Source organism: Syzygium oleosum, unplaced genomic scaffold (genome assembly GCF_021117445.2).
Source record: "Syzygium oleosum isolate NSW1041296 unplaced genomic scaffold, Sole_v2.1 Sole_v2.02, whole genome shotgun sequence".
Lineage (NCBI taxonomy): Eukaryota > Viridiplantae > Streptophyta > Magnoliopsida > Myrtales > Myrtaceae > Syzygium > Syzygium oleosum.
This window is the reverse complement of record NW_026607486.1, coordinates 5,270,922-5,331,522: the sequence shown is the minus strand read 5'-3', so window position 1 is coordinate 5,331,522 and position 60,601 is coordinate 5,270,922. Positions and strand designations below refer to the sequence as shown.

General features: G+C 41.6%; 7 protein-coding genes across 11 annotated transcripts; 3 read left to right on the top strand and 4 right to left on the bottom strand.

Annotated features, from left to right (window-relative positions):
* The first annotated feature begins 14,608 nt into the window (after positions 1-14,608).
* On the top strand, positions 14,609-20,495 carry LOC115665643 (probable cellulose synthase A catalytic subunit 5 [UDP-forming]). The gene is made up of 14 exons (XM_030587500.2): positions 14,609-15,223; positions 15,331-15,526; positions 15,630-15,847; positions 15,969-16,083; positions 16,223-16,397; positions 16,596-16,862; positions 16,948-17,293; positions 17,379-17,516; positions 17,601-17,726; positions 17,816-18,028; positions 18,133-18,418; positions 18,673-18,863; positions 18,952-19,302; positions 19,412-20,495. The coding sequence occupies exons 1-14, from the start codon at positions 15,143-15,145 to the stop codon at positions 19,994-19,996; spliced, it is 3,288 nt and encodes a 1,095-aa protein (XP_030443360.2). The 5' UTR covers positions 14,609-15,142; the 3' UTR covers positions 19,997-20,495.
* A 289-nt stretch (positions 20,496-20,784) lies between these two features.
* Positions 20,785-25,684, bottom strand: LOC115665661 (uncharacterized). Its single transcript, XM_030587515.2, has 3 exons — positions 24,312-25,684; positions 22,502-23,188; positions 20,785-21,769 (listed from the first exon to the last, which is right to left on the bottom strand). The coding sequence occupies exons 1-3, from the start codon at positions 25,512-25,514 to the stop codon at positions 21,203-21,205; spliced, it is 2,457 nt and encodes an 818-aa protein (XP_030443375.2). The 5' UTR covers positions 25,515-25,684; the 3' UTR covers positions 20,785-21,202.
* A 1,654-nt stretch (positions 25,685-27,338) lies between these two features.
* On the top strand, positions 27,339-28,291 carry LOC115665752 (indole-3-acetic acid-induced protein ARG7). Its single transcript, XM_030587593.2, has one exon. It carries the CDS (start codon positions 27,618-27,620, stop codon positions 27,987-27,989), a length of 372 nt encoding a protein of 123 aa, XP_030443453.2. The 5' UTR covers positions 27,339-27,617; the 3' UTR covers positions 27,990-28,291.
* A 1,292-nt stretch (positions 28,292-29,583) lies between these two features.
* On the bottom strand, positions 29,584-32,706 carry LOC115665688 (UDP-rhamnose/UDP-galactose transporter 2-like). The gene is made up of 5 exons (XM_030587539.2): positions 32,294-32,706; positions 31,608-31,792; positions 31,318-31,518; positions 30,289-30,450; positions 29,584-30,194 (listed from the first exon to the last, which is right to left on the bottom strand). Exons 1-5 carry the CDS (start codon positions 32,421-32,423, stop codon positions 29,835-29,837), a joined length of 1,038 nt encoding a protein of 345 aa, XP_030443399.1. The 5' UTR covers positions 32,424-32,706; the 3' UTR covers positions 29,584-29,834.
* A 4,707-nt stretch (positions 32,707-37,413) lies between these two features.
* LOC115665770 (protein ACTIVITY OF BC1 COMPLEX KINASE 3, chloroplastic-like) lies at positions 37,414-41,964 on the bottom strand. Its single transcript, XM_030587608.2, has 7 exons — positions 41,515-41,964; positions 41,118-41,345; positions 40,414-40,749; positions 39,654-40,209; positions 39,013-39,199; positions 38,561-38,927; positions 37,414-37,760 (listed from the first exon to the last, which is right to left on the bottom strand). The coding sequence occupies exons 1-7, from the start codon at positions 41,842-41,844 to the stop codon at positions 37,632-37,634; spliced, it is 2,133 nt and encodes a 710-aa protein (XP_030443468.2). The 5' UTR covers positions 41,845-41,964; the 3' UTR covers positions 37,414-37,631.
* Positions 41,965-44,246: 2,282 nt separating this feature from the next.
* LOC115665696 (COP9 signalosome complex subunit 6a-like) lies at positions 44,247-48,445 on the top strand. Of its 2 annotated transcripts, none has more exons than XM_056308402.1 (9): positions 44,247-44,663; positions 44,853-44,941; positions 45,444-45,537; positions 45,964-46,064; positions 46,152-46,230; positions 46,480-46,572; positions 46,932-47,032; positions 47,176-47,231; positions 47,919-48,445. In XM_056308402.1, exons 1-9 carry the CDS (start codon positions 44,363-44,365, stop codon positions 47,998-48,000), a joined length of 996 nt encoding a protein of 331 aa, XP_056164377.1. In that variant the 5' UTR covers positions 44,247-44,362; the 3' UTR covers positions 48,001-48,445. The 2 variants fall into 2 exon arrangements, with proteins under 2 accessions (XP_056164377.1, XP_030443408.2); XM_030587548.2 differs by having other exon boundaries at positions 44,248-44,663; positions 46,003-46,064.
* A 193-nt stretch (positions 48,446-48,638) lies between these two features.
* LOC115665712 (putative 4-hydroxy-4-methyl-2-oxoglutarate aldolase 3) lies at positions 48,639-51,371 on the bottom strand. Of its 4 annotated transcripts, none has more exons than XM_056308404.1 (3): positions 51,063-51,371; positions 49,536-49,702; positions 48,639-49,343 (listed from the first exon to the last, which is right to left on the bottom strand). In XM_056308404.1, the coding sequence occupies exon 3, from the start codon at positions 49,332-49,334 to the stop codon at positions 48,834-48,836; it is 501 nt and encodes a 166-aa protein (XP_056164379.1). In that variant the 5' UTR covers positions 49,335-49,343; positions 49,536-49,702; positions 51,063-51,371; the 3' UTR covers positions 48,639-48,833. The 4 variants fall into 4 exon arrangements, with proteins under 4 accessions (XP_056164379.1, XP_056164378.1, XP_056164380.1 ...); XM_056308403.1 differs by having other exon boundaries at positions 49,536-49,673; XM_056308405.1 differs by having other exon boundaries at positions 49,578-49,673.
* Between the last annotated feature and the right edge of the window lie 9,230 nt (positions 51,372-60,601).

Below are 60,601 nucleotides of genomic sequence, written 5' to 3'. Positions count from 1 at the left end.
TGGTCAACGTTAATGCCGGATAAAAAGATCCCTATCTTTTATCTTTCTTGTCAGCACAAGTTAGGGGTACCAGTGGCTTGATCTCGAATTAGATAACACAATTATTCATGCGCGAATTGGATTTAGAGGACTTGAACGCTTCGCTTAATATCAAATATAAGATGGTGGAGGTTTTGATGACCCGAACATCTAGTAAGGTCCGACACGGTGTCTTGTTATTGAAGTTCTTTAATTTTCAAGAACTTCTTCAAGCAACTTCACATATTTTAAATGCCTGCATTTCTGGAGAGGCCTCTTATTCATAGAGATGATGAGAGGAGTTTTTGATCCTCGTGATTGCTCTTGATTGGTCAAATTATGATTGTCTATTGACAATTGGAATTTTGATCCATATACTTTGATTTAATCAAATAACAACTCCATTTTATATTTGATATGAATAAATGCTAATTTGATTTTGTTCCTGCAATCGAACGATATCTTCGTTCAAATTTTATGCTTCTGCTGTGAGTTCATGTCCTAATTTGATCAGACAATTATGCTTGCCAATAAAAATTGTCAGGCGCTGAAATATTTAAGCCGAATTATCTATTTGGCTCAAAATTTTTGCTGTTTACAAATACATTTAAGTAACTACATGGAAAATAAGCAGTGAAGACTATAATGTAAAATTAGGGGTGTCAACAAAACCCACGCTAGCTCGGCCCGGACCGCGCTGGCCCGACTCGGTCCTAAAATTTGGGGTATTTTGGGGTCGGGCCTTAATCTTCTTCGAATATGGCCCTAAAATTTGGGGTATCATTAGGGTTGCGGTAAGGTCGGACCGACCCATTGACATTCTGGGCCAACCCATCTCCCTCTCTCAGTCTCTCTCCCATTCTCTCTCCCCTCTGCATGCAGAGCGTGATGAAAAAACCCTAGATCTAAGCCTGCCGATCGGCGACGAAATTGATCGCCTCCATCGCCGTTCGCTTCCCTTTGTTGTTTCGCGACAGCTTCAAGTTTCTTCTACAAGCCTCAGCAACCGAACAAGCAGGGGAGCGATCTCTCTCTCCGCTGTGAAGCCGCCACATCTGTGCTTCTTGCTCCATGAAAAATTTCTCGAAATTTGCTAATTTCGCCGTTCGTTTCTTGGAACTGTGAAAATTGGCTTCGTCTTGAATGAGGTTTTTCACGGTATTGTGGGAATCCGAGGAAACCAAGACCTCCTCGTGCCCCCTCCGACATGCTCGTTAGGGGTGGTGAGTTCTGATTTTTCCCGGGTCATAAATTGTGACGCCCCAGAACGTCACGCGCGACACGTACCAATTAGTATTATTAATAAATTAGCTAGCGGAAAACAAAGACTAAACATGAATATCACACAAATTTAGTCAAAATACCATTTAAGTTCTTTTCATTAATAAACCCTTGTCATATTTACAACCCAGATAAAGCATCATACAAGTACAAAAAAACAAAAACTGGGTAGGTCAGGGTTGCCTATCTCCAACTAGATCCTTCATCCAAAAGTCTGCCTAAAGTCCGAAGCTGTCACGGGTCGATCACTTCACCCTCCGCTGCGAAACCACTATCGTCTAGGTCAAAGCCCCTCAACGGGCCAATCAACTCGCCCTCCAAGTTGAAATACCAAGTAACAAAAAGATAAGGAACCCATTCCGGAAGCCCCACATCAACCCATATCGTAGAACTACACTTAGTATATACGGCGTCAAGCTCCGGCGCAAACACATCCTCATAAACAGCATCAAAATGAACAGGAACTCCAAAACGTAGGGCTGTGGAACATCCATCCTACATATCTGAAAAAATGATGGAATGAGCCGAAGCCCAGCAAATGAAATCTCTAGTTTTAAGTTAGGAAAATCAGCTTACCACTACCCCTGGCCTGAACACATACGCATGCATAGCAAACGATATGCATAGAACTTGAATGCAAGTTATACCTTTTCCGTCTGGATATGCCGCAAAATCTGAATAATGCAACATACCATGATATTTTCACTTACCGCAAGCATGATGTAAAACATTTATGCTCATTCGATTAGATTCATTACTTCATCCTCCCGAACACTCCCGGGGCATCCCGACCAACGGGGCATCCCAACTCCGAGGCATCCCGGCACACACCCGAGGCATCCCGACCAACGAGGCATCCCGAAACACTCCCCGGGGCATCCCAACCAACGGGGCATCCCGACACACGGGGCATCATCACACACCACTAAATGGGCGACGGAATTAATATTATTCCCATGCAAGTCATGACAACCAAGTATTTGTATGCAAAAGTCCGCTTTGGCCCGTCCCATACCGAGCCATCACGGTTTTTGTACTTTAAAGCCATGAAATGCATCATCCGAGCAATTTAAACATGAAACAATACATTTCAAACTCAGTAGCAACTCAGCTCATAAGCAATTTGGGTTCAGAAGCAAATTCGAGTCATCAGAAGCAAGTTCAGACTCAGAAACAGATTCAGACTCAGAAGCGGATTCAGACTCAGAGGCGGGTTCAAACTCAGAAGTAAATTAAGACTCAGAACCTAATTCAGACTCAAAAGTAAATTCAGACTCAGAACCGAATTCAGACTCAAAAGTAGGTTCTGAACAATAAAGTCTGAATCAGTTTTATAAGTAAGTCCGAAGTAAACCCAACAAAAATATGAACAAGTAAAATCGAATAGTAAATCGAACAGTAAAATCTGAATAGTAAGTATGAACGGTAAAATCGAGCAGCAAAGTCTAAGCAATTTTAAAAGTAGAGTCTGAACTGCAAAGTCTGGATGTTAAATCTGAAGGTAAAGTCTGAAAGTAAAGTCTGAAGGTAAAGTATGAAGTTAAAGTCTGAAAGTAAAATCTGAATATTTTTCAAAAGTGGATGTAACTGATTTTGATATCAAAGTCCGAGCGGGTTCAAAAGTACAGCGTAACAGCATTTTGATAACAAAGTCTTAGCAGTTTCAAGGTACACAAAACCAAATTTTGAGGATTAAAAATCTGCCCAGTTTCAAAAATAAACAAAAACATCCCTTGGAGAATCAAATAAACATTATCAGCACTTTGAGTATCACAATAAACATAATCATCACTTTGAGTAAAACGATTTTCTACCCTTTTTAAACATACATAAACCAATAGTAAGAATCCAACAATCACCTCAAAATTTACACTTACTCATTCCGATTTAATCGTTCCGCTTGCCGATATTATCGCCATACTTTAAGGAAACAAATCACATCCATTTGAACTTGCACAGAACCAGCAAAACATATTCAACCATCATCACAACCTCACTATTGCACCTCAAAATAACCTTTCTCAAGCAACCAAGTTGCAAGTGCCAAGTAGATTTACTTAGCTTAAACCTAGAATTTTCACTTACCTTGAACAGAATCTGAACACCCCAAAGGTTAAAACTCTTCCGGAAATTTTGGATCGGTGATGGCGAGAGTAGAAAGTGAAGGAGAGAGTATGGGTTTGGGTGAAAATGATCTTCGGTAATTACCCAGGCGAAAGTGAAAACAGAGAGGTATACGAAGGGGTGGGTAAATTCATTGTATTCACAGGTGGCATCTTATCTCTTCATCAAGGCCAGGTGGAAGAAATCAGCGGCTTAATCGTAGGAGTATTGGCCAAGGGAAATGATTACCCAAGGCTTAGGTGTCTAGCCCAAGGGGACAGATGGCATTCGGTCAACTCTTCTTCAACAGCCACGTGAGGGAAATAAGAGTCCAGAGGATATTTTTGAGCAGATTTCTTCCCTCTTTTTCTTACGGCAATAACCTTACTTAACTAAGATAAAACAATAATAATAATAATAATGCTCACTAATTACCAAGACGACGGTAATCTAATTAATACCGCACTACGATTAACGCACACGACAACGTCTAAATATGAAACACGTCGGACTCGGTACGATTACGTTTCCGAATTCGCGCTTCGCGAAATACGATCCAACGAAAATTCCTACGCGTCCACACGAATACTAACTCGAAAATAATACTTAGCTTTAAATCTAAGTATCATTTTCAAACATAGAAATTTCTAACGTCACAAACATATAATTACGAAATTTCCGGATGTCACATAAATTCTTCCATCCCTTTCCTTATTCGTTGATTTCTACTCGCTCTCCAGCACAAAGTTGATTCACCGATGCTGCTCGTGTATATGGAACCGTCTGCGCGCTAAGGACCGAATCCGGGGGCGGCAGAGTCCGAAGCCGAGAGGCGCTGGGCTCGGACATCGTACGGAGGCCGATTATGTGGCCGACGAAGGATTTGGCCAGGGATTCGGCGAAGTAGACATGGCCACGGTTCGGAACCGGCCGGTTCCGGTTCATGGCCATGTATGAACCGGAACCGGAACCGGCGGTTCTGGGCCAGTTCTGGTTCCGGCCTAGTTCGAAACCGGCCGGTAAAAATTAAAAAAATAAATTATGAAATAAAAAAATAATGAATTATTCAATATAAAATGTATTCAAAATGTACATTGTAATCAAATTTTGGGAAAAAAACAGAGAAAGAGATGGGGCTTGAACTTAATGAATTATCATTAAGCGCCTTACATATCTTCTTGGGGATAGAAGAATCAAAATCCATGTAGCTCTTTTACCCTCGATCACTCGCTACCCGTTCCGTGCATTAGATGCGGTAGTGGTGGTATCTCCGTCGTCAAAGAATTCGGATTCATTATTCCGATCTATCTCTTGTTGTCGATATTGAGCCTTTGTCCAATCATCGACGCAAGCTTGAGCCTCCACTGATTCCGGAACTAATCTTGAACGTTGAGAGAATTGAAAGTATTGAGAGAATTTGAGAGTATTGAGAAAATTTGAGAGAATTTATAAGAAAAAAATGAAAAGGAAATTTAGGGAAAAATAATAATAAATGGCTAAATTGGCAACGGCTACTTATATATATATATATTAGCCGTTGCCAAGGTCAAGTGGCCAACGACCACCTGCCCTGGCCTGCAGGCTACAGTAGGGCCTGCAGACGTGCAGGCCCTACTGCAGTTTTTTTTTTTGGAATCGGGCTCGGAACCGGCGGTTCCGGTTCCGAACCGCAGGCCCGGAAAACGGGCCGGTCCCAGGTTTGACCCAGGCCGGTTCCGGGCCGAAACCGGCCCGTGGCCATGTCTACGGCGGAGGATGAGGCGTCCGGAGGAGTGGAGAAGGCTGATTTGAGCGGCGGAGGAAGCGAAGACAGTGAAGAGGAAGTGGAGGAGGAGGAGGAGGAGGAGGAGGAGGAGGAGGAGGAGTGGGTTGATTGGGAGGATAAGATATTGGAGGACACGATGCCTCTGGTTGGCTTTGTGAGGATGATTCTGCACTCTGGAAGGTGAGGCCTCACATCTTTTGATGAATCTGTAAGGTAAATCTGTAACTTGAAGAGGTTAGGAATTGCATCCTGCCTATTTCGTTGGCATAAGTCGAAAGAGATGATGTCTGCTCGCGCTATAATTTATTGTTAAGTGGGTCTTTTGCTTGCTTAAGTTAGTCTTGCGAAACCTTTTTACTGGAAAGGGTTAAGAAAGAGTTCAAAGATGCTTAATATATCATTAGGATTCCATGTTTAGTGCCCATACAGGTCTCCGTTTTCGTTCTGGTGGGAAAGGGGCACGAATTTAGGACTGTTATTGATCTGGACCCATAGGTTTGCAGGTCTGAGATTTATTGAGTGTCAATTCTCTATTACAAATTACAGTAACACTCTGGTATTATATGCAATCAAGCCTTCCTCCTTGAGATTGTTTCAATCTAAAGTTAGGTGAGAGACGAGTGTCGTATTTATTTATCCTTCATCCTCATTACATAGTGTTGAATGCTTGTGCAACCTTTTTTTCAGTCCACCAACTAATCTTTTGATTTTCAAATCTCAACTTGCGGCAGTCTAGGTTCTCTCTGTCCTTCTAGTTCCTTCTCTACCCTAACATAATTGCTCATTTCTGGCACATGAGCACCACAAGTGCCCTGGAAAGCAGAATAACAACGTTAATTCTTAAGTTTATACGGTTCATAATGCATATTTAATGTTCTGTGATAATTGTAGGTATGTCAAAACCTTGTAATATGAAGGTTCCCTTGATCCTGTCTTTAGAGATCTGTTTACATTTTGCATTATCAACTTCATGGACAAGATAGAATGTAATAGGTTGCTTGCTTCTATCTGTATGTCAATTTGTAAAAGCATGATTGTACCTTGGGTGCTCATTCCTGAGTTATTTCATGTGATGATGCTTGTCTAAGCAATTATATTTCTTTGTGGGAACTCCTTTCATTTTGCTTCATATTTTGTCTTGGTCTCGTTGAAACTCATTTGTTGCATATGCTGGAATCGCATTTTTGCTTAACTGTCAGTGACTTATGATCGTTTTGAAATTCCTACCTCTGTGCTTTTTATACTCAGATACAATTCATGAGATTAAGAGGAAACGTGACAGGAGAAAGCGTGACACTTTGATAGTTCATGATTCCATTCACCAAATGATAATGTGGCATCATTATGATTTGGTTGTGTAATTCCTCTTCCTGAGAAGTAATTTTTTAACTGATAGATCTTTGGAATGAAAAGAATGCAACTGTCCTTTTTTTAGTACTCAAATCAATTAGTTGCCACATCCTCAACTTCCACCCTTCTCTCCACCCTGATAGAGTAAATAAATTGTTTTATAGTTAAAAGGCAGCATGAACTTCATACAGGTTGACCACTTTACCAAAAAAAAAACTTCATACAGGTTGATCTTGTCGGTCGTGCGGGAGTTCCCTGGGTCACCAAAAAAAAAAAAAAACTTCATACAGGTTGATTATGATTGTAATTTTGGCCTATTATTCGGGTTGTGTGCACTCCTTGACTGAACTTCTGTTTCTATTTTTATCCTTTGATACAGGTATGTAAAACTCCTTTACTTAGGCTCCGTTCGTTTGGCGGAAAATATTCTCCTTTTGGAAAATATTTTCCGGAAGTCATTTTCCGGAAAATATTTTCTCGAACATAATTTTCCGGTGTTCGGCGACCAATATGAAAAAGTTTCGGAAAATATTTTTCACCGGCGGTGGCCGCGGCGGCGTCCGGGCGCGGCGACCGCGGCCAACGTTGCGTCGGCGTCGGGTAGCGCGGCGGCGCCGGCGCGAATGCGACGGCTGCGGCGGCCGGCGACCTTAGTGAAGAAAAGAAGAAGAAGAAGCTCCGGAAAATGATTTCCGCTTTTGAAGAAGCGGAGTCATTTTCCGTAGACTTAAGGCTTATTTTGTGTGGGGAAAGGAAAATATTTTCCACGAAAAACGTTTTCCGCCCACGAATACGGAGAAAACCCGAAAAATATTTTCCGGAGAATATTTTCCGCCAAACGAACGGAGTCTTAGATTTTGTTTCTTCACCCAAGGTAAGAATGAAACTGGGATACAGGAAAGCATGGAAATTAGTGGTTCCTCGTTGTTTAAGTCTTTAAGAGGCAAATCAGCAATCCGATTTTGCTTCCTTCCCAAGGCAAAGTCAAACTATGGTCCAAGCTGTGCACCAGTTTATTTCAATATGTATGATCTGACCCCAATGAGTGGATATGTTTACTGGGCTGCATGTTTCAATCTGGTGTGGAGGATAAGCCAACCTTGTTCAATTCATATTTTATTAGAATTATTACATCTGATTATCCTCTTGGACTCAAAAGGGGAGCTTACAGATTAAACAGTAGAAATGGGAAGTTACATATATGGGGATATATTATTTTCACAGGTGGAACGGTGCAATTCCAATGGAACATGGAACTGAGCTTTTTTTAAGCAACCCGTACCAAAAAAAATAAAAAAAAAATCCCGAAACCCAACCCAACCCGGCCCGACCCGACCGGTCCTTGGGGTGTATGCTGAACAGGGTCTTGGGGTGGGTCTAGGCGGGTCAAACATGACCCTATAGGTTTCGGATCGGGTCGGGTATCATGAAAGCCCAATTTGACCCGACCCAATTGACATCCCTATGTAAAATACTCTCTCTAATTTATTTATTTTTAAGTTTAAACTTAACAAGAGATAAAATCTTTTATATACTATCTCTTTGTACATTACTACGTTTATTCACAATATAAATGCAATATAGAAATCTAGAGATGATACAGCATAATTGAAAATGTTTTCTCTGATTTATCTCCCCCCCTCTCTTTAAGCTTATATTCAATAAGAGATAAATCTTCATATAAATTATCTTTACTTATTTTCTGAAACTTAAAATCCAAAAACTTAGAAATCGACACATAACGAATCGTTAAACTCAAAATATATGGTTGAATGTGCGCCACGTGACATAACAGTGCCACTTGGCAAATACAAAGGCAAAGCGAAGTGTTGCATGGCAAGCACTAAATTATCTAATAGATTCACTAGATTCTAGTAATTCACTACAAAGTCGATTATCTAATTTTCAATAAGTCAGACCGTGACGTTTTTATAAGCTATAACGGTATAAGCATTTCGGGAAGCTAAATTGCCACGTCAAACGTGCTTTATACACTTTGTATCGCTTTCCCTTTGATACTAGAGTTTGCAACACGGTATAAGAGTCTCGATCCAATATCTTCGCACCCTTTTAATCACTTGTCATTCATTTGAAAAATGCGAATTTGTCATCGAGCTTTGGATCCTGCATCCTTCCTGTTGAAGATCTGTGCATCTTCTCTTGTCGGTAGTATGTACCACCCACCATCATGATTCAGCCATCAGCAAGAAGGGTCCATCGCCTCATCTTTCTTTCGTCTCAATCATGCCATTCATGCGTCCATCGCTGGGTCACCAAAGTGTGTACTTCGATACAAACCCAACAAAAAACGAAAGAAATCAAAGGAAATCCTCCCCTTTTATCCCCTCCCTTTGTGCCCTTTCCGCATTAAGTTATCAAGGAAAAAGCGTCGCTAATGTCCATGTAATGCGGGCCACTTAGCTACACATGGCAACAAATTGGTGGGCTCCCCTCGGTCTTGTTCAGTAGTCCTTCTCTTTCTTCCGATTAATTTGGTTACGCTATAATTGTGAATACATTATCGACCCATTTCTCGAAAATTTAAATTAAAGACAAGAACGAATTGTATTCCACGAGATCCGATTCCGCTTGTATAAGCCCGGACTTATATCTTTCCAACGAGATCAAAGGCAAAAAACGGACCGGTTCGCATAGAAGATTAGTGATTCAGTAAGAGCGACTCTCCCTATACTCTGAAATCACGTGGAGATCGAATCGAGCTCGAGATCTCTAATCCAATTCGAATCCTAGAACCAATCGATCGACTTTCTAGGCTCGTGCCGGGGACGAATCGGGGCCGATGGTCATGGTGTGGGGGAGAGCCCAGCTATCGAGAGGAGGAGGAGGAGGAGGAGGACAGGAACATAGGGTGGGGCTCATGCGCACGCAACCAAGACCCCCCGCGGTACAAACACGAGGCCGAAGCGAAAGTGTCGGCAGGGGGAGAGAGCATCTTGTTCTTCGAGGTGGGTTGCCCAGTCTCTTTTCTTGGTCAGTCCACGTTGCTCTTTTGGCGTATCAACACTTACAGCCCAAAAAAATAAATAAATAAAAGAAGGCCCCGCCCTTTAATTTTATTCATTTGTAATTTCTGAGAAAAACTGCAAAAAAAAAAGGCTCGGAAAAATAAGATAATCCAAAATATATTTCAAAAGTAGATATCTTGGGGCCGGCAGGGCTAGGCCTCGGCTGTCGGTGCCACAGGACTTCTCTCGAAAGCGATATCTCCACTGTTCCTCTTGGGGTTCCCCGAAGTTGTTTAATTGGGCACACGATGATTGCAAATTATCGCATAAACAAAGCATCCTCTTTCCTCTCAATTTTAATTTAGGTCGAAGGAGATGGAAAACGTAGATGTATGCACTTGGTGATGGCGCAATGATGGTTCTTTCGAAAAGTAATTATCGAAAGAATAATCCGTCGTTATTTTCTATTGGAAAGATTTCGAGCACTTAATACATACGTGATAAATTTACCCCAAACTGATATACCTATGATAAATTTACCCTATGTCAGTTTCCATTAAATATTACCGTCAAATTGTTGAGTTGGATGACAAGTAACAGTTAGTTTGGTGTTTTACCTTCCGTTTGTCACATAGTATATTTTTTCGAGGTATTAATCAAACGGAGGATATATTTGTGATAAATATACCAATTTGGGGTAGTTTTGGGTAAATTTGTCACAAGCGTACCGATTTGAGGTTTTTTTGTGGTATTAACCCTTTTTAACGAGGAAATTGACCTTAGATAGTACAAATTCGGGCTCCCGTTTTCTCGAATCCGGCAATTTTTGTGCACACTTATCCGAAAAAAAAAAAGATAGAGAGAGGAAGAAACTAATCAAAGCGCATTTTCTATAAAAAAAAATAACAGTTAGGTATACACCAGCAGTTAGCTGACAAAAAATACAAACTACCTCATGAAGATTTCGATCGACTCCTCGGAATGTCGTCGCTGATGATGCTTCAATGGACTGTCCGGAAGCAGCAGTTCAGCTTCGCTTCGCACATCTAGAAGAGAAGATGGTTTTTTGTTTTTGTTTGGCTGGTATGCATGTCGTCTCAGGATGGAAAAAGCAGCAGGGGCCATGGACCCAACCTCGATGAAAGTTAAATTTAAAATCTTAGTTTAATCTCCTGTGTTTTTGTCGGCAATGGAGGGCATAATCGGGGAGGAAGTTTTTGACTCCTTCAACCATTATGTTGACTACAGCTATTGATTTTAAGGTGAACTGGTTCGGGGTCGACATCGTCCTCCAATTATAGGCTATGGATTTACTTAGGACTCGCTTATGCAAAATTAGGTAATATACGAGGAAATTAAAAAGGGCTCGAACTCATAAGAATCATTTAAGAATCATTCGAGCTTTGCTGGCTAGCTTTTGGATCGGACGGTATCAAAGCCAGGTGCTATCTCTTTCTCATATGTGCATGCCCCGTTAATCGAATTTTACGTGCTACTCCTGATCCGTGGGATAATTGTCCAAAAAGCCATAAACCTATTGTACGTGGCTAATTCAGTCCTAAATTTTTCTATTGTGCCACTTTAATCATAACCATTTTGACCAATTGACAATTTAGTTCTAAACTTTTGAAATGTGCCAATTTAGTCCTAAACTTTTTGAAGATTTGCCATTTTAGTCCAAAAATATTATTTAGATAATTGGGTTGACAAATCGTCAAAAGGTTTAGGACTAAATTGACACAATTGAAATGTTTATGACTAAATTGGCAAATCGTCAAAATGTTTAGGACATGTTTAAGATCGAATTGGCCGTTGTGATATAGGTTAAGACTTTTTTGAACAATTTTCCACCTAATCCAGCTTGCAAGTGAGATGGGGTGTCGGAGTATTCCGGCATCGATTGGATAGCGAGTCTTATATGCTCTTCATATATGCACACAAGTTCTCCCTCCGTCTCGTGGTTTAATGTTTCGGGTTGGACTTTTTAACCGTGAGGATAATAAAAAAGGAGAAACAAAAAAACAAAGGAAAGGATTGTCATTGATTGAAGGTGGATCGTCTTCTAGTTTCACCAGACCGGAACATATCAGACAAGCGGACAGAAAAGGCAGTATCAACTGTTGCTTTCTATGTTGGCATGCTACCGTTCCAATAATAAGACACATAAATTAATAAATAAAAAAAGCCCACATTAAACAAAAAATAGAGGGGGAGCTCTAATTATTATGTCGAAATTTTTTTATTTTATGTCGAATTAGAGAGAAAATAAAATGGTCAGATTCCAGCTGCAGTGACATGCCAACAACCCGATCTCTTGTCCTTTCTTGACCGACTCTTTCGACCTTAGCTGGACTCCTCCTAATCATTTCCTCCTGTCCCCTTCACTACCATAGTACCATGCATTCAAAATTTTTTTTTGCCTATTTATATATATATATACACCACATTTTTAATTTTATTTCATTTTTATATTTTTGTTTCTTGCAATTACGAGGGTCCTGCTCTTGGCTCCTACATGTTAAAATGTCAGGAGGCAAATGATCTTTTGAGTTTCTTCTTCGGGTAAAACGTGGATATGTCCAAATGGGCATGTGCCGAAACATCTTTAGTTTGGGTTCCGGACGATACGTTGCATGCGATTCACGGATCTGTCCTTCCGTGTTTCTAGTAATAACAAGGGCGAGTTGATAAAAGCAAAGTCGTTACATTCGAAAAATGAATGCACCCAAGATTGAAGGATATGCAATTTCTTTTCTTGATTCCTTAGGAGAATCCGGGCAAACAGGCAGAGAAAATGCTGAAATGAATACGAACGCATCACGTGGTGCGAATTCGTTAATAAAGAAAAGGACACGCATTATTACACGATGCGAGGTGGTCAATCACATCTCGGGGTTGCTCGTTTCGAAACAAAAACTTCCACCATCTTTCCCCGTCGAGGAACAGAGAGTTACACGCACCTAAGTCAATCTCGAAAACAGACGTTGCTGTCGTCCTAATGCGTGCGTGTTTCGGTTAGGACTTTGGTGGTTTATGTTTTATTGTAGTAGTAATCTGATGGGCGATCACTGACCTAACGCCTCTCACCCACTCCATCTTTGACATGCACAGCACAGGTTCCATCTAAGGTTGTAAAATCTGTCAAAAGCATTACATCTCCACCAATTAACCCATCTTGAGTTATGACTTTTTGGTAAGTTTTGTATTTGTTGCTTCGTTTAATCTATTCACATCGGATGGTGCCATTGAAGGAGACCTCTCAGTGCGACTATCTCGATCTGTTGACCTTTTTCTTTAATATTTTCTCAGTTCATGAGACCCACAGCAGCACATTCTGTACAGGAGAGCAAAGAGCACCAAAAGCAACTCAGTTAATACTTAATACCATTTTGAATGCGAAAAGAAAAAAATAGTTTCACCGACTGTGGTTGGATCTGGCCATATATCCATATCTATGCAATTGGAACGAAAGTATTAATTGTGGAAATATCTTTCGCATCGGAGAATATAACAAGAGGAAAAAAAAAATGGAATAGTCATCGAAGAAGTCCATCATGTTACGCAACGATCGAAGCAAAACTATGAATTCAGTGGAACAGTGTCGGGAAAAATCAGTTAAATTACAGGGGTTTCGGTAATCTAAACGTGTTACAATTATATCAAACGAGGTTAAAAATACGGAACATATACGGGGTTGTTGATATTCTCATTAAGAAATAAAATGATTTCTCTCATTTTATAAACAAAGTGCCATTTTGCCAATTTCTTTTTTTTTTTCCTTGTTTTGCCGACCGACGGTATCCCAAAATAGACATTGATATGAACTGCATCGAGTCTCTCTGCTGTTTCTAAGTTTCACCGCCGACAGAGTTCGAGGAGCACCGTGAAAAATTTGGACGTGGGTAAGTTCCAGAGGAAGTCAAACGGCATCGGACATGAAAGAAACCGAGAACAATTCCCCTAGAATGATAAAATAATGGAAATATATAAAAAAAATGTATGTATTGTTTACCCTGCTAATCATGCCGTAGCTCGTGGGTAGAATTTGCAGGACCCTGAATCCAAGGAATTCACAAGAATAAAATAAAACGAAGTACATCTCTCTCTCTCTCTCTCTCTCTATGCTTTTCACTGGAAATGCTGAAGCAACCCTTTTCTTGGTTGGCTTCGTAGAAATCTACATCTGCTTAGTTACAGAGGCCAATCATTGGGTCGAGCTCGAATCTGCTTATAATAAGCGCGTCACTAAAGCACCCATCTTCTTGATAGAGACGAAGCAGAGATAAAAAAAACACGAAAGAAAGTAGAAGTCAAAAAAAGAAAAGCCGAAGAAAGAGGAAAGAAAGTCAATGAAATGGAGCGAGAGAGAGAGAGAGAGGCCAAGTATAGAAAACAACGTACAGCAACATGTGGGTGGTGGGGACGAAGTGGGAGGGAGACATTGAAGAAAAGAAATCAGAAGCAAAAGATACAGCTAGCAGTTCAGCGACGTGACCGCCTAAAATCCACATGCGCTCTCTCTCTCTCTATCTCTCTCTTTTCCTTTTGATTATTTTGATTAATTCCATTAATCTTGATTAGCATTAGCTTGTGTATCGGATCTTTTGCTATCTGAATTGATAAAGACTGTGCAATCGCCGCGCTGTGTTCCTTGATTCTTCCATTCCTTTTCCTCTTCCTTTTTCCCTCAAATTTTCTATCTTTCACCAGCCGGACAGAGTGAAATGCCGTCCGGGGAGATACCTCTCTGTACGTAGTTTTAACAGTTGAGATCATTAACTCCTAAAGCGGTCGCAACGTTAACGTCTCACTGTTGACGTGTAAACATGGGAGAGAGAGAGGGGTTCTTGCTTTTTAGATGATTGCTTGTTGTTAGTGTCAAGGTTAATGTCTTGTGCCGCATTAGCAGTGTCGGTGGAGAAGTCGATGAGCAGAGCGCGCAAAGAAAAAAAAGCCAACAAAAAAAAGGAAAAACAAATGAATAAAATAAAGCCAAATGCGTGGTGCGGAGCTGGAAGAAGCTCTTGAAGAGTCTTTTCTTCTCCGCGCACTGTGAAATTTTTCATTTTTTTCACTTTCTACTGTAGCTGGTCATGCTCACAAAAAGGCATAAAAAATAGCTGTCTTTTTTGGGAACAGTCTTCATGACGCAGGAGCAATTGAACTGGCCTGTGGGTTTGTTTTCTTGTAGCAAACAAGATAAGGAAAGGGTGTTGGAGAGGAAGTACTCTGGGATTTTTCATTTTTAGTAATGTAGCATAGAAAATGTTTTCTTTTCTTCTTTTTTATATTTCAACTGGTAGGTGTAGACGAAGGGGAGAGAGATTGTGATTATTATTATTAATAGTTCCCCCTTTGATTTGTTTGCTGTGGTTGAGGGAGGAAGAAGCAAGGAATGATAAGTGAGAGAAAAGGAAGCTGCTTTCATTTCTCACAGGCGGAGAGGGAGAGAGAGAGCACTCAAGCTTCGTTTCTACTCTCTCCTGCAGCACATTGCTTTCTTTCGAGTTCACAGTTAACATGAGATCTCTCTGTGTGACTATCCTCAGTCTCTTTGCCACTTAGATCTGAACCCCAATTCAGTTGCTTTCTTTTGTGGTTCTCTGTTCTTTCGCTAAGAGGGGCTGAAAATCAAGAACGGTAATAAGAGCAAAGAGATATGGAGGTGAGCGCCGGTTTAGTAGCAGGCTCTCACAACAGGAACGAGCTGGTTGTCATCCGCCGCGAGAATGAACTCGGAGTAAGACTCACTCTGCTCAGACGGCAATTACCATGTTGTTCTTTTTTGAGACAATTGAGGTTCTTGGCCTTGTTAATTGCTCAATTCTTCTTGTTTTCGGATTGCAGCCAAGGCCATTACAGCAGTTGAGCGGGCAAATTTGCCAGATTTGCGGCGACGACGTTGGTTTGACTGCGGATGGCGAGCTATTCGTCGCCTGCAATGAGTGTGCATTCCCCATTTGCAGGACTTGCTATGAGTATGAGCGGCGCGAGGGAAGCCAAGTTTGTCCTCAGTGCAAAACCAGATTCAAGCGCTTAAAGGGTATGTGAATTTGGCGTTTTCTTGGAAATTCGCGAGAGAATTGTAGTGTGGAATCAAAGAGTCAGTGAGTGAGGGACTCTGTACTTGTTGTGTGATGATGCAGGGTGTGCAAGAGTGGATGGAGATGAGGAAGAGGATGATGTGGATGACGTGGAGAATGAGTTCAACTTTGATGGGAGGCATAGGCAAGAGATGGATCGCCAGGGATATGGTGCAGAGGCAATGCTTCATGGCCATATGAGCTACGGCCGTGCCTCGGATTCGGATCTGTCTCAAGTTCATCCTCTGCCCCAAGTCCCACTCCTCACCAATGGTCAAATGGTACTTACTACTTTGTCCATTCTTTGTTTACTTGCTTCACAGCTTCCCTCTTTTCTTTAGCACCTTGATAATTGACATTTCTCTAAGAAATCAGTGAGTGAAAATGGAATTATGGGTATAGGTTGATGATATTCCTCCGGAGCACCATGCTTTGGTGCCGGCCTACATGGGAGCTGGAGGCGGCGGCGGCAGCAAAAGGATCCACCCACTTCCTTTCACTGATTCTGGTCTTCCGGGTACTTTGATTTTCCTTTTCGTTGTTCCTTTACTTTTGCTTTTTAGATTTGAGTGATTTATTTCCTGAGAATCTGAGTCTGCTGAACTTAGAATTGCGAGTACATAACTGATGGTTGTTTTGTGAACTCTTTTCTGTAGTGCAACCTCGATCCATGGATCCTTCAAAGGACTTGGCTGCTTATGGATACGGAAGCGTTGCTTGGAAGGAGAGGATGGAGAGTTGGAAACAAAGACAAGAGAAACTACAGATGATGAAGAACGAGAAAGGTGGCAAGGATTGGGACGATGATGGGGACAACCCGGATCTACCACTGTAAGTTCTGTTCTCTTGTCAAATTTGATGAGTTGCATTGCTAAATCAGTCTTCGCTATTCTCAAGAAGATTATATGCCAAATCCTATTGGAGAAGTCAATTATGCATGGTTTAGTTCTTGCATAGTTTCCGTGTATGTTGAGATTAGGAATCAGGGGTTTCTAATGCTATGGGTTTTTCATCTGCAACGTGAATCAGAATGGATGAGGCGAGACAGCCACTGTCAAGAAAGTTGCCCATACCCTCCAGCCGAATCAATCCCTACAGAATGATCATCGTCATCCGGCTTGTAGTGCTTGGATTCTTTTTCCATTACAGAGTTACGCATCCTGTATATGATGCATTCGCATTGTGGCTCATATCTGTTATCTGTGAGATCTGGTTTGCCCTCTCATGGATTCTGGATCAATTCCCCAAATGGCTCCCTATTGACCGGGAGACATACCTCGACAGACTGTCCCTGAGGTAATAGATTCTGCCTGCCGTTTCATGCTATTTGCCTGATCTTAATGTGGATTCGTAAAATTATCATTCTGGCATTGTTCTTTAGGTATGAGAAGGAAGGCCAACCTTCTCAACTTGCTCCAATAGATATATTTGTGAGTACTGTCGACCCGCTGAAGGAACCCCCCCTGGTGACGGCAAATACTGTCTTATCAATTCTCGCTGTGGATTACCCTGTTGATAAGGTGTCCTGTTATGTTTCTGATGATGGTGCTGCGATGCTGACATTCGAAGCACTCTCAGAAACATCAGAATTTGCAAGGAAATGGGTCCCTTTCTGTAAGAAATTCAACATTGAGCCACGGGCACCTGAGTTTTATTTTGCTCAGAAGATAGATTATCTCAAAGATAAGGTTCTGGCATCTTTTGTGAAGGAGCGAAGAGCAATGAAGGTAATAGAAGTGCCAAATTTAATTTATCAATTGCTCTTTGGAGATAATAGCCAAATTCTTAGTTGCGTTCTTGCTGACTTTGCAGAGAGAGTATGAGGAGTTTAAGGTTCGTATAAATGCTTTGGTGGCCAAAGCCCAAAAGGTTCCTGAAGAAGGGTGGACAATGCAGGATGGAACACCATGGCCTGGAAATAATGTCCGTGATCATCCTGGCATGATTCAGGTATGCAAAGATGCCATTGTCAGTTGTAGGACTCCTTGTTGATGTGAGATGAGATTAACTGCTAATTTCTGCTATCTTTAATAGGTTTTTCTTGGCCAAAGTGGGGGACATGACACCGACGGGAATGAATTACCTCGCCTTGTCTATGTTTCCAGAGAGAAGAGGCCTGGCTTTAATCACCACAAAAAGGCAGGAGCTATGAATGCTTTGGTAAGTGTCATAAGAAGTCACCTTAGTTGGTAAAAACCCTTTTTTGCTCTCTCCATTGACCTTTCTGTGAACTTTTATTTGTTGAACAGGTCAGAGTTTCTGCTGTGCTGACAAATGCGCCTTATCTTTTGAATCTGGATTGTGATCACTACTTCAATAATAGTAAGGCTATCAGGGAGTCAATGTGCTTCATGATGGACCCACTTCTTGGAAAAAGGGTGTGCTATGTCCAGTTCCCTCAAAGATTCGATGGTATTGATAGGCACGATCGATATGCCAATCGGAACACTGTGTTTTTCGATGTAAGCATGCAATTATCAGCCATTGAATTGCCTCATGCCCATTGCACCTACCCTATCATTATTTCTGTGCAAAAAGATCTGACGGAGAAATTTCTCTCTTTCAGATTAACATGAAAGGTCTGGATGGCATTCAAGGTCCTATTTATGTCGGGACTGGTTGTGTATTCAGAAGGCTGGCGCTCTATGGTTATGATGCTCCAAAAGCAAAGAAGCCACCGACCAGAACTTGCAACTGCTTGCCAAAGTGGTGCTGCTGTGGATGCTGTTGCTCCGGGAAGAAGAAGAAGAAGAAGACTACCAAGCCTAAGACCGAACTGAAGAAGAAATATTCTAAAAAAGGAGATGCAGGTGCTCCACCGCCTTTGGAAGGTATCGAAGAGGGCATTGAAGGTGAGATTCTACTTTTGCATGAGGTCCCACTTAATTGTCTACTGCAGGTTTTACTTTTTCTCTCATTAAATGTGCCTCTCAATTTTTGCATCAATCGGCGGGAATATTTTATTCTTCCGAAAGCTTGTTTTCTATGGGGTTGCTTCCTAGTTAACATCTGTTCCAATTTGGACTTAGCCAATTTTGCTTCCTAAGTCGCATTTAAGACTAGTTCTTTTCCTTTGTCATCTAAACATTCATGCTTTCTTATGCAGGAATTGAAGCTGAAAATCTAATGCCTCAGCATAAGCTTGAAAAGAAGTTTGGGCAATCCCCAGTCTTCATCGCATCGACATTGCTGGAGGATGGAGGAGCACTGAAAGGCGCGAGCCCTGCATCTCTGCTAAAAGAAGCTATCCATGTCATCAGCTGCGGCTACGAAGATAAAACTGAGTGGGGAAAAGACGTAAGTGTAGTGTAAATGCTCTCTTCATGCAATTCCCTGAAACAATTATTGTTTCTCTCGGAGTCGGCTAAACTTTCTTCAAATACAGGTTGGATGGATATATGGTTCGGTTACAGAAGATATATTGACGGGCTTTAAAATGCACTGCCACGGATGGCGATCCATCTACTGCATCCCCGCGAGGCCCGCTTTTAAAGGAAGTGCTCCCATCAATCTTTCCGACCGTCTCCACCAGGTCCTTCGTTGGGCTCTTGGTTCCATTGAGATCTTCTTAAGCAGGCACTGTCCCCTTTGGTATGGTTATGGAGGTGGTTTGAAATGGTTAGAGCGATTATCTTACATAAACGCCACAGTATACCCCTGGACATCAATCCCTCTGTTGGCATACTGTACTTTGCCTGCTGTGTGCTTGCTTACTGGGAAATTCATCACACCAGAGGTAGGCTATCGGATTTTTTTTTTTTCAATTATTGCTTTTATATCCTATAATTGACGATGTTCCAGGCAAAAGATCTTATATTTGTCTTTGTTTATTGTTCCTGTTGCAGCTGAACAATGTGGCTAGTCTGTGGTTTCTGTCGCTTTTCATTTGCATTTTCGCCACAAGTATCCTGGAAATGCGATGGAGTGGGGTCGGAATAGACGAATGGTGGAGGAACGAACAGTTCTGGGTCATCGGAGGAGTTTCGGCACATCTATTTGCAGTTTTTCAGGGGCTTTTGAAGGTTCTGGCTGGTGTTGACACGAACTTCACTGTGACATCAAAGGCCGGGGATGACGATGATTTCTCTGAACTTTATGCGTTCAAATGGACCACCTTGCTCATTCCACCGACTACATTGCTTATAATAAACCTGATTGGTGTTGTAGCCGGTGTATCAAACGCAATAAACAACGGTTACGAGTCCTGGGGTCCTCTGTTTGGGAAGCTATTCTTTGCCTTCTGGGTGATTGTTCACCTGTATCCTTTCCTAAAGGGTCTGCTTGGACGGCAAAACAGGACTCCTACAATCATCATCGTGTGGTCAATCTTGCTTGCTTCGATCTTCTCCCTTCTGTGGGTACGTATCGATCCATTCTTGGCCAAGTCGAAAGGACCGGTTTTGGAAGAATGTGGGTTGGACTGTAATTAGCAGAGTGTCTGATTCCTGGAACATTTGGTCAGTAGGATTTGTTTATGGGTTATTTATCGTGAGGATACAGAAAGAATACATTTGGTGTGGTGCCGTCTGCAATGCAAATAAAGGGCATGTTTGGACGTCAATGTCTCCGCAACTCCGCCTCTCCATTCGACCGTGAAACTCCGAAGGGCTACCAAAACCAACTTTGCTGCTCTTTGGCAACAGCTGGGAGATTGTCGGAAAGGACTGTGACACTGCTTCTTGATTCTTTATTTGGTTCATAATTTTTTGTTTTCTAGGAAGAGGAGGTGGTGTGAACCACAGTATAATGTGTATTATCATCTCATAATCTCTCTCTCTCTCTCTCTCTCGTGTAAGTGTAACTTAGCCGAAAATGTGAAGATGTATTGTATACGGGGCATTGGCCCTCGGTGCTGCGTAGTGTGGCTATGCGTGGGTTTTTGCTGTTGAAATATCAAAGGGAAAATTTCAATTTTCCTTTGCCACAGAAGGTGTCGCAACGGTTTCGATCGCTTTCATATTTAAGTGACCTGACTGAACATCTTATTACTACAAATGCATTGCAAACCATGCCATTTTTTAGGTTCTCCTCGAGAACAATAGAGCTTCTGTAAAAGTTGGATGCGGGAAGTTTTCAATACAAGTCATCTCTGGACAGAAAGTTCGACTTGGAGATTCATCTTGGCATCTGGTGAGCTGGTGAGATGGAACTGCACGATGATGAGATGCAGGTGACCAAAATGTTCCAATTCTTCAGCGACAGTAAGAAAAACAGGAGAGGAGCAAAACAAAAAAATAACTTAAATAAAAGAAAATCTCAAGAAAGCTCTGGCTATTTTCCACACCATCCACAATCCCCTTTTTGTATTGGGTTGGACATTATTCTGTATGAGAATAGACATGTATTTGATCTTTCACTCAACAAATATACAAAAAATTACTCCTCCCATTGCCTTGGAGAAGCTGAATTCTCACATCCTCTACCATAAATGAAGTCGCTGAAATCTTCAAAGCCCATACCAAATTTGCTACCAGTCAAAGACCGAAGAATGCCGCACTTGTCATTTCTAGGCACTGAGGTTTGAAAGCGTCTAGCCAAAGGCAAGATGAACCGTCCAGGCTAATTCCCTTAAAATACACATGACCAGAGTTTTTGAAGCCTGTCATGCCAAAAAAGGTCAGTCATCTCCAAATGCACTATGTCGTCATGAGGCTGGGGTAAGATGAACAGATGCAGCTAATTCTGCTAATTTTGCTAATTGCTAATTGTGGTTGATTGCAAAAATCTTCCTCCTTCAAATCATATACCGCTCGGAGCTTTTGGGCTTCGAATTTTGCAGCTTCGGCTTCAGCAAGTAAAATGTCTGCTTCTTCATGGTCACCCAATTCCAGAGCAGCAGCTCTTTCAGCACTAGCAGCACTAGCAGTTATGAGTAACCTCTGGAATCTAGCCACCGCCAAATCCCTCTCCCTTAATAAGATCTGTTCCTCAGCCTCCTGCAATTTATCAACAGTTTCTTTAATTTCTTCTTCAAGCTTTGCCAGATCCATGGTGGCTCTTTCAAGCTCCATTTGTGTTCCTTCCTTCTCAGTGCTCAACGACTTTGCTTCAGCAGCTATTCGTGCAGCTTCTTTGAAATTTCTTGCAGCAGCAGCAACCTTTTTCTCGGTCTCTAGTTCTGGAAGTCTCTTGTCCACATAAAGTATCCTCTGCTCGAATGAAGCTATCTCCTGCTGGAGGCCGGACTTATTTGAAGACAGTTCCTATAATCAAAAGACAAGAATCTAATTAAATGATGAGCCAGAAAGGCAAATAGATTTCGAGTATTCAGGTTTTGATTTTTTTTTGCTGAAGCTATAACTGAAGAACATGCTCAATACAATAACATGACCACTTAACTAGAAAATTTTTTCAGATTAAAGGTCTCCTCACGTGATATTGGAGTTCACTGCAAGATTTCAAATCTAATCAAATTCCTCTTTTGCTTATCCTCTCCTATTGCTCCCTTACTCTTTTGCTTATCGTCTGCTATTTCTCCTGTTATAGTACTCCAGCCCTATAATAGTTTGATATGATTACATCCACTATCTCACTTGCAAGAAATAGCTTTTTTGTGAGGGCAAACGTTAGAGCTCAACATACATTGTCTACATATCCCTGGTAGCCTAAACTTTTGAGATTAAGGCGTCCCTGTCAAATACACTACATAAACAAACTTTTGAAAGAGAGTAGAAGTCACTTGCAGCTTGTGTCTTTAGAATATTTCCTTCAGCAAGTATATCTCAACAATGAACCAACACTCATCCTAAGTTGGATAATCGAAGATGAACCTCAAGCATTACTGATTCTGAAGACTGGAAGTAAATATTCCAAAACGTTGCAGGATGTAGACTCTATAGGCCATAATATACTAAATTAATGATGTGAAGCTCAACCACCTTTTAGACTTATGTCGTTTGCATGTAAAGAGTAAGACAGCTAAAAAGTAAAATTACCTGTAGAGAAGCTCTTGCAGAGGAAGCTTCTTGTTGGAGCCTCTTGACATCTTCAGAAAATTTCTCCTCAGTCTTCATCAGCCCCAGTTTACTTTCTCTGAACTCCAAAATGCCGAGCATTAAACCTTTTCTCAACCCTGCAGCTTCATGACATGCTTTTGCTTCATCTGCAGCAATCCTCCCAAGTTCCCTAATCTTTGCTCCTTTATTCTCTTCTTGAGAGAGTGCATTATCAATATCTTTCTTTTTGATTGATAAAGCTTCACTTTCCACATTAACCTGAGAGAGCTTTGATTTCATTCTATCATATTTAGTACCAATATCTAATTGCATGTCCTGAAATCCAGATACCACACCAGCAATACGCTTCTCTACTGCTTCAATGGTAGCATCATTCTCAGCAATTTCCTTCTCCTTCTCTTTCACTAAATTAAGTAGCTTCTCCAATTCCTCCAACAACACATCCTTCTTCTTAAGAAGTTTTTCTTTCTCTCTACTGTCATCGTCAATTGAAAGATCAATGGAAACATTCACTCCTTCACGAGCTTCAGTTATCAGATATGACTCAATTTCAAGCTCCATCTTCTTCGCCTCTAAATCGTCACTTGATGAAAGCCATTTGTCCATTTCCTCTGCATGCAGCAAGTTTGCCTTCTTCACTATCAGGTCAGCACTAGCAGTTGCATCCTGCAGGATAAGAGGTAAAAATGTCAGTGATCTGCTTCAAACTAAATTCAGCTAAATCTGGCAACTGTCGTCTCCACATGAACTTGATAGCTTACGAGAAAGTTTTTCATGGCACGCATGATCCAACCTCATGTTTTATGGAGATAGATGAAACAGTTTAGGAAAAAGTACAGAGAGACATAACACGGTTATCCTTAAAACAGTGACTATCCAAAAGTCTACTTGGATTAGCGAAACAGACCATGGGATATATTTCAACAGAAATTCTGCTGTAATGGATCAATATGACTAACTGAAACCTTTTAGTTTACCTTACAACAAATCAATTAAAACTACGGCTATCTCATAAAAAAAAAAAAAATAAGGGTCTGTTTGTTCGAAAGAAAACTGTTTCCGGGAAATTATTTTCCGACTTTCCGGTGTTTGATGGACGGAAAACTATGATCTACGGAAAGCGTTTTCCGTGGACCGAAAAACAACAAGTTTAGATTGGGGAAAACGACTTCCCATTTTGGCAAGAAGAAGGAAATCGAATGTCTCAAAGACGAGGTTCACGCCCTCCAAACCACCAACAAGTGAAAACTAACCGTTTTCCTTGAAAGTGATTTCCATGGAAAATATTTTTCTTTATCGTGAAGTTTTCAACGAAACAACACAATTGTGAGCAAGGGCACACCAGTGACACTACATGTGTGGTGCACCCACTAGCGTGCTCATACCATGCCTATAATCTACCATAACCCAGCAATGGTCAAGAGACATTCTTGTTGTCCATTCATTTTCCTTGAAGCACCTTGATAAAACCACTCTTTCCACGTTCATCATGAGAACCCGATTGTCAAATGAAAGATGAAAATTGACAAAGGACTTCCTTCACTCAACAGGGGCAGCTGAGCACAGATGTGAATTTAAAGAGCATCCAGTCAGGAAGGCTTGTACCGTTGCACTCGCAAGTTTATAAAGACAGACAGAAAATCAGAAACATGTATCAATCTGCTCCACCCAATCATTGCGTTGCCCCATGCTGCGAAGTTCTTACTATAGAGCTCACTCTATCATAATTCATTCTAGGATCAAGCATTCTGCCAGTGTAACAAAAAAAAACAAAAATGTTGTCACTGACCTTAGAGAAATCCTCCAACAGAGAAACACACTCATCCTCAGCAGCAATCTGTGCATTTAAAACCTCCTGCATCTTCGCATTAATGGCATCGCATTCGGCTTCACTAGCTCTGAGTGCATCCACCAAAGCTTGTCTCTCCTTTTCAGCAGCAGCAAGGCTTTCACTGACCTTCTCAGCCATCTCGAAATCTTCAGCCTCACATGCTTCCTCCAAGCTCTTCTCCAGTTCCTTGTGCTTGGTAGAAGCCAAAGTCACGTTCTCAGCAGCCTTTCTTCTCTTCCTCACGCAGTCCTTCTTCGCAGCAGATAAGGAAGCTGCCAATTCCCGAGCCCGGTTGAGTTTCTCGGCAACCTGAGCCTTAATTCGCTCGAATTTGGTCTCAACTGAATCATCCATCTTCGTACGCTCGCCACCATCGTCGCCGTGTTTTGTCGTCTCAGTAGCCTCGGATGCGAGAGCTGATTCTATCTCTACAACTCTCGTATCGTGCTGAATTACTTCACTGTCACTAGTCCCCGGAGTTCGTGAAGGATCCTCCGTGGCATCCTCTAAATCTTCTGAAACTTCTAGACTGCGATGGTTAGGCTGTGATGCGAGTGAAGCAACATTGGATGATTCTTGTTCTGGCGGAGCAGATGCAGACATTGAGAAGCTATTCCTACCGTTACTGCTACTGTCCATATTGGACTCCGATCTCGCGTCTGGTACAGAGACCGAACTCGCATCATCAGAAGGAGAGATCGGAACAGGAGACGCGCGATCGGCGGAAGCCGCGACCGGCGCGTCTCTTCCATATCCGATCCTCAAACCAGCAGCTCTCTTCTTCTTTCTCGACATCTGCCGAGTTAAAGGAGGAGGAATCTCTCGCGCCGCAGAACGACCCGGCGCCGTCCTCGTCTCCGTCTCGAGAGAAGGACTGGGGCTCAATCGAGGAGGGGAGTGGCCGTTCTCGGGCAGGTCCGGCAGAGGACCGACGAGGGTGAGGTCGGAGAAGAGATTCTCGTCGAGCGGCTCGGACGCGGCCGCCGCCGCATCCGCATCCACCGGCGGCTGCGGCGGCGGCGGCGGCGGCGGAGGAGGAGGAGGATGGATCGGATCGTGAGGCTGGGGCTGATTCGCACCGCCGCTTTCGGGCTGGTCGGAAAGCTGGGACGGCGTGAACAGCACCATGCCTTCGAAGAGCGAGTCCATGTCGTCCTCCATCGAACGGCCGGCAATTCGAGCCTCGATCCGCGTCGAACTCGTCGTCCACCGAGTCAGAGCTCGAGTTGGGCGTCGCCGGCGTCTTTGCGGTCGCGGAGCCGATGCTTTTTGCCAAAGCTCTGATCTGAAGCTTCTTCTTCTTCTTTTTTTTTTTTTTTGGTCGAATGAAGCTTCTTCTTCAACGTTGGCTAATCTGGGCCTGAAACGCCGGCGAGGGGCGGTGGTGTCTCGCCATTTGGGCCTGGTGGGCTAAAAAGCCCACGAGCCGGCCCATGGGACACTGCAAGTCGAGCCCGCATATCAACAGAAACCGCGCTCTGCTTCGGGCAATAGCAGTTCTATAGGAAATCAGTGCTTGTCGAAATTGATTTGCGGTCTACTTAGAAATTGATTTACGGAGGAGAAATCATTTGGTAAAACATGACTAATTCTTTCCGAAATTGATTTCTGGCAATCTGTTTAATTTGTTGATTTTTTTTGCACCTAAAAAATTTAAATTTTACTCAAAGTGGGTGGCGCATGTATTATAAGCCATTCTCAAAGTTTTGAAATTTTTGATTTTTTTTTTTTTTGGGCACCTAAAAATTTAAATTTCACTCAAAGGGTGGACACAGTATTCTAAGCCATTTTGTGAAGTTTTGAATTTTTATTTTTTTTTTTTTGGGCACCTCAAAAATTTAAATTTTACTCAAAGTGGGTGGATATTCTAAGTCGTTCGCGGAAGTTTTGAAATTTATTTATTTATTTTTATTTTTTAAGCACCTCAAAAATTTAAATTTCACTCAAAGTGGTGGCAATGCTATTTTAAGCCATTTTGTGAAGTTTTGAAAATTTTTATTTTTTTATTTTTTTTTTTTTTTGGTAGCCTCAAAAATTTAAATTTCACTCAAGTAGGTGGTCACAGGTATTTTAAGCCTGCATTCCATGCGCACCCAAGCTTCCTAACTAAAGATTGCGTGGAGAATCATCATGTCGTCCATCAGTGGATGTCCGACTAGGTCATAAGAAACACTTTAAAAGACTTCGTCTCGATTCTCATCTGAATCTCGAAACCACCGGGATGTAAAGCTCCTGGAAGGTATTCCCTCTCTCTCTGGGTAAGATAAAGATACAAATTGGGTGCGCAGAGCGAGCGGACATCGGCACGCTATAATAAAAAACACTTCTGTAAAGGTCGTCATCCCTATTTATCAAACAGAAAGGCCACAAAAGACCCCTGTGAGAATTTTGACTCCTCTCTTGTGGTAAGATTACCCTTATAACCAGAACATCAAGGATCCACCGGAGAATCATCCATAATTGGATGTCCGATGAAGTCACTTAGTGATGGTGATCACCATTTTCTTGCAAATAGCTCTTCTTGCGGAGACCAAAAGCCCGTTGAATATCGGGAATTGGGCGGTCCAGTGTTCGCAAGAAATAATGCAGAGATACTAGGAGGATGAATGGATTGGACCCGACGACATCACACGACTCAGCCCTTTTTCATGTATCGCTCGAGATTATCAGTCGATGAAAAATATTTTCACTTTCGACGTTAATTTACGTATAAGTATTTTCGTGAACGATGAGAATAAATTTTTATTCGTTTCTAGATAATATTCATTACAGAATGTAGATTACAAAGGACCGACAATTGCACCACATGGGAGGGCGCGTCGATTGGCTCGAATGTGCTCGTGCTTTTAAGTCACCGCCACAACCCCCAAAATTTGCAGACGACAATCGTACTAAAGACATGCTCTTCGTACGCGGTTTATAGCTGGCTTTTGACTTCAGTATGATGTCCAACATTAGTACTTCTTGATGCTTGAAATTAATAAACAAAAAGGAAAAGAAAACATCATTATCTTTCTTTATCTTTTGAGTATTTCTCTAAAACTTTTCTCAGTTCTTTCCCGCTTTCCTTCCCTCACGTTACGCAGTAGTCAGTAGCCATGCAATGATATACTTCATTGAAAAAGAACAAAAGAAAAAAAAGACAAAAGAAAATGTTCGGTGCGACTATAAATAGGTGAAGCAGCGCAGCGCAACGTGACGCTCTCCTCTCCCCGATTCAATCCGAAGCACAAAGCCAAGCGGTCATCGAAACTGTGTACCGTGATGGTGAGCACACTGAGCAGCATTGTGAAGAAAATGTGGTGCTGCGGAGCGGCGGCGACGACCCTCGACGCTCCCGGAGGACGCGTCCGCGTCCGCGTGGGCAGGCGCAGCGACGTCCCTTGCGAGCTCGTCGTGGAGGCGAGCCACCTGAACCACCCGCTGTTCGAGGACCTCCTCCGGTCGTCCGAGGAAGAGTTCGGGTTCTCCTACGACGGCGCGCTGCGGATCGCGTGCGAGCCCGACGCGTTCCGGCACCTCCTTCGCCTTCTCGACGCGAGCCGCCGCCGCTCTCCGGTCCATCACGCGGACCTCGCTTCCAAGTCGAGCGCGGACGACGGACGAAGCAAGTACTTCTTGCCGCCTTCAAGATGACGAGACCAATTCTCTTTATTGATTTCTTCGAGATTTTACAAAGGCTCTCGCTTTCTTTTCTTTTAATTTTCTTTTCTTTTTCTTTTGTTCTTCCTCTACACAAATTCGCTTTAGAAATTCTTTTGTTCCACGAAGCCTGCGTGAATTAAGATGGGTTTCAAATGGATATGGTTAGATCTGTAGATTATACAGTTTTTCTTTGTCCGAATGTTTCCATCGATTCGTTTTAATTCATTGGCAATATTTGGGTGATGTAATAATATTTCGAATTAAATTTAACAAGGCGCTTATTCTTACAAAGAGTCCGCATCAGCTTTCGAAGGATCTTTTTCTTGTATCTCTCCGCCATATCTTTTTATTATTTTTATTTTTTTTATTAATGGCACCACACTAGAGTGGTTTATCTTCTGACTCGACAAAATGATGCAGTCGCACCGAATGATCTAGATTGGCAAGTAATGTCAGTCCTACTCTGGTTCTAATGACGAAGAATCTATAATGAATTTTCAGTGTAAGTAGTGACATTCCATGAATTATCGATTCCTTTTCATTTTTTTGGACGATTGAATATAAAAGCACATCTTAACCATTGAAGTTGGATGGTCGCAATGTGATTTGTACATTTTATCTATTGCTATTCATTTTTTTTATTTATTTGTTTTCTTTGTTTTTCTTCTCACGAAGATTGAGAAAATGGGAGAAGGAAAGTGAATCGCCAATAACGAAAAATCTTTCGAATTAGTGTCGCGATGCCAATAACTATTGTTGCCGGGAGGCCTCACCATCATGCCTCCATCCATCGGTGGCATAAACCCCCGTCCTCACAAAACTCATCTAGCGTCTCTCACTCTCTCTCTTCGTGCCACGGTCGCGAATCGAGCACCGCAAGCACCCCCAAATCTATGATCGCGCAAGGCCGGCGGACTCTGTGGGCGCAGTGATGAGCTTAATGTCGTCTCTTCATTAGATTTGAGAGAGAGAGAGGACACGCTGGACCTCCACTGATTTCCTCAAATGGTGGTTGCCCACCTCGCGTGACCCTAGGTTTATGGTCATGCAAGGCCGGCCACCCCATCGCCGCCGGGATGGGGCTGGACTCCATTGATACGGTTGAGTTTCAAAGTTCGAGAAAGAGATAACGTTTGTGTTAGTGAGATTAGTCGCGCAAAAAGGCAAAAGGCAAAGCAAAGGTGACGACGGGGCCGAACACCGAAGATCTTGTTTTGTTTCAGTTTTCAATTTTCTTTTATTTGCTACATTTTTCTCAGATTTATATTTTGATTTTATCGAAATTTCAAATTAAATTTACATTTAAAATCCTGAAAAAAAAAAAGAGATGTTCGTGGAATTCTAATAGTTGATTTGTTAAATGGTTCAATTCCACAACTTTTAAGGAACTAGATTCCACAAGATGTCCTAATCGAAATTTTCATTTCTTTCGAAACATAGAGATTAGGAATTGGAATTCCACTCCTTGAGGTCTTCGACTTCCGCAATAAAGCAAACGAGGCCTGAATGAAATGGCTTCTGGACCGCATGGAGAGAAGGATAGGGGTACAATTTACCCAATAAATACATGTGAAATACAGAAATCTGATTTGAAAAATGGAATTATATTTCCATGATCATCAGTCCCTATAACATTCACAACAAATATCAAATGGGAAAAAATAACTTAACAAGGTGATAAATTAAATAAAACAAAGAATTTTCTAGGCGAAACAGACGGGGTGGGGGGCAATTCTACGGAGGACGCACGCCAGGGGTGAAGACAGCAGCAGCAAATGACCGCAAACTGCTGCAGCGAGACAATAAATTAGGTAAAAACACGTGAAGATACCAGACCTATACCTTGGACTCGCCAAGTTCAACGTCTTTCACGGGAGCATTCTCGACACCTTCCTTCAAAAGCCTGATTTCCTCTTCCGTGAGACTGTTCTTCACATTCAGCGCGGTCTTTGCGTGCGACTGCTTCTCTAGCTCCACGGCCCAACTGTACACTACCATGCCGAGAATGGCTATGATCATCCCCATTATGTTCTTCAGAGTCAGCGCGGAATCGAAGAGCAACCACCCTAGTATGAGGACACACACCGTCTTCATGTGGCCCAAAACCTGGAAGGAGGTGGCCGAGAACCGTCCTATGCAGAGGTACTGACTCATGTTGCAGAATACCGCCAGCGAGCAAGAGAGAAGTATAAAGAACTGCACATGACCACACCATAAATCAGATAAATGGGCACAGTTCTGAGTGCAAAATGCTTCGGAGGAACCAAATGGAGATTGCCTTTATCCTTACCAGGGCACCGTAAGACATCTTATAGTCTGTTATCGCAATGCCATTGAGGAAGTAATCAACAAATGGACCAAAAACAAGGAGAGAGACGGCTTGGATTGGAGCTGTCTTGCTCAGCAATTCAAAAGATCCAATCGAGTATTTCTTTTGCAAGGAGCCTATTGACTGTTACACGAAGACAAGAAGCCATAAGCATTCATGAGTTCACTGTATGCCACGGTAAAACAGAAGTAGTTTTGACTGAGCGAAACTTGTAATATATGGGGCTTTGTTGGAGTTTGTGCAGAAACAGAAGTTCATTCCATAATTTAGATAAAGAGAAAAAAAACAGAGCCGAGATCACCCACAAGAAAAGTGGAAAGAAACACAAAGAACACAAAACCCAACTATACGGTTGTAGAAGACTAGACATAAGTCACATGACCTTAAATACCGTTAAAACTATGGTTCATCACACCAAACAAAAAGGTTCACTTAAACCGGGTCTAAAATCATTTGAGTCAAATCTTCCAAGATGATATTTTGCTACCTATGAAACCTGAAATCCATTCTAGCCAGCATTACAGCATACGAAACAATCTAAAAAAGTGAAATGGCACCACAACAAACTCGCATAGAATTCACTTAAGATTCCTAAAATGCTCCCAAAAAACTGCCTTGGCCCTTGACATTATCGGCATTCCCTTCAACACCCAGTGAGCAACTGGAACTACTTGAGGCATGAAAATAGAATATGGAACATCCAGGTTTCGCACATTCATAAAAAAAACTTCATTTTCTGCTAATATTTTCAACCCAACAAGCTGGGCAAGAGCATGGGATAGTACAAAAGCTTTCAAGGCTGACAAAATCAACTGTCAATAAATGCAGTCCTAGAGAGGCCAGTAGTGGTGATCTGCAGTTCTAATGTGCAAAAATCTCCAGACCAAGTGGAGCAATCAAGAGGATTTACCATATAGACGTATCATCATCAGTTCTCAGTATAGACAGTTCTATGAAAAGGCAAATGGGAGATATGGAAGATTTACTCACAATCTGCTGCAACGATGTAGAGAGGACAGCCACACAAGCACATATAAAACCTTTGGCATTGACTTTTACATCCGTAACCGTGCAAACACCAACTCCTACTACCACAACCAGAACAGCCATTTTCACTTCCCTTGAGTAATGCTTACTGTGCAGGATCCACTCCATCACGCAAACAACAGGAATCATGCTCAGTTTCGAAATCTGCGACAGAGACAATTCACATTTCGATCTATGTAAGATCCCCTTGGAAGGAAGGATATATGTAAAATTACTGTCAATTAAATTCATACTTGGTAAAATCCGACGGAGTTAAGCATCAAGCTGAAGTTCATCCCCGTGATGGACATATTAGCAACAATAGAGAACCAGAGAAGCTCCCACATAGGAACGTGCTTAGATGCCGAATAACCAGCAGCATTCGACACCAGACCCACCAGCGCAGTCACGGCAAAGTGGAACCCGGTCAGCGTCGTAGCTGAAATCGAAATTCGATCAAATTCAGTGACAAAACTCGATTCGTCGCAAGAGAATTGCCAATATCTAAACTAGCCGATCGCAGAGACAAATTGTGTCGAACCAAAGCGAAAGCAGTAGCACGATTACATATCCATGCAAGCAAGCTGAAACACATACGCACGCAAAAGTTGAAGACGAACTTCTAGGACGGAGTAAATGATGATGCAAGCGAACGCATGACAAACTGTGTAAGCAAAATAGAACACCCGGAGGGCAACAGAGACGGAGGAGATCCACACACGTAATCTAAGAAACTATGGGAAAGAAAACAACAGATCGGAAACCGAAGCATTGATTTAAGTTGCGATTTCAAATCAGATCCACGAACTGAAGTGAGGAACAGTTTCTTTAAAGCTCCGATCAGATGAATGCGACGCGTGCACTTGAACCGGTGGTGTATAACGCGCGTCAGTTACACACCCGGATGACGACGACGACGACGACGACGAAGAACACTCACCGAAACTGAAGGCGTAGCCACCGGAGGACATGAGCTGCTTGTTGGCCATGATAATGCCGACGGAGCTCACCACGTTCATCGCCCACGCGCCCACATCGGACACCGCCGACGCTTTCTTCTCGCTCTCCATCTCCTCCAACTCCCTCTCTCTCTCTCTCTATCTATCTAGCAGCACGAATCTCCGACCGTCCAATCGCGAGCAGAGATCAAGCTCCGGATCTCGGCGCCGAAAACGACAACCGAAGCGACGGCGGAGACGGAACCGCAACGAAGCCGCCGGGGAAATTCGAGCTGGGCCACGGCGGGGAGGAGACCGCGCCGGCGAGCGCCCGGGCGATTGCTGCGGCGGCGGCGGCGGCGTAGGATCGAAGCCCGCCGCGAACGGAGGAGCTCGAAGATCTGGATCGGAGCAGAGGGGGAGAGGAGAGGAGAGGGAGCGAGAGGGAGATGATGAGGAACGAAGGGCGGGGGGTGTGTGCGTGTGCCTCCAGAGGCTTCTTTGGGGCTCGGGGGGATTGAATTGGCCTCCCTCTTCCTCTTTCTTCTTCTATCCCCCCTAAAATCCCACCACGCCGCTGCGTCGTGTTCTCTCTCTAGCCTCCTCGTCTCCTTCGGAGGCGAATAAAAAACATTCGATTTTATTTTATAATCTCTCCCCCCCCTCCTCCGCGGCAGTGAAAATCGACGAGCGTTGATTGAAAGCTCCCCACCTTCCCATCTCTGTCGTCGTTACTCTTTTTGGCTGAAATTCCCACCGTCACGGTAATAACGAGATTTTAGAGCGGAAGAAAATGAATGGATTCAAAATATATTATTCTCGAATTACCAATTTTTTCCTTCTCTCTTTTTTCGGCTTTGAATTTTACGAGAAAAGTCGAAACCCCGCACTGTCTTTGTTACCGCCGTTCCGACCCCGAAGCAAATCTTCGAGAAGAGATATCCCATGTGCAGAAGCTTTCCGACAGATGACGTGTGTCGTTGATCAGATCGAGGAGCGGTCAAGTTATCGTTCGATCCTAATACTAGAAAGTCGAAATTGATTATCGCGTTAATTTCATTTCTTACTCTCTTCTTTCTTTTTTTTCGTCCTCTTTTGGTCATCGATCATTTACATGAAGAAAAACAAAGGATCCAACAAAACACGCAATTGATTCCTTCTTATTTTTTTCGAATGTGGTCAAACGGGATTCAACATCAACCTTAATTTCCAATTTAAAAAAAAAAACACGGGGGCCGCCTCCGTTGGACGCCCAGGAATATTTCCTCCCTCGGACTTTTCCATGTGCCTTGCTGCTGCCCTTGCCTTACCGCCATTTATTTTATTTCATTTTATTTTTTCCTCTGTCGTTTTCAATTTCGTTTTCAACATCTCAATTAAAGTATTTCGTAATTTGGGAATTGACCGTTTTGGGCACGATGGTCCCCAGCAATTTCCACGAACTCCCTTAATTATGGGATGGCAACCAAAAAAAATAAATAAATGAATGGAAATGGAAATTGAAAAAGGAGAGGGTGGTGCGTCACTGTAGCAGTACCGTGCGGCCGCAACGGTGCAATCTGGCCTTTTCCTTTCGATTAATCATTTTTCCCCTTTTTGTATTTTTATTTCTTTTATTTTTGTATTGACGTTTTGGTTTTTGTTTTTTTATATATTCCAGCGGACGAGAAAAAAAAAGTGAAAAGGGTAGCCCGGTGACGGTGCCGTCCTCGTTGCGCGCCACGTGGCGGTGGATCATGATGGGATTTGGGCGGAGGAGGACCATTTGCGTGGGACCAAAGTGAAATACCAAAAGTGAAAAAGGGACCAGACAAATCTACCTTCCTTGCTTTAAACGGCACCCTTCCATGCCTCGACGCCTCGCTCTTTATCCACCCCCCCAAAATTTTATTATTGCAACACACGCCCGATCGAGCAAAATTAGAGATTTATTTGGCCGAGAAAAAGAAAACTAAAATTAGAGATGCGAGGATATCAACGGAAATCCACATGCACGGTTAATAGCGATACGCCAACATGAAGAGGGTAACGTACATTTTCGAAGATGAAAATTATGTAGCCTGAATCGATGAGTTCGCTTGTCGTTTGAGGAAGCGTGAATAATGTGTTATTCATTGATCAGGCATGACCTAATGAATATGAGTCGCGACTCCTACATGAGAGAGAGAGAGAGAGAGAGAGAGTTTGATTGCTTTTTAAGTCCTTTGTTTTCAATTATGCGATTATCCGGTAATATTAACAGAAATCCACGTACACAATCAATTGCAATACGCCAATGTGAAGAGGGTAACGTACATTTTCGACGATGAATATTACGTAGGTTGAATCGATGAGTTTGCCCATCATTTTGAGGGAGCGTGAACAACGAGTTGTTGATTTATCAGGCATGGCCCGATGGATACGAGTCGGGACTCTTATACGCGAGAGAGAGTTCGAATGGGTACATGAGCAAGAATTGCTTTTTCAAGTCCTTTGTTGTTGATTACGTGATTATCTGGTGATTTAGTTCGAACGCGTGGAAGAACTGTGGTCCAGATTCAAGAGAATTGGGGGGCGAAAATGAACTGAAAAATCCTTGCCAAGAAAGAGCAAGTGCTAAACTGCAAAATTATCGAATTTTAGGGGTCAATAGTGCAACTTTTCTTTCTATTGGTAAACAAAGATAATTTGTTGCCGCTCAGGACTTTCTTCAGGAGTGTCGCCGAGGGACTAACGCCTGGTGTGGTGCCGTCTCTGCGGGTGCATCAAAAAAAAAAAAGATAATTTGTTGCCGCTCAGGAAGAACTTGTGCATCTTTAATATGTTGATACAGCTAATGCGGTACAAGCTCGAGCAGTTTTTTTTTTTTTTAAAATTTACGGGCGTCTGAAAAATATAAAAAATAGAAATTCTCCATTCGCTTGAAATAGAAATTTTCATCAACGACGGCTTTCTTTTCTGATATTATTATTTTGAGAAGGGAGTTCGCCTTTCCAATTAGTTGCAATGCAATGTTCTATAGAACAGAACCGAAAATGAAAAGGAAAAGGAAAGACGTTTGCATCCGCTGCTGGATTCGATGCATCATGAGGTTTCCTCGATGCATCGCAAGATCAACCTAATTGATGATGCATGACTTTCCTTTCGGACACCGACTGCCGAAGGTTAAACGAAAACATCTGACGTGGATTTTTTCATGCGCACGCGCCATCGTTTTGGGCAAGATGGATATTTGCTGCATGTTTCCTTCGTTGTCAATGTTGCCGTAACAACGAAAGATCGTGAGATTCTTGAAAATGCAAGGGTACCTACACCGGTAGTAGCATAAAAGGGAAATTATGAAACAAGTCCTCGCACTACTGTAAGTGCTAGAGTAATTAAATATTAAACCACGCCTTCATCTAACAGTTTAAGCTTTTAGAACTGTTGGTTGTGGTCCCAATCAAATCTCACATGATATCAGAGCTGAAGGTCCTGAGTTTAAATCTTTCTAGGCCTTATTTATCTCCCCAATTAAATATGTCTACGCTTAGTACTAGGTAAGAATACCAGACTAAGCGTGAGGGGGAGTGTTAGAGTAATTAAATATTAAACCACGTCAGACTAAGCGTGAGAGGAAATCTTAAAATAATTAAATATTAAATTACGTTTTTATCTAACAGTTTAAGTTTTTAAAACAGTTAACTGTGATTCCAACAAAATTTCACGGTAGGAACTCGGTTTTGGTCCATTTACTGTATTTCCAATACGATTAGTCGCCCCTACTTATATGCGGCGGCAATTTAAGAACGGAATTCAACTTTCCATCTAAATGCGGACTGAATACGTTGACTCAACGTCGGCCAATCCACAAGCGACGCCTACGCGTACAAGTTTCCAAGTCAGTAACCCTTATGGTCCTCGTGCTTATGAGAATGTTTTATTTAAGTCCCTGTGCTTTATTTTAGTTCTAAAACTTAGTCCTTGAATTATTCTTTCGATAAAAACTCGATTATCTTTTGTTACTAGAAACTCGATTTCATTTGTCACGTCTTAATCAGACATTATATGAACATGTCAATTCGAAACCAATTATTAATTGGTGATTTTGATTGATAGCCCCATAAAAAATGCAAAAATTTAAGATCCACATTTTCGGTATTGCTTCTGTAGAAGTTAGGGAAAAAAAGATCATTTTAAAATAATATAACCCCAACTTTAAGTCGTTATTTTATAGCTAAAATATTTTAGAAAGTTTATAAGAAACCCTCAAATTGACAATGACATTTATCTTTAGGAACTCCGCATCATATTGTTTATAAAGACTTGCATACAATGACATTTATCTTAATAAGACTTTCAATCAAATTGGACAAAACTGTAAATAAAGGAATTACCAACTAATACTTGGTTTTCATTTGATATTCCTGTAAGATTGGTTCAAAATGCCATCAAAACAATAAAGTTTTGTTGAAAAATGATATGAGGACTATTTTTTAACTAATACAAAGTACGTGGACCGATAGTGTAATTTTCTTAAAAATTTATACAGAAGGCACCACACGTTGAGTTGCAAGTGCTAACTCGGCATATTCCATCCACGTTTTGACAGGAAAGTGAGTTTTGTCCATAAGCTATTGTCGGAGATAAATTGGTGAGTTGAATTATATCGAAATATGATATGGGGATCGAAACCGAATTCGGCCAACAGCGTGGGGACGATTTTTGTAATTTCCCAAAAAAGGGAAAATGACAAAGCCATGTGAATGTGAAGGAGCAAAGCAACATCAAATTCACACGAAGAAGAAGAAGAGTAACAAATGGGAAGTTTAGCCATCAAAGAGTAACAATGCCGTCAAGAGCTATATGGGTCCATGAAGCCTGCCCAACCCGAAATAGCACATGCGAGATGCAATACCAGACTGGCATCTGCTGTGTGCGCGCCATTGTTCAGTGACCACAATTTTTTAGCATGAGATTTGCACCATCCAAGCATATGTACTGTCCAGAAAAGAAAACATGGCCAGTGCAGACATTCATATGCAAGAGTTCCGTTGGTTTTTATATTCACCAGGAGCTTCGACAATTTGATGAAGAACACCGAGCTCGAGGGTCGCTCGGATCCCAATCTTTGTAACTTGATATTGGCTCGCCTTGTTGGGGGTAATATGCAATCCGTATAAAGTTTCATAGCTGCTCAAAACTGCCATAAAGCTCATTCATCCTAAGTCTGCGACTTTGTTTTAGGCATCTGCAAATAATCTTTCGCCATCGCTCAAATAAATTACAATATAATGATGACAAGAATGGAGCGAGTGTCCACCTCCAGCTCGAAAATTTACAACACGCACCAATTTGCCTACACAAGAATGTTTACAACAGCTATAGTGTGGTAGTGGGCACAGTGGGCGGCGGCCGGAGGACTTGCTGGAGCATTCTGGCCGCAAGACGCTGCGTAATTCCACCAGCAACACGCCCTCCTAAGCTGCGTGCTTCAGGTTCTTGAAGGACCTGGTCAGAACATGCTTTACAAATTAGCTTATGTACTTAGGAACTGAGGCCATTATCTTATTGAAGCCACAAATCTAGACTAGACAAGAACGACACAAAAGCAACTATCTTTAAGGTATCTTTGGTTGTCTGTAGATTCCACTAATCAAACGGCTTGGACAATCTAATAAATATACTAGGTTACATTTCAACAGCTCGGTCCCGGCAAATTATAGATTACAACTCATGATTCAACAACCTGACTTTGATTCCCATTTAAACCCCAATGCCCCATCAAAACTCCTACTGAGAATAATATCAGGCATATCCATGCACTTTCTTATAAATAGGAATGACTTGCAGACAGTCACAGTGGACCGAGTGAGTAAATTCCGGTGCTTAACCAAGAGGACAGCAACACAACTGTGCGTTTTGGTTTGGTTTGACTGTGGCTTAAGCTTTTGACGCTAGCCATAAACTTTGAATATGGAAATCTGGCTTTCATTTCGTAATTCATCTCAGTATTTAATATTTGTATTCGACATTCTATATATATATATATGAATAATCTAGTGAACCAAAAGCCATAAGTTAGAAGCCACTTCCCAGCTTCTTTCTTTTATAGCAGAAACGAAAAACGGGGGACAAAGGATAAAAGGAAACCCACCCTCCCAACCTCAAAAGCCAGGAACATGACTAGTTAATCATCAGCAAGGTAATTGTTCACACAAAGCATTAGTAGTGGACTTGTTATGAAAGTTCAATTTCACAAGATACCTACAAAGATGAATTCCTAGCGCCAGTAATACTTAAAGTCTTACTTGCAAAATAGGTTGCAGAAGGCTTGGATCAAAACTTTGAGAGGTTCTCAGAAGTCCCCATATCCTCATGACTTGATCCCGGAGATTTATCACGCTTTTCAGTTCACCATCATTCATCACGAGAGGTCCATTAGCATTCCCATTGAATAATAGAGTCCGCATAAATGCAGGAGCAGAATTATATCCATCAACAAGTGAACCAAGGACTATAGCTTCTGTTACACGAACAGACTCCTTTACCACCAAAACCCGCAGTTCTTCCCCATCGGAGCCCAATAATAGCTTCAAAACAGGTTGCAAAGCATCTTTTGCTGAAAAGTCTCTGTCTTTTCTACCTTGTTCAAGTAAGTTTTCAAGTCTATTCCACCTGCAAAAGAGTATCATTTCTTGTCAATGTCCAAAAAATATAACATCGCTCGTCACAAAGAACAAAGATAGCAGCAGTTACATGCCTAAACCTCCCATCCTTGAACAGCAACTCAATAAGAGCATCTCTCAGATACGGATTTGGATCAGTGAGAAGCCTCTTAGCAAAATAAGGATACGAAGCAGCCAGCACCTTGAAGTTAGGATCAGCATAAAGTGCTAAACCTTCTAGCACGGTAAGGGATCTCAATATCAAAGCATAATATGCAGGCACTGCAAAGACATGGCCATGCCAAAAAGTCAGACTCACAAACTTCCAAGCAAAGAGAAGAAAAGCAGACACATTCTCTGTTGGCCGTTATAAAAACAAAAGATATACATAAAATAAGGGCTTTGTTAACACTGATTGCCCCCGGAGCACTTGTTCAGCATACTTAATAAAGTATGTTTTGATTTCCAAAGCATTAATCGCACAAAATATGAGTAAAACACTGTACTGAAAACTGCAAACTTTCTCTATATAGTGCCTTAACTAGTGCCCATTGTTAACAAAATCTGTTAATTCTTGTTCATTTATTTGTCCCTAATTGGAAAAATCTTCAAACGGAAGCAACCCATAACTGGAGATATTCCAAAGAAGAAGATGGAAGGAGGAGGCACAGCTTGAGTTCAAGGTCCATCAAAGGCAGAATGCAGATGCAGATAAATCAATAAAGGAGCGACTCACCATTGAAAGGATACTGATATAAAACGGCTCCCAAGCCATCAACTAAGGTTTTGAAGTTTAGTTCACTGACAGTTGCATTAAGCGCATCATCAAAAAAGTTCCGAAGAGCCGGCACAATTGGCGATACATCCACATCAGGTGAGAGAAAATCTAGAGCATAGTAGTCACGAGCCATAGCTTCATAATCCCGATTAACAAGGTGAACCACATGACCGATTATTGCAAACCTCGCTTCCTCTGGGGTCTCACTCATCATCCCAAAATCAAGAAAAGCAAGTTTACCCTCAGGCGTTGCCAAAAGATTACCAGGATGCGGATCTGCATGAAAATATCCATACTCAAGCAGCTGTCTCAGGCTGCACTGAATGCCTGCGTTCACCAAATCCAGAACTTTTAAACCTTGTCTCTCAATTGCTTCCTGCTCATTTAGTTTGACTCCATCCACCCATTCCATTGTCAACACTTTGCCACTTGTATAGTCCCAAAAAATATCAGGGACAAGGACATCTGCCTTGTCAGCATACAACTTCTTAAACCTCCTTGCATTCTGCCCCTCCTGCAGACACCTGTCAAAATTAACAATCAAGCCCAACAAAATCTTATAGAATTTTTTTCAGGGCTTACCAAATCACACAATCGTAAAGAGATCTTTTGAACTAACTATATATCTTAAGAAGCAAGTACACCTTTGAGTTAAAGGCCAAAATTTGGATGGTACTGTGAGCATGTATCTATACCATAGGTTCATAAGGAAGCTAACCTGCACGTAGTTGAGCTCCTGATAAACTCTTCGAGCAAATTCATCGATAAGAGCAACGACATCACTGGTAATGATGTCGACGTATTTATTGATGAGAATTCCAAGACCTCTTATCAGGTAGAAGTCGAGTCCTATTGCTTCTTCAATACACGGTCTTTGCACTTTTACAGCAACTAATTGACCAGAATATCTCAGCCGCGCTTTGTAAACCTGCCCTAAACTTGCCGCAGCTATAGGAGAAGGGGATATAGACGAGTAAATCGAATCAAGGGTCAGCCCCAACTCTTTCTCGATGCAGGCAAATGCTTCGGTATCTGGGAATGTGGGCAGAGCATCCTGTGGTGGTAAAAATAATTAAAGCCAATAACAATCATTAGAAAACTTGCTCTATCTCTCCACAGTCTTCCCTTATTATCCTGAATATTATTGTATAAAAGAACGAGATGTAGAAACTTCAATTCGGAGATTCGAGATGTGCAAACTCAACAAAATAAAATGCGAACAATGCAAACAAAAATGCCCTCTTGATTCTAATGCAATCTACGCATCTGAATTGACATAAATGCATTAACTCATGCACGCACTAGAATTCAGGTCAATCGATTCTTAAAAGGAATCAGGCAGTGCCATAGTAACATGTCCGTATTACGTTAAACTGCAATCTCGGAGCACACAGATGCACATGTCCAGACATCAAGCAGTACCTGAAGTTCAGAGAGCTCCTCCAAGTACTCGGGAGGGCAGAGATCGGGCCTCGTCGACAGCCCCTGCCCTATCTTAACAAAAGTCGGCCCCAATCTGGTGAAAATCCTTCTCAACTCAGCACCTCGCTTCCTCTTATTTTGATCAATCCGTCCATTGCTTTGATCCACCAACAACTTAATTGCGAAAGAACCTATCGCAACCACTATCTCCAGCGCTCTCCCCACTACCTAGCGAGATTGAAATTCCACTTAATCAACCAAATGAACCCCGATTGCAATCTCTCCAGCCAAATTCAAAATCTATGCACGCAAGCTCGCACAATACGCGAATAAACAAGTAATATCCAGCATAAATTACAGCTTAATCACCGGGAGAGAGAGAGAGCGAGAGAGAGACCTTGAGAGGGCGAGGGCCGTATCGGCGAGAGAGGAGCTCGGGAGTGTAGACGGTGGCATTGGCGGCGCGCGCCATGGCTCGAGCCTCGGCTTGGATGTCCACAGCTCGATCGACGCTCAGCACCGGCACGACCGCACCGCCCCGGCCTCCTCCCCCGCCGCCGCCGCCGCCGTCCCTGACCTCCGGCGGCGGACCTCGAGGCCTCGCTTCGACCAGGGCCGCCCTCGGAGCCGCCGCCACCCTCGCCGCCGCTCTGCCTCCGTTGGCGGGCCGCGGGCCCGGAATCGGACGCCACGACGGCGAGGACACCGTGAGAGCGCCGGCAGACATGGGGGCGGTTCGGTTCAGTGGCGAGCGAAGCGACACGGCAAGGCAGGACTTTCAGGATTGGACCATTTTCCACGGAAATGAGATTCTTCCTCTCGGTTTTCCGGAAGATTTTAAGAGAGTGGTAAAGAGGGCGAGAGGCTTCTTATTATTTCTGGCTGGCGTTGTGTGCACACGTGTCCGCTTTTCAGAGGCTGGTGGTATTTTTACCTTTTTTTTTAAATATTTTTTTCTGCTCTAAGTTTATTCAAATAAAAAGTAGATCATCAAAGGTAGGGGTATCGAAAACATCCGAACCGAAATTTTCGGGTCTCCTCAGATCGGGTTCCTTCCGGTTCGGGTAATAGATAGAAAAATGGGTACAGGAGTAGTTCCGAACCGAATCGAAAACACTTTAAATCATGCATCGTCTTCCTCCTAGAGAGCGCCCTCTGAGAAAGTCTTCTTCATCGCTGTCTTTTGCACCCGAACGGTGTTCTCGGGTTGAGTACTGTACAATTTAGGTTGCGAACACACGTGTACCAAACATGTTCGGGTTGGTCTGAGAATCGTGAAACCCCAAACCATTGACACCCATATCGTTAACTATATATCCACTGTTTCTAAAAAAAAAAATTAATTTTAAAGCAATCGTATTTTACATTCGACAATGCACCTAACGAAAATCTCAAAAAAGGTATTAAAACCGATTCATTAGTAATATTAGTAAACGGTTAGTCATTTTCGCTCGTACTTGATTGGAAATTCAATCTCCAATCTTAAGATAAGCTCATATTATATGGATTTGGGACAGGATTAGATGCCTAACTTTGGCTATATCTTCAGTATTTTCTTACGTGAAGCACCACGCCACTGTTTGGCGAAGAGATCAAACAGCACAAGGAACACTGTTTGTTTTTTTTCCTTCTCCGGGGTCCCAATTGCTCGGTTGTCATTTCAACCACCACGAGCGAGGGGCGACGTCTTCGTAGCTACCTTCCAAGAAGATCTTGCCTTCTTCGGCTGAACTACCACTGCACAAGCGAACAAACAGACAAAGAAATTATCCGTTTCGAAGGACAACTGAAAAAGAGAAAAATCAACAAGATGCTCGATGATGCTCCGGTGCTTACTACTCGTGGTGTGGACTTAGAGGTGGAGTCGCTTTCGGGTCGAGAGAAATCAAAGCTCGGCTGATCTTTTCTTTGAAAAATCACACTCCCAAAAACAAATATTGTACATATAGAAATAAAAAGAGTAAATATACCGAAATTTTCAAAACTCGATAAGAGAAAAGGGAAAATTATCAAAAGGTCATGAACCTATTGTACGAATGCCAATTCAGCCCATCGACCGACAAAGGAAGAAAGCAAAAAGAAGAAGAAGAGAACAAATTTAGAAAAATTACAAAAATTATCCATATCAACGCTACCCGTCCGGTGGCGCCGAACATGCCATGCAAGACGGCTTGCACTCAGGTTCGCGATTGCAGGCAAAAAATGGCTTAAAAGACTACATCAGCAAATCCTTAAAAGGCCGATGACTAAATTGGCCAAATTAAAAGTTTTATAACTGAATTTGTATCATATAATAAGTTCGGTGCTTTCATAATAATCATCCCAAAAGAAATGTCATACAAGTTATAAAATTTTAAACGCATAATTATAACCTAAAATTGTTCAAGAAAATGTGACCGAAAATTCCAATATGATTTTTTTTTTGTAAAAGCCACAAAAAAACCCTAAATTATGTCTATTGTGGCATATTTACTTAAAACTTTTTTTTGTGACACAAAAAGCTCCAAACCTGTACCTATACGAAATATTTACCCAAAACTTATATAATGTGACACATTTTCCAAAAACTTCTTCTCATGACACAAAAAACTCAAAAATTGTATTCGTGTGACACATTTATCCAAAAAAATATGGTGTCATTGGAAAAAAGTTTGAAGTTTTTGGTGTCGCAAAAAAAATTTTGAGGTAAATGTGTTACACAAGTATAGTTTTTGGTGGGTCCCTGCGCTAGCGTCGCCCCGGGTTTACGTCGTCGGCTGTACGGCGGTTCCCGGGTCACCCAAAAAAAAAAAGTATAGGCTTTGAATTTTTGGTATCACAAAAAATAGTTTATGGCATATTTGTCAAAGTTTGTGGCTTTTTTCCTTTTTTTTTTTTAACACTTTCGATGATAGATTTGTAGCGACGCAAGTCGACGCCACGTCGGCAATTTTTGTTTTATTTTTTTGCCCCTTCTCGTTCATCTCGAAAGGGTGGCAATCGTGGATTGGGCTTGTCGGCCCAAAAAAAAACCGCTCTCATTTAGATTGGAGGGCCCAAGTTCCCACCGGCCCAAGTTCCTACCGGCCCAGCTCAAGCGAACACCCACCACCTGTGACAGAGGGAACATCAAACGGAGAATCGAGAAGCACAATCCACTGCTACCCCACACGTCGCTCTCAGGCTGAAGGGCAAGACCGAGAGAGCGTTGCCCAGCCTCTCGCCGGAGCTCCACAGGAGGAGGAGGAGGAGAGAGGGGCCCTTCAATGGCGTCGTCCAGCAGCGGCCTCACCTTCAAGCTCCACCCGCTGGTGATCCTCAACATCTCCGATCACTACACCCGCGTCAAGTCCCAGCTCCACCCGCCGCCCTCCGCCCACGGCGCCGGCAGCAACGGCGGCGCCGATCCATCCGCCCCGCCGCCGGCCGATCCCCCGAGGGTGTACGGGTGCGTGATCGGGGTCCAGAGGGGCCGCACCGTGGAGATATTCAACAGCTTCGAGCTCCTGTGCGACCCCGCCACCGACTCGCTCGACCGCGCCTTCCTCGACAAGAAGCAAGAGCTCTGTTCAGTACCCCTTCTCTCATCTCCCTTTCTCTGTATCTATCTTTCGTTTTCCGCCTTTGTTTACGATTGTTAACGGATAATATGCGTGATTGTTTGCTTCCATTGTGCGGACGGAGTGGGTTAGGGTTTTGAGCTTAGCTTTTGTTTTCTGATTTTTTCTTTCTTTTTTCATTTTTAATCTGGGACAGATAAGAAGGTTTTTCCTAATTTCTATGTGCTCGGATGGTATTCGACCGGGAGCGATGCAGAAGAATCCGATATGCACATTCACAAAGCTGTAAGTAATGATTGTGTAATCCTCTAGTGGATAGCTGTATTGATCCTTGTGTTCACAGTTATTGTTCCATCCATTTGAGCCTTTGAGTTCGACATAGAGAGTGCCTTCCTCTGTGTTCGCTCGGGCATTTTAAGGAATTAAGGTTTTTTTTTTTTTTTTTAATGTCACTGTCGAAGCATATATCCAGTGACGGTTCGATTTTGAAGTTGTAGACTTCAAATTCTCCGGTCATAGTTGCATTTTGGTGTTGTCACGAATGGTGGATATTTCATGTGATACTTGTTGATCTTTTTTTTATTCATTTTTTGTGGTGGAACCCCTTTTCAAGTCAGTAGACAAAGCTCTTTCATGAGCTGCAACCCCTGTCCAAGCAAAATATGCTCTCCACAGACAAATTATAATTTCTATGTTTACTGTGTGTTGGGTGTCTAGACTACAAGATGATGATGGCTGTATGCATTTACACTAGCTATTGATGAGGCCAATAAAATATATTTGACAGTTGATGGATATCAATGAAAGCCCTGTCTACGTTCTTCTCAATCCTGCAATTAATCATGCCCAGAAGGATCTCCCTGTTACTATCTACGAAAGTGGTAAGTGACTTTAATGTTCTTTTCTGAAAGTTCGTTGATTATCTTGTTATCAGTATGGGAATTCTATTCTCGTTTGTCACTAAGTTAATGTTTGCCGTTCCTCATTCTGACCATGCAAGTGTTCTAGTGCATTGGCTAGATAAAGTGTTTCCTCTTGGCCTTCTTGGTATTTAGTGTTTCAGGAGCATATCATACATGAAAGAGGCAGGTTGTTATCACAGTCAGGAGTCCAGGATGTTCTTAGAATTATTTTATTAGAAGGAAATATTTTTGCTCTGGGAAAGTTTTGATAGCGTGCCTTATGGACCATTTTTTGGGACATTTGCTTCTGCCTGTTTGCGGCAGACTATCGAAGACCATTTGTTGCTACTTCTAATGTTTACTGAAACTTTTAGTTGATTTATTTTTCACAACTAACAACACTAGATTTTCCTTTATATTGGATGGTTATCCACACAACCGTAGAGCTGCATGTCATAGATGGGATTCCACAGCTTATATTTGTCCGTGCTAGCTACACCATTGAGGTATGTTCGTCTATTTTGTCATGCATCCGATTTTTTTCTACTTATTCTGAACTAGGATAATTGAATTGTTTGTTTCTTGATTTAAAGACGGTAGAAGCAGAAAGGATATCAGTTGATCACGTTGCTCATCTAAAGCCATCTGATGGAGGTACAGCGGCAACTCAGTGTAAGGACTCATCACCTTCCATACTCTCTAGGAAGTTCTGGTCCATTATCTAACATCATCTGCACAATAGACACGTTGACCCCCCTTCCTCCCAGAAACTAAAAGCAAAAGTCATAAGGCGGAGGAGAAAGAGAAGGCCTCTCTATGGATTAGAGTACAAATAAGCGTAGATAGCAGTCGCATTCTCTTATTTCACCGAAGGAAAAAAGAATTAATCCCACATCTTTTTTGGCATGTGTTCTTCTGCAGTGGCTGCTCACCTCACGGGAATTCACAGTGCCATCAAGATGCTGAATAGTCGAGTTAGGGTGCTTCATCACTACCTTCTTGCGATGCAGAAAGGTATGTGGTTTTTCTGTCTCTTTTAAATCAATTGGGGGTGTTAAAGAAGTTTGAGGGGCCCCCCTCTGCAAAGTTGCAGCCCATCTAGTATAGAATGTGACTGAGACAAGAGAATGAATGAATGTAATTTGAAAGAGATGATGAGTAACGACTCCCTCCTTAGCCATGTTTATGCCCTACCAGAATATTTCTTGCACACACGGGAAAACAAATGAACCAATCGCTGCCATCTCCATATCCTATGTATCCTCTGAAATGTGACTTCTGTCGCTTCAATGTAAAGTGGATTGTTGTGTAGAAGATGTGTATCGATAGGTATGACTACTACAGCTTAGAGGATGTACTGATTGCACATGCAGGTGAGATTCCTTGTGAGAATTCTCTGCTGAGACAAGTATCGAGTCTCCTCAGAAGATTGCCAGCTATTGAATCAGGGAAATTTCAGGATGATTTTTTGATGGTAAGTAGTCTATTTAGTTTAACATGCCCTGAAGTTGAGGTTTCCTTTTTTCCTTTTTAAATTTCGATTTATATGTTGGTTGCTGAATAATTTTGTTGTTCACTTTCTTGCCTAAATTCTTCTCCAATTTGCTTTTCTTCCAGGAGTACAATGATACATTGCTGATTACTTACCTGGCCATGCTCACCAACTGCTCAAGGTATGAGCAAACTTTTGAATTATTTACTTAGGACTTATTTTGAGTATGTTTGGGAGTCATGATTCAGGAGGAAAATACTGCTGTAAACCATCTTCTGGGTGGTCTAAGGCTTTGTTTTTTTTTTGTTTTTGGGTCGGATTCTAAGGCTTTGTTCGGACAGGAGGATTGTGTATATACATCAAACCACACCTGTCATGTGCCTGAAAGCTTATCCAACCACTGCTAGTTATTAGCTGAATCTTTAAGAATATATACTATAAGTCATCAGGAACAATTTGTGACTCAGATGACATCTCCCTAGTATTTGACTTTTTGGGGAATCTACTTGCTAGGAATTGCTCCTTGCAGATATGGTGTTGGAAAACCTTCTCCAATATCTAGCCTTGAGCAACACAGTGCATTTGTTCTTTCACAAGGTTTCAATTTAGTCTGTCCATCGGAAGCCTAGGAACATGATAAACCTCGGGTACCGGTCAGCTAAGCTTTCGGAGAAGTAGGAAAGTCGATCGCTTTCTTTTGTGAAATTTGCTTAATTTTGGTTGGTGTGCTTTAGAACTTAGAAGGTTTTAAGGTGCACAGACAAATTGATAATGATTGGATTGACATTAACTTGTCAATGCATGTGTTGGCTCTCAACGTTGTGAGGCTTCATTTCAGAAACTCAGATAATTCTTCTCCTCTTTGCAGCACAATGAACGAGCTAATTGACAAATTCAACACCGCTTATGACAGACACAGTAGGAGGGGAGGAAGGACCCCCTTTGTTTGAATATTCCTTGTTTCTATTGGACCACCTTCAATCGATTATGGTTCTCCATCCCTCCTGGCATTGCGCTTGATTTGTGGCGTACTGTCAAAGTCCAGCCTTGTGCATGACGCAAGCGATCATGGCCAACACATATTGAGCAAGCCTCGACCGAGGCCCATACCGCATAGAAGATGGGATCAGGGAGATGAAAATCAAAATCTAATAGAAATCTTTATACATTCGCATTTTACTAAGGTTCTCTCACTATTCGGTTGGGATGTTCCACCCTCCTGGGCATTTGGTAGTTCCTGGGGCTGACAATAGTGAACTAGGGAACCTTGCTGCAAGATTTTCATGTTTTACAGGCATGTTTTGACCTTCGTTGTTGCCTTGAGATGATGGTCCTGGTATAGCTTTTAGCATCGTGTAGTGATTCTATATATTAACTTCATGGATTTTGAGACTCTGTTGCCGAACTTGTATACTTGGATCCTGTAAGAGGCTCTTGCGTTCGCTTCTAGCTTCCATCTCTTTCATCCAATAACATTGGTAACTGGCTAGGATAATGGGTCAAATTCTTGTAGGCCTTCGAGCATGTCAAGTGGTTGTTTGTATATAAAACATAAACAGTGTGATTCATACAAATGAACAAATGTGGCGAAACTTCATTTTCGTTTTATTCCAGCTCTCATTGAGAGTGCCTCACAACATTCAGCATGTAACAACAAACTTGAAAGTTCTTGCCCACTGGCTTTGACCACTCCCAAATGTGGAATCAATGAGAGAAGAAATCAAATTGGTAAAGTTCAATTTCTTGCCGACTCATGCTCCCTAGAAAAGGTTCTCTTTAAGCGTCAAACAGATAGTTCGGTTTTGGAGACGAGAATCCCATCACTATCTGCATACAACCATTCGCCGTCGCGGATCAGTGCGCCGGCGATGTAGATAGGGGCATGCTTTTCCCCGACCCCTTTCTTGCTCGATTTCAGGGGATTCGAAGCCAAGGCCCTAATGCCGATCGCGCACTCATTGATCTCGTCCACATCTCTAATGCAGCCATTCACAACAATCCCAGCCCATCCCGTGTTCTGAGCCAACTGTCCGATGTTCCCACCCACCAGTGCACATCTCAAGCTTCCTCCGCCATCAATGACCAACACTCTCCCTTCGCCTCTGGTTTCAAGCACCTCCCGAACCAGGACATTATCCTCGAATACCTTGACAGTGACAATGGGACCGGAGAACGTTCTCTTCTGGCCGTATATCTGGAATACTGGATGCAGCACGCGCAGGTCGCCACTTGCTACGACGGACGCGTTTGAGTCGCAGACTTCGGCTGTTGCCAGAGAAGCCATTGTGTTATCCTGCAATATCAGTGGGTTAGTTCTTGGCAATTGAGTAAAACATCGACCATCCAGATAGTTTTCACTTAATCCCTCCGCAGAAAGCCGACAAGATATGGACCTATGGTGGAACAGTCTTGCATCACTCTTTATTGCACCAGTAAACTATTCATTACCAGTCTCCTTAGATCATACATCAATCTAAAGGAGAACCTAGATGACGTGTTATAACCTCAAACAAAGCAACTTGTGTACATTTGCACATTTTGCAGACTGATGCACTGGAGGTTCTGTTTCCTGTAAGGAGCTGAAGAAAATAGCTTGTGCACACCTGAGCTGACGCCATAAGATCTACGTAAAAGTTGCAGCAGCAACAAATGCTGCAATAAGCATCATCCGTAAAAGATACACAAAAGCGTAGCTGTACTAGTGACGTTGTTTCTGATTAATATATATATGTTGGACCACACGTCAGGAAATTTCAGTGCTGCAGAATTGCTCCTTATATTTTGCTGGCAACAAGCTTCACCAGACAACATTTAGACCGTTCTGAAATATTTAGAGATCATTTTTAACATTGTCAAGGGATTAAACGTTCAGAGGATGATTACACTCCAAAAGCCATTGAACTAGTTCAGTACCACCATCAAACCTATCTCATCGATCATTGCATTTTTTTCTGTACATCTCACATCATTTGCCAGATGGCAGGTTAGGTTGATATGTTGAACACTCGAGAATGCGACAGCTAATTTCCATATGATCTCTGAAGCATTTGTTAGAATTTTCAAGAATCACCGTTTCAGTAACACAAGTTTGTGCACAGCCACAACTTGCAATAGCAAACTGGTAGTTAGCTAACATCAATAGAACAGAACGAATGAACTACAAAGTCGTCAATGTTCACACTGTAATCCCTTGCCATATGTGATGAGCTTTATCAGATGCTGCTGCAAACTCATCACCACCATGAGTATCCTAAGGCATCTATCCACGGATGCCACCGTCACTCAGCCTCTCCTTAGCATGGTCAACCGGCAAATTCCTCCTAATTTTGTTGGGGGCAAGTGGCTCGAGCTAACCGAAACCAGATAACAAGCAACAGCATCTTTTCTTTTTTTAAATCCAGAGTCAACGTCCCACATAAGCAGGGAAATGAGTAGTAAGCCAAGGTAGACTTGAATCACATCATTAAGCAACAGAAAACTTCCGAAAAAATACTCTTTTAAGAAATTAAGAAACCACCCGTGAACCCAACTAGAAAACACAAGAATGAAACAAACAAAGCACAAACACTTCTTAATTCGAGGCACAACGACCCATCGCGATAAACTAATCAAAGGTCATTAAGAATGACTAGATTCATGCATTTGCTATCTGGAACTCTCCATCGCACTATTAATCTGATAAAAAGATCACATTTTTTTTTCTCTAGAATATATAAACAGAGAGGCCAACTAACGCTTCTAACCCATCACCCAGTTCGATTAAACAAAACCATCAAGATTTGACTCTGTCCTAAACTCCACCGAACAGAACTCTCAGACACGCAATTCTAAAGAAATTCTTCGCTTCCAACAAAGAATCCGATACTACTAACAAAGTGAAAACCAACGACGAACCACGAAAGAGCACAGGAAATATTAACGAATTCGAATGCTGAGAGAAGCTAAAGAGATAAGAAAACAAGAAAAGACAAAAAAGAAAAGAAGAATAAAAGACTGAACTGGGTGGGCTTACAGTTACACGCTGAGCTGAGGGAATCGAACAGAGAGACCAGCGAAGCGATACCCAGAAGCGAGTTGGCGAAGCCCGTTCGTATTGCGATGGCGCTGTTTGAATCCGCAGGCTTTAATATGAAATGCGGATAAGCCTTCGGATTCACCATATTTAAAGGGCGAAAAAAGCGACTGTATAGGCGGGGATGATGCGAGGAAAGTGCAGATATTTATCAAACTTGACGGCGAGAAGAAGGAGAAGAGGGAGACGACGATGGGCGTCTGTGCCGCCGCTGACATGTTCTGCAACGTAATCCGCGCCGAAGCGGGGAAGTTGCTGTAAAGAGAGAGTGGCCTTTCCGGGTCCTTTCTTGGAAGCAACATCTTGAAATGTGTGCCCTTGTGCACTTTGCCAAGATTCATTAATCGCTTACTAAAAATATAAAGTATATTTATTCGAAGCATTTCCTTTTTCCAAAACACGTTATTTTTCAAAATATGACGAGGTAAGTTATTAATGACTTTAGTAATTTTAACTCGTGTCGCGGGAACATCCGTTAACGGACCATTTTCTAAATATGAATTCATATCGAGGTGTGTTTGTTTCGGTGATTTTTCGCGAATTAATTTTCTGAACTTTCACGCGTTTGATTTGATGAAAATGATCGGTCAATAGAAAACTATCTCCGGTAAAAGTGACATGCATGCTTAAAGTTACGAAAATGAATTCGCTAACATAAAGAGGAAAAAAAATTTTCCTAAAAAATGATTTATTGAAAATCAATTTTTATTATCATGAAGTTTTCTTTGAAACAGGGTGTAATTTGTTTTAATGAAAAAAAATTCTGCGAATTAGTTTTCGAAATTTTCACGTGTTTGGTTTACTGAAAATAACCAGTAAGTGGAAAACCATTTAGGATCATTTGTGATTTTACAACAAACACGCCCTAAATTCATGTAAATTTTCTTAATTAGTTTTCGAGCACCGTGCGTGCTTGACTGCATTTATGTGATTTTAGAAGAGTATGATCTTAAGATATGCATAATGACAACATCTAAAAATAATTTTACGAGGCAAAACTTCTTTAAAACCATGCATAGAGGAAATGCATGCAACTATGGAATGTGGAAGTAGAGGAGGAGAGCAATTGTTGTCGCATCGGCACGTTAAAGGAGGAACGAAATACAAGTTTGGAATGTGAAAGTAGTGAAAAAGTATTGATGGTAGGTGTCCTTTCCCTAGAAAATCTGCGATAATACGTAATATGTTTGATTTATTGAAGGGTCATGATAATCATTTCAAAGCACGACACCGGCAATTAACGTTGGTTTTAAAAAGCATTATAGATTTTAAGTGCCTCGAAACACTAGTTCATGAAAACCTCTATTATTAGATGATCGATTGAAAAAGGTATTTCATCCATTGCGATCAGAGTTATGTAATTGTCCTCCAATACACGTAACGTGAAAATTGTGTCTTGTTTGAATTTGAAATTTTTCTTAAATTGATAGTATTATGTACGTGTCATCGCCACACGATATATTTGCAACATAAAATAGTCTTTCAATGATCCAAGGGCCGAAGACAAGAGCAATTCTTATTTAGACTTGGATCCTTGAACCACGTGTAACCAAATCCATTAAACGATACGAGATTACATGGGAGTTGTCTGATTAATGCCCGTGATTGATTCAGGTTCGAGCAAGATTTTTCCAAAGATAAGACAGGGTTGTGGAGACTAGTTAGGTCCGGAACTAACTTTTATCGGCCCCCTAATCAAATTTCAAACTCTAACCTACGACTAAAGAATAACTAACATAAAAAAACTGAAAAAGTTTATAAGTTTCATCAAAATAAATAAAATTCGCACTCCTCGCCATTAAAATAACATAATATACGTGGCTCATTCGAAGTCGGATACATTATTTATTATTTTTAAAGCTTTTATTAAGTTGTGTAAATGATAAATGACGAACCTTCAAATTTTTCCAATTTTAGATATATTTTTATTTATTAAAAAAATTGGGCCGGGCCAATTCGGACCCGAGCATCTCATGCCTGAAACCCGGATCGGCCTAAATGAGAATTATAAGACCCCCTAGAATACTAGCTCGGTCTTACTCAAGAACCGAAAATTCGAGCCAGTTTGTTGCGATCCAATTCGGGTTTTCGAGATTTTGGACTTTTTTGCCCTCCTGGTTCGGTTTGGCATTAAGGAATTGCGAACGTGATCTCTAGGGGGCTGTGGTTAATTTATGGACGAGGCTCCAAGCATAGTACCATAGACTTAGGGCCCGTTTAGCAAGTTACCAAATAGTAAAAATTTCTGTTATTTTGTTCCCAAAATCAGTTTAGGAACAGAAATCCGTTTGTTAAATTTTTTGTGCCCGAGCACAAATTTGCAAAAAATTGTTCCCATAATCAGTTTTGGAACAGAATCAAGAAGAGAAAAAAAGTAGCTTCTTGATTCTAGAATAATTTTTCCATTTCTGATTCTTCTTGATTTTCTTCTCTTTTTCTTGGTTTGTTGTTCTTCTTCCTGCTGCCGCTTGCCGCCGGCCACAGGCCAAGGTCAGCAAGGGTGTCGCGGTCCACGCAGCCTGGGCGAGGGCGGCTTGCGGCCGCGACGGCAAGGGCGGTAGCGAGGGTCGCGACGCCCTCGTCGGCCCTGGCCTGTGGTCAGTTGCCGGCACCGGCGACCGGCCATGGCCAAGGAAGGGAAGGGAAAAAAAAAAGGAAAAAAAAAGAAAGAAGTATTAAAAAATTCAAAATATTATTAAAATATTATTAATAAATTATTTTTTTTGTAATTACCAAACGCATTTCTATTCTTTTTCTATTCTAAGAATATAAATTTTGGGCAGTTACCAAATGCCTTCAAAAGCTTAGAAATTATTTCCGGGCACGGAATAAAAAAGAATCATTTCTGAGCAGAATCAGTTCCCCGGCACAGAATTGTTGCTATGCGCACCCTTAGAGCCCAATGGAGAGATATGGAACTTTTATCTCAACGAGACTTTTGATTTTTCGTAAATATTGGAAAATAAGGATTATCCTTACAAATAAATTATATTTTCACGAAATAAGCGAGGCTTAATCTTCGCACCCAATAGAGGCAATCATTCTCTAAATTCAAAAGTCGTCGAGTCTGAATTGAACACCATTTCTTATGTGCAGTGCTGGATGATACCATGTAAACAATCTTGTAAAAGCACATTAAGTTAAGTGTATTTTTATAATAGAACGTAGTAATCGTTCAATTAAAATGAACTGCATAAGATAAAGCAAAATACGAATCCAGAGTGAGGAACCGGGCGTATAACATTCTTCTTCTTACGTCGTGTCAAACCTAGTCTGCATTTCGTTAGTTCAATCGTTTCTCTTGGTCAAGAAAAAGCATTATGTATGTCTTAGAAATATCAATAATTAGGGTCACTTATGCTTTGCCCCCATAATGTTGGAATTAGTCTCGTCCATTCCCAATTCCTTCTACAATAAAAGAAAATGACATCATTTTGTCCCAATTTCTTCACCATCGATAGCAAATGGCCACGTCAAAATCAAATCTATCCACTTATTCCTGGGGAGAGTCTTCATGAATCGATTTGAGTTGCTGTGTCATCATATGGCATCATCATCACTTGTACTTTGCATTCTTACATGAACCGGTTGCGATTTCGGTAGAGAATCTATTCGTGAACGAGCAACAAACAATATAAAACGTTGTTTACTCTATTTTACACGAAGCAAAATGTAATAGCATCTTTTTGATTCAATACTTTGTTTCGCAAAAAAATGAACGATTTAGAAAATATTTTCTTAAAAATGGTCGCTTGTATCACTTATAAAAATGAATTGACAAAAAAAATATTATCATCAAAATATTTAGATATAAATTATTATCGGTAATGAAAACATTTTTTACCGACTAATTATTATCATGAAAACGGAACCTTGGTATCGTTTGTTTTCCAAGAAAGAACTTTGCCAAAATATATTTTAAAGGAACTTGTTTTAAAGAAAAATGATTCATAGGTTTGGCATAATTTTGAAAATAACATGAAAATCGTTTGTTTATGTTAATTAATAAAAATTATAAAATACACGAGAAGTTTTGAGTACAACCCCAGGTCCTGGATTCGAGCACCGAGGACCGACACTTGGGTTCCGAGTCCCAGCCCTGACCTCAAGGAACCCAGGCCTAGTGACCTAGGACTCGGGTACTGACATTGAGATCCCGGCCCAAGCGACCGAATCCAGTCGTATTCTAAAAAATGAAAAATGACACAAACAGTCCTTGAACTTTAGTTCAATGTGCAATTTGGTCGCTGAACTTTTAATTTGTCAAATGTAGTTTATGAACTTTAACCCAATGTTCAATGTGGTGAATTTAACATTTTTATATAGTTCAGGGATTGAATTGAACATGTACCAAAAGTTCAGGGATGACATCGAACAAATTAAAAGTTCACGAGTCACATTGAACATTGGGTTAAAGTTCAGGAAATATATTGAACAAATTAAAAATTCATGGATCAAATTGCATATTGGCCCAAAGTTCAGGGATTGTTTGTCATTATCCCTTCTAGAAAATCATATATGGTTCTTAAAAGAGATTGTCATTATCCGGAATTTTGTTGATTATGAAAAGATTTTTCGTAAAATTATTTTCCTAAATAATTCAAATGCTGCAAAATGAGGATCATACTTTGGGATAATAATTTTTTTGTGAAACAAAAGGATAATTATAGTCAAATGATTAATGATAGCTGGTGCACACTATAATTAGGATGGGTCATAGTCACGTATCATCACACAATGGACCACAAGATGGCAATTCGTAATAGTCGAGAACATCACCTAGTAATTTCATAAACCGTCGTTTCACGTTCTCAATATATTTCCAAATCGCCCTTAGCTTGTCCTATAACCATTTAATCAATTCTGAACTTATTTTACTTTTCTCTAACTTTCCCAACATATAAAAAACCTGTTCTTCTAACTCTTTTCACTCATAATGCAAATTAGCAAAATATTTCTCCACGAAATAAATCCATGTTCTTTGCCAAGATTATAACATGTTGTTTTATTAAAAAGACACACCTTCGAGATCTAAAGTTATTAAATAGAGAAAAGTGACACAACCCCAATTTTAACGAAATCAACATATAGAAAGCAAACATAAATACTTTAATGAGATAGATTAAATACTTTAATGTGATATATTATTTAGTATTTAGTAATGGCGAGTAATGATTTCCCAATCCAAAATATCGAACCACACCAATGATGGTTAGGCTGATCATCGCTTGGATTTGCCCCATTATCAGTCGGGTCATGGTCATGATCACCACGATTTTTTTTGTTTCCTAAGAGACGATACTTCACCTGAGATGTAATTACCATCTCCCACCTACCGAAGGACGTAGTTGCAAATACGATAAGTTTCCGGACGCAGGGAGCAAACTCAGAGAAACGAGGGGGGCGGAAGGATAAAATATCGAGACTCGGACGGTAAATAACTAGATTTTTTTTTGGGTATGTTTTGTTTGCTAACTTGCTATGCTATCCAACTGGATATATAAAGTATAAACTGTTCTTATCTATTGCTTTCAATCACAAACCGGACGGCCCGGAATGTCAATGGCAAACAAGGAAATGCAACCTTAAAGTCAAAATTTATATAGGTTTTGGCACAAAAGAAGGGTCATGAAATAGGCTGGTAGGTATTGAGCAAAGAAAAATGATAAGAGTCAAGCTCAGGGACCCCAATTTGAAAACAAAAGGAGATTTCCCATGATTTAAGGATGGTTAAAGATAATATTACTTTTTGGTGCTATTATTGCAGGGCAAGTTAAATAATGGGGGAAACCAAATGCTGCCAGCTTGGGGGCAAAGCCCCTTTCAAACTGAAAGTTTGTATATTTGAATGGGAGACTGGAACTGTTTGATTTTTTTTTTTTTAGGTGGGTCAAGAAAATGATCATCTCAATGTGTCATCTGTTGCTCCATACTCCCTTTCCATTGATTTTTTTTTTTAAAAAATTCATCCTAATTTTAAGGAATGAGAATTGGATACCATGTCGGAATAAGAGTTTACATTGACTTGACGTCAAAGGCATTAATTGAGTCTCCAGTTGCAATCGTGCAATGTGGCTACTGACATCGCGGAGATCGCATTGCATGTTCGAATTTTTCGTTTCAGCAAAATACTTTACTTCTCTATCCAAATTGATAATATTCATGTGTTCTGAAGAGGTGATGCGTTTTATATTGAAAAAAGTGAAATTTATTAAAAGAGAAAAGGAGAGCAAGTTAAAAGAGCCATTCAATTCAATGAAGAGATTTCTGTCCAAAAAGAAAAGACAGCAAAGAAAAATTGCTGGTCTTCACCTACCCAAGGAATAAAGCATTAGAATTTCTTTCCTCGACCCACAAAAAGTTCATTCGTCGCCCTCCAAATTCCCCAAAAAGGCCGGCTAAAAATAGCATGCGAACAGCCAATAAAGCAAAAACAGTACCACACGTGCGGCTTGCCAGAAGAGCAAAACAAATCCACATCAAAATTCATAAAGTAATTTCTCAAAACCCTAATAATTCCATTCCTTACATAATCTATAAAAGCACGCTCACGCGTCAATATGATTTGACCGATAGCTTGGTTCTACTACGACTCATTCATAGGCCATACGGCGAGACCCTTTGAAACGTCAATCCGGCTTACTCGCTTAGGTATCTAATCCACGGAGTAATCGCATTAATTAGGGAACCAATTCAATGCATGGGTCTCGATGCATCTAACATTTTTTGCCCTTGTTTTTCCGTGATCTGTCCAGAAAAGAAGGCGGGGATTTGAAAAGGAAAGTGCGGGCAGTCACTCAGGCTTCACCAAACCACCTAAAAAATCCTAATTGGAAAAAAAGAAAGAGACCCGAACCCGAGAAACGCCACCAAAGTCAAAACACCGGGGGGCGGCGATGGGTCCATTCGCCAGCTGCCCCGCCCTTATATTTTTGCTTCTTTTTTTGCCTTTGCTTCCATCTTCCTCCATCGTTTTCATCCGTCCAAAGTCCTTGGTCAAATCACCCCCCCTTCTTTTTTTATCGGTCAATTTACTTCGAGCATTGAAAGATCATCACATCAAGAAGATTTCAATAGACATACATACACACATACATACACATACATGTGTATATGATTCGTTAAGCCCTTATCATTCACGGTCAGATATTGTTTTGGTTTATCGTATATGGCCCAAAAAAGGGTCGATATTGCTACGCCTCTCCTGAGTTTATAGATATATGAATTGGGTTCGTGCGATTGTTTATGTTTTCTCCGGAAAACGATCGTTTTCCAAATTTCCAGCACCCCCCACGAAAAATTGTTTTTCGAAACACCCCCATCGACGGGACACGAATCTCGAATTGACCAGTGGAAAGGCGTTCCCGGGGGGGTGAACTTCGCACGAGAAATACCGTAAAATTCTGCCCCGGGAGGGGGGGGGGGGACCATCTCTCGATAAACCTAAAGCCACTTCCCCTTCCCCCGAATCGAAAAGGAGACAAACTACAAAACGAGATAAAGCAAAAGAAAAAAAGAGGAAATACAATATACTCGACGAAAATAGAAAGAAAAAGAAAAGGAAAGAATTAAAAATCCGCTTTTTTTTTTTATTTTTTTTTCCGGGGGGCGAGATATGCTGTGCGCAGTGCGCACGAGTCACGAGCTTCGCTGTGTGCAGTGAAAACGAAGAAACGATTTTTATCCAATTTTTTTATTAAAAAATAAAGCAAAAAAAAAAATCGGAAAAAAAGAGGGGAAAAAAGAGGGAAGGAAAAAGGACCCGTGACGACGACGCACTGTTTAAGACGCTCGTGCGCCCAAAAGGAGCGGGGCCCCACTCGGCAATTTTTAAATCTTTATCTTTTTTTTTTCTTTTCTTATTTTTGGTCAGAGATTTTCCAAACGTTTTAATCTTTTACGTGTCGGGGGGGGGGGGGTTGTTGTTTTTTATGTTTTTTTGTTTTGTTTTGTTCATTTATGAACTTTTCGACAATTTTTCCAAATCGAAGCGCACCCCCGCGAACAAACAAAAACAAACACAAGACGAGCAACATACGCATGGTGCCAAAAGACTTCGAGTTTATCTTATGTTTTCCCCAGAAGAATGGACGGACGGTCGGTCCTGCAAATCGGGGCTGCTTTCCTTCCGAGGATTCCGGCCGTGTCCCCCTCCTCCCCTCCCCTGCGGATACCTCCTCTTCCCTTCCTTTACAAATCCCATCCCCCCACGTATTTTCGAGGGACGAGACAAAACATAAATCGAACGAAAGTAGATTTAACGAACGAAAGTGGTTCGAATCCAGTGAAAGCTTAGGCCGAATTGCTCCCCCCCACATCTACTTCATTTTGCACCTATACGTACCGTTACAAGTAAGAGCGATCAGTTCTTGGGTGGTCAGACTAGAGGGACCGATGCCCCCCCTGAAACTGAACTGGACCGAGCCGACCGGTTCGGTCCGGTCCGTTTATATTCATTTATTTTACATTTGTCGTTAATGTTCAGGACGAAATTGAATGTGTTTTTATCATAATCAAGGCGTTTCTACAATCGGTGAGTTACGCAAATATTTTTCTAATTTGTGGCGAAATTTGGTTGGTCGTTCTAGCCTTGAAGGGCCTTGGAAATAGATTAGGATTTTTTTAAACATATTTTAAAAGAAATAAGAGATAAAAAAATAGCGATCCAATTCGGGAACCAGACCGAAATTCACCGGTTCCAATTTTATGGAACCGGGAACCAGATTGGTGCCCCCGGGACCTTCTCACCCCTACTTACCAGAAGGATTACTCGAGCGATCGAAGAGCTTGGCACAAACCCCCACGGCTTACCCCGGGCCCATTTGGCGGGAACGGAATTGTGCAGTAGCCGTGCCGTGTCGAAGCGGGTGCTTCGGAGCCGCACGTCTTCGGGAAGTTCCGCACCGTGGCTGCAAATTATTTATATGTACTTGGTAAAGACTGCTTCGACATTATCGTACGCGTGTATCATAACGACGAAAAAGAAACCCACAACAACACCATCGCAGAATCGTCACGGAGGTGGTTTTGCGAAAGCCTTGAAGTTGTTAGCGCCTTGAAAAGCTGTCGTGAAAAATATTTTACCTGCCAAGAAAAAATTACACGGTCGAACTGGTTTTTTTTTTTTTTGGTCGGAATACACAGCCTTACTTGAAAGCCGTACCGAAGACGTTCGGAAGACCCTCCATTTGTCGCAATTTTATCGCAATTTTATTTTTTTTATATTTCATGTATTGCGGGCCACTTCTTCTTTCTTTTTTTTATAAAAAAATTTCCGGCAAATTTTTTTTATTTTTTTTTTGGGGGGTGGAGTTTGTGTGGATTGAGGGAGGAGGCAAAGGTGCGAATCTAACGGAGGGGAGAGAGAGAGAGAGACTAGGATGCGCTCGTGCGGTGTGCATCCTGACAAATGTTGCCCCCCCGCACCGACAAAAACAATATAAATTATCTTACTTTATTATATTATAATTTTCGAAATT

What these genes read in the sequence shown, in the direction of transcription:
- LOC115665661 (XM_030587515.2), bottom strand. Translation starts at nt 25,514, where the DNA reads ATGGAGGACGACATGGACTCGCTCTTCGAAGGCATGGTGCTGTTCACG. An exon ending in TGTTGGAGGATTTCTCTAAG is followed by an intron (nt 23,189 to 24,311) that starts GTCAGTGACAAC and finishes CTTATCCTGCAG; the next exon opens with GATGCAACTGCTAGTGCTGA. An exon ending in CTGCAAGAGCTTCTCTACAG is followed by an intron (nt 21,770 to 22,501) that starts GTAATTTTACTT and finishes TTTTGATTATAG; the next exon opens with GAACTGTCTTCAAATAAGTC.
- LOC115665696 (XM_056308402.1), top strand. Translation starts at nt 44,363, where the DNA reads ATGGCGTCGTCCAGCAGCGGCCTCACCTTCAAGCTCCACCCGCTGGTG. An exon ending in GTGCTAGCTACACCATTGAG is followed by an intron (nt 46,065 to 46,151) that starts GTATGTTCGTCT and finishes CTTGATTTAAAG; the next exon opens with ACGGTAGAAGCAGAAAGGAT. An exon ending in TTCAGGATGATTTTTTGATG is followed by an intron (nt 47,033 to 47,175) that starts GTAAGTAGTCTA and finishes CTTTTCTTCCAG; the next exon opens with GAGTACAATGATACATTGCT.
- LOC115665752 (XM_030587593.2), top strand. Translation starts at nt 27,618, where the DNA reads ATGGTGAGCACACTGAGCAGCATTGTGAAGAAAATGTGGTGCTGCGGA.
- LOC115665712 (XM_056308404.1), bottom strand. Translation starts at nt 49,334, where the DNA reads ATGGCTTCTCTGGCAACAGCCGAAGTCTGCGACTCAAACGCGTCCGTC.
- LOC115665643 (XM_030587500.2), top strand. Translation starts at nt 15,143, where the DNA reads ATGGAGGTGAGCGCCGGTTTAGTAGCAGGCTCTCACAACAGGAACGAG. An exon ending in TCCTCACCAATGGTCAAATG is followed by an intron (nt 15,848 to 15,968) that starts GTACTTACTACT and finishes TTATGGGTATAG; the next exon opens with GTTGATGATATTCCTCCGGA. An exon ending in CAGGAGCTATGAATGCTTTG is followed by an intron (nt 17,727 to 17,815) that starts GTAAGTGTCATA and finishes TTTGTTGAACAG; the next exon opens with GTCAGAGTTTCTGCTGTGCT.
- LOC115665770 (XM_030587608.2), bottom strand. Translation starts at nt 41,844, where the DNA reads ATGTCTGCCGGCGCTCTCACGGTGTCCTCGCCGTCGTGGCGTCCGATT. An exon ending in AGGAGCTCAACTACGTGCAG is followed by an intron (nt 40,210 to 40,413) that starts GTTAGCTTCCTT and finishes AGGTGTCTGCAG; the next exon opens with GAGGGGCAGAATGCAAGGAG. An exon ending in TTCAAGGATGGGAGGTTTAG is followed by an intron (nt 38,928 to 39,012) that starts GCATGTAACTGC and finishes ACTCTTTTGCAG; the next exon opens with GTGGAATAGACTTGAAAACT.
- LOC115665688 (XM_030587539.2), bottom strand. Translation starts at nt 32,423, where the DNA reads ATGGAGAGCGAGAAGAAAGCGTCGGCGGTGTCCGATGTGGGCGCGTGG. An exon ending in TGGCTACGCCTTCAGTTTCG is followed by an intron (nt 31,793 to 32,293) that starts GTGAGTGTTCTT and finishes TTTCGATTTCAG; the next exon opens with CTACGACGCTGACCGGGTTC. An exon ending in ACTCCGTCGGATTTTACCAA is followed by an intron (nt 31,519 to 31,607) that starts GTATGAATTTAA and finishes TCTCTGTCGCAG; the next exon opens with ATTTCGAAACTGAGCATGAT.